Raw genomic sequence first — 72,089 nt, 5'->3', positions numbered from 1 at the left:
TAGGAGAATCCCGCATCATATGGCCAGGCTGTCCGCATGAATAGCATGCATCAGAACCTCGATGACACAGTCCAAAGTGGGCCTTGCCGCACTGATCACAATGTGGTGTTGGGGGTCTCATCTGACTAGTATCCCTATGATGTTGCGAGCCAGATGCCCGCGAACTCTGACCTGGACCAGAATAGGATCGATCATATCGAGGCCTCTGAAACTGTGGAGGAGCACTAGCTACAGGTGGCGCCGAATTCCTCGAAAACTGTGGCCTGATGCTACCTCTGAAGTCATCAGAATACCCTGCAAATCTCGCCCTCTTATGCTGGCCCCTATCCTGCTCCCTAACTGCCCTCTGCTGGCGCTTACGATCCTCTAGGGTCTGGGCATAAGCTTGAATACGGGAAATATCCATGCCCTCCACCAAGAAGGCTGTCATACACTCATTTATCAGATGTGGTCCCAACCCATTCACGAACATATGCACCCTATCACTCATCTCGGCCACCATATGGGGAGCATACCTTGCCAAAGAATCAAACTGCATATTGTACTCTCGCACACTCATATTACCTTGTCTAAGGTTCAAGAACTTATCAGCTCTAGCTCGTCGTATCTCAACTGGCAAGTAGTGACGAAGAAAGGCCTCAGAAAATTCCTTCCACACAGCTGGAGGAGGGTTCGGACCCCTGGATCTCTCCCAACTATCATACCAGAGAACCGCTAAATCCCGTAGCCGATAAGAATCCAACTTTACTGCCTTTGTATCACTAACATGCATAACCCGAAGTGTACGATGAACCTGGTCAATAAAAGTCTGTGGGTCCTCCTTGGTTTGCCGAGGTTTGTATAGGAAAATCCTTCTACAAACCACCTATAATATCCTGCTAGCCCTAGGAAGCTGCGGACTTCTGAAGGTGTTGTAGGTCTCGGCCAATTCTTTACTGCATCGATCTTTTGAGTGTCGACACTAATGCCCTCATCAGATATCACATGGCCAAGGAATGCTACTGAGTTCAGCGAGAATTCATATTTGGAGAGCTTAGCATATAACTTACGATCCTGAAGCGTCTGTAATACTATCCGCAAGTGGCCCGCATGTTCCTCCAGTTTGGGTCGTGACAAACTCTACTAGACATGGCTCATAGACAATCCCTAGGACAGACTTGCTCTGATACCAAGTTTGTCACGACCCAAACTGGAGGGCCATGACTAGTACCCGACCATACTTGCCGAGCACCAACATACATTTCATTTAACCTTCTTTATTATCTTTTAGGGCTGATGAGATCAATATAAATGGTAGACCTGGATCATGGACAACCAGCAATAAGATATGACGGCATGAGCATAAATAGCAGGGGATGACCAGACAATCAGGAAACTACATATAAGGTATGAGCTACCACGCTACCATGAAAGACTATACAACAAAAACTAGCCGACAAGACATACCAAACTATACATGAGTCGACACCTGTCTATGAGCCTCTAAAGGAACATAAGTGTTGCAACATAGTCGGAACAGGGCCCCGACATACCCATAATGTCTATAACAAAAATGCATACCAAGACCAAGGCAAGTCCGGAGAAGGGATCTCGCCAATCACCGCTGAACTGGACAGCCTACTGTGGTGGGGGAGCTACACCTGCCTGTCTATCAGGACCTGCAGCACGACATGCAGCGTCCACAAACAAAAGGACGTCAGTACAAATAAAGTACTGAGTATGTAAGGCAGGGAACTATAAATACGAACAATAATGTAAGCAAGGATACAGAATATACAACCTGTAATATCTTAGTACCTCTGAGGGCTACTGACATGAAATGCATGATACATATGTATAAATACATAAACCTTTAAAACATTCGCCTCTATGGGCATCATCATCATCATATCGTACCCGGCCATAATAGGCTCGGTAAAAAACGTACCCGGCCATCATAAGGCTCGGTAGAATCGTACCCGGACACGTGGAGCTCGGTAAAACCCAACTGATCAGTGGTTGCACAATAGGTGCCGTACCCGGCCAACTATAGCGTGGCTTGGTAGAGTAAAATAGATACATATATATAATGCATGCTCGACTCATGGAATCACATTCTAAACCTTTCGGAGTGACGTAAGGTCGGTATCCTCTGTACACGTTATTAGGACTAACTCTTCACTATGAACCTTATAAGAATCAGAAAGTACCAACAACATTGATAACATAAGAATAAGAGAAGCAACATTAACATCAATCGTTCCATAAGAGGGAAAACAATGTAAGTACTGCTAGCTTCTAAGAGTAGAGTATCTTGGAAGCTCGTTCATTACATTATGTACAATCGGAGTCATGCAAAAGAAGGAAAGGGATAGCCTCACATACCTTGTATATACTGCCCCAATCTCAAGCTATGCAATTGTCAAAACTCCTTAGTCTACAATAAGAGAAACGATACTATCGTTATCATTTAAGCGTCATAACTATTATGTATCGACCACAACCTATTTTACGATGAAACGGACAGCACCTCCCCTATATATATGACTTCACACCATTCAAAACAATCACCAAACATCCCAAACAACATCAATAATAAACATATTGAGCCTCCCAAAATAGTCCACGCACAGCCTAATCACTCCATACATACGACGACCACCATAGTCGTGTCAAATGACCCAGAAATGTTACGAATAACTATCATCCCACAACCCTACATATATATGGTTTTTCTCCACACCCTTCCTCCTCCAAAACTCCACAAAACAATAGTAAAATACGCAGCCCAACAGCAACGCAAAACAGTCCACAAAACAATAACATTACTACCAAGCCTTTCGATATATATTTCACAAGTTCTAGCTTCAATGGCTTAGCCGCAACTTGGATAATCTTAAATACATATAGAGTAAGAGGTTCCTTACCTTTATACATAAATAAAAACTCCAATTTGACCTTAAATGTCCATGAAATATCCCTCCAATGCTGCCACAATAACAAAAAAGTGAAACTAGCGATCAATTAGTGTTTTTCGGCACTAGAATCACTTTAGAAGGCTTGAAATAACCTAGGATTGATATTAAGAACATGAGGGAGTATTTACAGAACATAAACCCTTTAAAACAACCTCCCACACGAGCTGGAACGACACAAAAATGAGCAACAACAAGAAGAACAAGAGACTTACTAGCGCCACGGAATTCTCGACACTTGATTTGTGTTGTTTGCCCTTTTTTTGGGTCTTGAATCTTGAGAGAACCTTGAGAGGATGTTCCTAGGGTTCTAAGGTCTGAAAATAGTGAGAATAAATAACTTAAAATGGGTTGGAGGCATCCTATATAGGTCCAAATATCTTAAACCGCCTTAGTGGGCCCCATAGAGAGGTGCTTGGAGCAGTCTCGCGAAAATATGAATATCTCCCTACTCCGAGATCGTATCGATGAACGGTTTAATGCGTTGGAAACTAGACTCATAGATATTTAATTTTGTTGGTAGATCACCCCGTAATTTCTTGTAAATTAGGATAAAAGATTAGAAATATTTGACCTAATGTTTAAGTAAAATTATGAACCTAAGTTGCGACAACTTTTGTCGACTTTTGTTTCATAACTCGTTTGACTTCAAGACTTATGATACGGATATTATATGATTAAAATACCTTAATACATGACCTCTTGAGTGTATTAAGCACTGCTAGATTTACCTGAAAATACAAGTTACAACATCCTTGATTCATTTAACTTCTAATACTTGTTAATCACCCTTATACACTCTTGTATCACTTAAGACCAATAGGATTGACTTCTTATCATATCAAAGATAATTCCTTCTTGGATTTATGTTAACTAATATATGTCATGAACTAACACATATGGATATGGGTTGTAACACCCTCCCCCCTTAGGAACATTCGTCCTCGAATGTAAGGGTTTATGGGGAGTTTAAATCATCGTGGATTCCAATGGAAATTTCCGATCAATTTTCCCCTATAAAATGTTCACTAGCAAAACTTGCAAGCAATTAAGCCCAGCATATGGCTTCACAAGGCTACACAAAGCATTATGCATATTTACATTATCTACATATCACCATTTTGTATTAAGGAGGAGTATTCTCAAATTATTGCTTACCTCATAGAGTCGTTTCACCTTCCAATGTATCCTGTCTTCCACCAGCATCCTTGTTATCTTCATTCTGGAATAGGTAAGGGTATTTAGACTTCATCTCCTCTTCTGCTTCCCATGTCATTTCTTCCATATTTTTGTTCCTCCACAATACTTTGACGGAAGCTACATCTTTTGTTCTCAGCTTGCGGACTTGTCGATCTAATATCGCCACTGGCACTTCTTCATATGATAGGTCCTCTGTAACTTGTACATCTTTGATAGGGACGACTCGAGAAGGGTCTCCAATACATTTCCTCAACATAGATACATGGAATACCGGGTGGACAAATTCCAATTCGGATGGCAATTCTAACTCATAAGCAACCTGTCCAATTCGTCGAAGAATTTTATACGGCCCGATATACCTTGGACTTAGCTTACCTTTCTTCCGAAAATGCATAATACCCTTCATTGGTGAGATCCTCAGGAAAACCCAATCACTAACCTCAAACTCTAGATCACGACGTCGGACATCAGAATAAGAAATTGTTACAAAGAAAAGGGGGCAAAATCGGTCTCACAGGGCTCCGCCCGGCAAGAGTCGAAGGAAATACCCAGCCTCAGTGGTGCGTCAGTCCAATCCCGACTGACCATGGTGTCTGATTGCCTCCAAAGTAAAGACATTGAAAAAAAGAAAGTCAAAGGCAAAGGTCCTAAAAGCAGAATAACGTGAAAATAATAGAGTCCACACGGGCGAGCCTTCATGAAATCCGAAGTTTGAACTCGGTCAGTGTGAAAAGAGATTCACCCTCAAGACCAACAAAGCAGCAAAGTTCTCAACAGGAAATGGGGCCGGGATCAAGTATTGGAGATGATCAAGGCCACAAAACCAACCACCAGTTCAACTAACAAATTATTCTTTGGTTGAAAACAGGTCTTACCTAAAGTAACCATGCAAGAAGCAGGTGCAACCCAAAAAGAAATGAAATGCGCAAGTGCTGAAACAGCTCTGCAGCAGGAAAGACGACCAAGAAAGAAGTTTCCTCAACATTCTTTCATGCATTCTGATAAATAAAAAGGAAAACATATACAGAGAAAAACCAAAGAAACGAAAGAAGAAAAGAAATAAAATGAAAATCCCGAAAGAAAAACAAATCATGGTGGCATAGGATCCTTATTCTTTAAAATATCCCGGCCAAAAACCCGCAGATCTCCCAGCCAAAAAACCCTAGAGCTTTTTCTTTCCAAATCCTGGCATAACCCATGGATATCCCTGGCATAACCCAGGGAGCTTTTTCTTTCCAAATCCCGGCAAAAACCGTGGATCTCCCTGGCATAACCCAAGGAGCTTTTTTCTTTCCAAATTCCGGCATAACCCGTGGATCTCCCTGGCATAACCCAAGGAGCATTTCTTTCCAAAATCCCGGCGTAACCCGCGGATCTCCCTGGCATAACCCAAGGAGCATTTTCTTTCCAAATCCCGGCATAACCCGTGGTTCTCCCTGGCATAACCCAAGGAGCTTTTTCTTTCCAAATCCCGACATAACCCGTGGATCTTCCCTAGCATAACCCAAGGAGCTATTTCTTTCCAAATCCCGGCATAACCCGTGGATCTCCCTGGCATAACTCAAGGAGTTTTTTCTTTCCAAATCCCGGCATAACCCGTGGATCTCCCTGGCATAACTCAAGGAGCTTTTTCTTTCCAAATCTCGGCATAACCCGCGGATCTCCCTGGCATAACCCAAGGATCTTTTTCTTTTCAAAACCCGGCATAACCCGTGGATCTCCCTGGCATAACCCAAGGAGCCTTTTCTTTCTTTCCGTCCCGACATAACCCGAGGACCCTTTTTCTTTTTTCGGCATAACCCGGTCATTTCCTAGCATAACCTGATTCATTCACAAGGATACACAATCCTGATCTGATCACTTAGATATGTGTCATAACTCACGAAGTTTTCCTAGTAAAACTGGGGCAGAAAATATCGTTCGTTTGTTTGTTTTGGTATCTTAAGCAGGTTTGACGTTGAGGCACAAGGGTTCGAGATGACCTAAGGAATGAGTCTCAATCCAGAATAAAGAAAAGAAGAAAAGAACAAAAAGAAATGAACTCAAATGTTGAAGCAAACAGAGGTGCGGATTGCTCAAAATCTGATTGAAGTCACAAGCTTCGCCAATCCTGTTTTGACTCAATGCTGCAGAAAGAAACAAACACCTACAACTTGCGAGCATCAAGATTCAGATCGGAGTCCACAGCAAAATCAGTTAAGACTCAAGATTATGTTTCAAGAGATTTATAGATAGGAATCTTGTAACTCATAGTTGATAGGCATAGCTAGCTTATCTTTGATTTTTCATTTTGGTGTAATAAGGAGGTCAGCAAGCAGTAGCAGCAGCAAAAGCAGTGAAATCACAAGTTCCTGGTAGTCCCAGCTACCGACACTCCAAAACTACACTGACCTGATTCCTTTATAGCCAAGGATATGTAGACAACCTTTGAAGCAGGGTTCGGTCAGACGGTTTTCAAAATGCTTCACATGGAGTGCCAAGCAGGAAAAAATCTCTCATGTTTGCTCATTTATCTTTGCCCGAAAATCCGTCGTGTCTCCAAGCAAAGAGGGGCAGCTGTGAGCATGTGATATTTGCCTTGTTTATCTAGCCCTATAAATTCATTAAAATAAGGATTTTTCTTTATTGTTTGAATTTTTAGTGATTTAATTGCATGGTTTTGCGTTTGTTTGCATCCTTGTGTGTGCATATTTTTTTTGTAATTGATATGATTCAAAAATACAAAATAGCATCAAAGTTTCGATTTTAGCATTTTCTATTAGTAAAATCAATAATACAAAAATAAATAAAACAACAAAAATGATTCTTTGCATTTCTATTTTTAATTTTTGCCTTAGTTTACTTTTAAATTAGGAATTAGTTTATTTAGGAATTAATTAGTATAATCTTAGAGTAAATTTTGGTCCTTGCTTTAACCTTGCATTTAATAAAATCAGAAAATTTAAATAATAAAAAGAGTAAATAAAAAAAAACAAAAGAAGAGGAGAAAGCATATAAAAAAATTAAATGAAAGTCTAGTCTTAGTAATACCCAATTTTGGGCCATGCCTAGTCCCAATTTCACCCCAGAATCCGGCCAAAATGGCCTAACTGTATCCCTACCCGGTCCAAATGACCATACCCCTAAGACTAATAAAACGATGTAGTATAGGAGGGAGACTACGTCGTTTTGAATTAGTGAGGCCAAATTAAATCTTGACCGTCTATTTCTCATCATCCAGCGGTCCTCATTCGTTCAAGGCTTTTTAATAAAAATATCTGAAAACTCTTCATTAACCCTAGACCAAACTCGTCTTCCTCGCACCACTGTTCCTCCACCGTCCGCCGCCGGCGGGAATTCTCCAATGGGACCCAAAAATACACCCTAGGTTCCTCTCACTCTCCTCTCCCCAAATCCACCCTTAATTTACCTTGAATCGTCACCAATCGGTTCGAATATTGGATCGAAAATCCGGCCAAAACCTCAACTCACACAAATCCAACCAAATTCACACCCTGTACTCTCCTAACCCCCCTCTTCCCGAATCGTTATTTAGAATCTTTCGAATGTTATCAAAAACCCTCGATTTTTAGATCTTAAAACCGGCGGAACCCTAAGAAATTTGGGGTTCCTCAAATTTTCCCCTATTCTTGAGTCCAGAGCTCGAGCCAGGCTTCGAGATAATGTGTTCGTGTGTTGTTTGTTGAAGAACACACGTTCACATCATTCCGGGCTTGACTCGGATTCCAGTCGGATTAATTGCAAAATCAGTAAGTTTCCTATTGCGTTTCTTTTCTTTATTATTTGAATCCTATGATTAGTTTAAACTTTTGTTTAATCAATTCATGCATGTTTCTGTAGGTTTTAGTTAATTTAGACATGATTTAGGTTTGTTCATATTCATATAAGGTTAGTTTAACTCGTAATAGGTCAGTTTTTAATTTATAAATTGGTCATTAATTGATATATGTTCATGGTTGATCCTGCTTTGTTGATTGTTAGTTTAGTTTTCTGATTTTTGATTTAGTTCAGGGTTGACCCTGTTTCATTGGTTTTGATTAGTTAATTCAAGTGTTAGTTCTTGTTTTTTGATGATTCATTTTTTGTTTAATGTAACTAGTCTATTGTTAGTTGATAACCGGATAGTAGTGTGATTTAGGATTAATTTTAAGTCTCAATTAGCATTAGTTGGATTCAATCTTAGAATTTTTGGAATCATTTTGGTTATAGCTGAATAGTTTAGACCATTTTAGTTAACCATGGCCAGTAAAAATGGGTTGGGGTCAACTAGTATAGGATCTGCAATTTCCAAACAAATGCAGGGGTATTTTGGTATTTAGAATTGCACAAGAATGTTGTAGTTAACACTAGAATTCCCTAGAATCTTCTAGAATAGGACTTTAGTTTAGATTTCAGTAAATTTAGTGTAGTAACTTGAGTAACAAGTCAGAAAATGAGGGACAAATAAGTAAAACTGAAAATCTTAAAGAGGGACTAGGGGTGTAAATAAAATTTAGGAAACATCCCTTTAACTTTGCCTATAAAAGACAGTCATTTCTACCTTGTTGAAGGGGGGAGAGCATTACAAATCTGAAAAATTCCTTCTAAAGTATTCTCCAAGTTTCCCAACTGAAATTTGAATTTCAAAACTCCAAATCTTCAAAAACCAAAAAAAATAGTAAAGCATCACAGAAAACTCCAAAAAAAGATTGTTTCTTTGAAAGGTTTTTAAGTTTGGTTGCAAGCTAGTTTAATCCGAGTTCCCTAGTATCTCTAGATTCAATTTCTAGTCATTTGGGTTTTGTTCAAGCTGTTAGGTTTATTTTTGGTTACTGAAATCTCAAAAGCAGTCATGGTTTTAATTGCAAGCTTATTGGGTTCGATTGAATTTGTTTCTAACGTTTCATTGGCGTTACCCCATCTTCCTCCACCTCTGGTTTATTGAGGTTGTTTAAGCTCGAATCTAACCCTGTGCTGGTTGGATTTTAATTGTCGTTGCTTGCTCATTACTGCTGCTGATACTCCATTTTCTGAATTTTCAATACTCTTCCAGGTAAACTTTCTGGTTCCAAGCTGATGTAGATCTCAAAGTTGAAGGAATGAAATAAAGTTGTCACCTAGTTTTATTGCAAATTTTAGTTGTTTCACACTGTATGATGCTTACTTGTAATGGATTTGGACTATAATAGACGGTGGACTTTTTGGCTATGTTTGTCTATTTAGACATTAGTTTAGTCTACCTTAGTTAAATGCTTGTATTAGTTTAGTGTTAAAACAGGAAGTGTGATAAACTTGGATTAACTTCAGTAATCTAGTTCTAAAAACAGAAAATAGGCGTCTGAGTTTGACATTTGGGCTGTTTGTCGTCAGTTTGTGATCGTAGTCGTGTAATGGTTGTGATTTGCGTAATTAATTGATAATGAAATAGCATCAGTTTAGACCTAAAACGTTAAAATGCATAGGAAATGGTAAACTAAGGTCAATAAATGAAATAGCGTTTAATTCGTCAAGGTTGATTGTTTAAATTCAATATTTCAACTCAATTAGTAATTACTTTAGTTCAATCATGGCTTCTGAAGTAATATAGCAATCCATTAATCTGAATATGGGAATTTGAATTTAATACACAGTACTTGTTGATTTGGAATGTGGTTGCATTGTTTTATTGTTATAAAGGATCATGGGGTACAGTACTAATGTGACCTAGTAGCTATGAAATTTGGTTAAGGTGGATTAGTTTGGGCCTGCTCTAACATTTTAAGTGGGCCTCGGCACTTTTTTAAGGCATGGCACAGATCCGGGTGTGATTCATTTCACATTCAGGCATGGGCAAAGGCCTGCGTTTGGCCAACTTAACGCCAAACTGGATACCATCTCTTTTGGATTGGTTTCTGAAGCCCAAGCATTTTCAAATGTTTAACTGATTGGAAACGTTAAGTTAATTAGGGTCATTTCTTCTTTTTAGAGACAATACATAATAGAAAAATGTAGTTGTTTTAGGTTGCCCTTTTAAAATAAAAATGAGGTGCGCCGCGCTAAACAAATCTTACATTGTGTGGCCCTCTTAATCAAGTTAAAAATATTTAAGACCTCGGGACGTGTCGTTTAGCAAATTCCATGGCCTCTCACAAAGATAATAATACGCTAGTCACCTTAGGACCGTCATTTAATAATATTACCTTCTTAAAATTGGGTGCGCATTTATGTGACCCAAATTCGAATCTCAACGGAGTCGAAATGTGTCAACCACCACGAGTGCATTGATGTGACGTGGTTCGAGACGCATTTTCACGACGTTGCAATTCTCATTAAAAATAAATATGAAAGCGGTTTACAATTAAAAAGCACATAACCTAGAACATGTTTTGAAATCAGATAAAATCAAACATGACAGTTAAGCGACCGTGCTAGAACCACGGAACTCGGGAATGCCTAACACCTTCTCCCGGGTTAACAGAATTCCTTACTCGGATTTCTGGTTCGCGGACTGTTAACAGAGTCATATCTTTCCTCGGTTCGGGATTCAACCGGTGACTTGGAACACCATTAATCTCCCAAGTGGTGACTCTGAACAAATAATAATAAATCCCGTTCTGATTGTCCTTTAATTGGAAAAACTCCTTTATGCCCTCGCCGGTGTAGTAAAAAAGGAGGTGTGACAGCTCTGGAGATTATGTTGGGGAACGAACCCAGAATCTCTGGTTCAGGGTTTAAGAATTCGAGCTTAGAATAATTGTTATGTTTGGCTTTATCTGATTTTTCTACATATTTCATGCTAAATGTGCTAAATGCTTTACCGCTTTGATATTATCTGAACTGTATATAAACTGTGCCGAAAACCTTCTCTTCTCACCTCCGGGGATATGCTTACTGGTTGAGACTCCCTATTCTGATAGTGTCATACCCTGAAATAAGAAAGAGGCCGGACAAGTTACAAAGCCGGACGATCTCGCGGGTCCCTGGTACGTTGCCCCCTCCTCGACTCGAGTTGTCCGCTCGGGTACACAGTTTATAACAAATACCTAGACTTTGAACCTAGAATAACGTGACTTCATGTCGGATCCCTAGTAGGAACGCTTAATTGCATCATGTTACATTTGACTTAGGGGACTCAACACAGGGGTTGGGTCCGTCTAGGACTAGCAACCTGAAATGAAAAAGACCATCCTGATGCATCCTATTTGTTTTCCGCGCATTTATTTGTTTCGGGCCTGCATGCTGACCGGATTCTGAATATCAGGAAAATTGAAAAAAAAAAAAAGAAAAAGAGAGAAATAACAGTGTAGAGAGTTGACTGCCTACTTTTAGAAAACCAATGCATGAATGCTGTCGAAACTCTGCCGAAATTTTAAAAAATATATATATATTTTTTTTATAGTTTGTTTTACTCAAAAAAGCAAAAAAAAGGAGAAAAGAAAAAAGGGTCTTGTTTTCAAAAATAGTTTATTTTCCCGAACTACGCCGGTTTGATTCTCACAGGGTGTGGGATACGTAGGCAACCCTCATCGGGTCCAACCTCCCTTTTGCAAAAATAGCCCAAAAAAATGTCAAAATTTTAATTTTTGTCATAAATAAGTCGGGTGATGCCATGCTTGATTAAAATAAGCCGAATGTCCCCAAAAGGACGCCGAAAGGCTGTTTTCGCAAGAACAGCCACCCTGAGTCATTTTTAAATGGTTTGCGGGCGCAACCTTAAAATCTTCCTCCCGGAAGCGCTGAAAGGTCGTGTTTTCAATACCGGGTCTTTTATTTCAATTTGAAAAAACAAGAAAGATTCATAAATAAATCGAGTAATGTCGATTTGTCAAAAATAGCCGAATGTTCCCGAAAAGGACGCCGGAAGACTGATTTTGCATAAACGGCCACTTTTGGTCATTTTTTGGATTTTTGACCAGTTGACTCACACAGCCTTAAAATCTTCGTTCCCGAAGTGCTGAAAGGCCGTGTTCGGAAGACCGGATCTTTCTTTTAATCTGTGAAAAATTAAAAAAATAGTCAATTTGTTGAGTCAAATGATTATTTTTTTTTGCTTAATCACCTTAATAAATGTGCAGGATGAGCATAATGCAAAATGAACCTTTTTCAATAATGACTAAAATCCCTTTCGAGTTGCGGCTATGGTGGGATGATTTTGGTGGTGAAGGAAAAGATAAGGTCAAGAAATATCTGAAAGGTCTTACGGGTTTATTGGAAATCCAGCCTCGGGGGGATATCATAAGAGTTTTGGATACCTGCTAGGACCCGGCACACAATGTCTTCCACTTCTCCGATTTTGAACTCACCCCGACTTTGGAGGAAATAGCCGGGTACATCGGAAATGCTGAAGTTCCGTTAAGGCAAAAATACCTGGTTGCTCCAAGAGCTGTCACTGCACATCGGTTTTTAGATTCATTAAAGATACCCAGAACGGTCCATAATCTAGATTTGGCCGCAGGTTTTTGTAATCTGCGCTTCATATACGACAGATACGGTCATGTCGGAGGATTCAACAATCCGGGTAACAAGTTATGCAGCAAAAGTAACCGTCAGAAATGGGATGAGCATAGACGAGTGGCTTTTATGATAACCTTTTTGGGCCTTTTGGTGTTCCCAAGGAAAGACGGGAACATTGATCTGAAAATAGCTGGGGTCGTCAGTACCTTGCTCACTCAAGATGAAAGCACTCTTGCGCTTATGATAGTATTTGATATCTTCCGAGCTCTCACAGCCTGCAAAGCCAGAGGGAACTTTTTCGAGAGGTGTAACTTGTTGCTACAAATGTGGATGACTGAGCATCTACGCCACCGTTCCCAGCTCTTGAGTTATGGTTCCTCGAAGAAAACTTGCATAGAAGAGTTCTACACAAGAATCAAGGGGGTCAGTCTACCTGAGGGAGTTCCGGCGTGGACATCATTCTTTCGGACCCTCACCGCTAGTCAAATACAGTGGACGCTAGGACGGTTGCCCGTTGATGAGGTCGTATATATGCCGGCAGCTAGGACCCACTTTCTATTAATGGGACTCAAGAGCATTTAGCCCTACGCGCCATATCGGGTTTTGAGACAACTCGGGAGATGCCAAACAGTGCCATAGGAGGAAGATCTTAGTGCTCAAGTAATTGAGATTAGCCCTGACGGACAGTTTCCTGAAGCAAGAGTCCGCCAGATCTGGATTGAATGCCAATATTTAAAAGCAGATACTTGCATGCAGGATCGGGCCAAAGGCGAAGTGGTGCCAAGATACCTTGCTTGGTATAGGAGAGAACTTGAGCACGAAAGGCCGGCTAAAAGACCCCATCTCCAGAATTTTACTGAATCATCACAGGAACAATAGGGTTGGTTGGCAAAAGAAAAGAGCTACACGACAGAAATAGGCCAGTTAAAACACAAGATTAGAGACCTTGAGTTTGAAAACAGCGTGCAGGCCGCAGCTGATGAGGGAGATAAAAAGAAGCTGGACCAGGAAAATGAGATGCTCAGGGCCCAGATCCGACAAATGAGGATAGATGCTGATAAACAACAAAGGAGTCGGTCGGATGAACGGTTGATAAAAGGGTTGAAAACGGAAATCGTTGAGTACCGAGATGAGCTGAAGAAATCCGAGGGTACCATAGCAGAACTCCAGGCACAGTGGGCAAAAAGAACAAAAGAGTGCACACAGTATCTACAGCAGGTGAGGAAGGATTATGAAAATACCATTGCTAATCTGAAAAGAAAAATGATCACTCTTAAGGACAAGGCAACTAAGCAAGCCCAAGCTTTTGAAACCGAAAGTGGACACTGCTATGATTTACTGGCCCGAATGGAAGTAGAAATACAGCAGCTGCAGAGACAGCATCTTCAGGATTCTCAGGTTTTAGAGGCCCGTAATGATCAGATAAGGAGTTTGCTCATAGAAAAAGGTCGAACCAGGGACAAGATTGAGACTATTGCCCATGCCATCATTAAGAGATGTCGACTGTGTGAAGACATGACCCGCACTACCTTCTTTTCAGCCATAATGATTTATGTCAAGCAGACAATGTATGAACTAGAGCAACTTGAAAGGGATCTCGCACCTAAGCCCGCGGCGAGGCCGAACGACGCCCCGCGGGCACCCATTTTTGAAGCTTTAATGTACTCATAGTTCGAGTCTGTATGTTCCGTTTTAGAGTCTATTGTTTGTTTGTCGGCTTCCTTTTCGCATCAGTAGTTTTTGAGTCTGTATTTGGCTTTATTTTGAGTCTGTTAGTTCCCTTTTCAAAAATGTTTAGTTTGTAAAAGAATGTTTTAGTAATGAAAATTGAAAACTCCCAAAAATTGTTTCTTTATCTTTCGCATTTAATTTTCACGACCTACGCTTGGTCTGATTCGTGCGGGGTCACGATACGTAGACAATCCTCATCAGATTCGACCGTAACCGTAAAGAGAAAAGCAAAAAGAGGGAAGAAAATAAAGGAAAAACAAAAGAAACAAAAGAGTGGAAAAAAAATCAAAGGAAAACCATGGCAAAAGGAAAAGGGAAAGCAGAAAATGAGGAAAACAGAGGGAAAACAAAGTGAGAGAAAACAAAAGAAAAACAAAAGAAAAACAAAAGAAAGCCGGGATGACGCATGCAACCGAGCAAAACATGTAGAAGTCCATTTAACTGTTCCAGGTTTATAGAAACAGGTGGTTGGTTTTGTGGTAAACTGGCTTCGCACCACTACTTTACCATATCCAAAGGTAGTACAGAACCAATATAATCCCCGACCACCATAAAATAACTTTCGCCCCTGGGAACCACCCAGGAGGCCCAACGTTACACCAATCGGTGAACCCTACTCCACCTTGTTCCCTAAGCTTGTCCAGATGGATCTGCTGCAGCCTATTCCCCAAAACTGGCAGAATCCGGAATCTCCAGCTTACCAACGAGGTGTCCACTGTGCTTATCATTCAGGAGCTGAGGGCATAGTACTAATAACTGCTGGACCTTGAAGAAAGCTGTGGAAAATTTGATTGAACAAGGAAAAATAGTATTGAGGGATGAAGAATCCCCGAATGTGACCAATAATCCATTGCCCGCACATAACAACGGGCCGGTAATTGGGATGATCTGTGAAGACAAAGAGTTTGATCCCGCCTTGAAAGCTATAATTGCTATTGCTGATGCAAAAAAGAAAGCCTAAAGCAACCCCGAAGCAGGAGAAAGGGGGAAAGAAGACTAAAACTGTCAAGATTGAACTTGAAAAGAAGGTTGAAACAAAGGCAGAGATGGCGCCTACGAAAAATGGGGTTCTCTATATTCCGCGAGGTCGCCAAGAAAAGTCGTTAGTCGTGGGTATTCCAAAGAAATTTGAAGTGAAAAAGGGAACACTAATGTATGTGCCAAAAGGAGCCTATGTGGTCCGGGGGACGATTAAACCGCCTCGGCTGAATGAGCTAGTGGTTATCGGACGTGTGCCACAGAAGCCAATAACGGACCCGTCTGCGGTGCCATGGAATTATCAACAGACGTTGGTTACATACAAAGGTAAAGAAATCACGGGAGAACTTCCAAGAAATACCTTCGTTGGGAAATATTCAGATGTACAAAAAGTGAACAATGCCACACAGAAGCGCTTTCCACCTAAGAAGCCTATAAGTGCTGAGGAGGCAGAGGCTTTCTTCCAGAAAATGAAGATGCCTGATTATGAAGTGGTGGATCAGTTACGCAAGTACCCTAAACAAGTGTCTATGCTATCTTTGTTAATGAGATATGCTGAGCATCAGAAGACCCTAGTGAAAACTCTGAATGAGGCATATGTGCCTGCTGAGACTTCAGTTGAACAGCTCGAAAGAATGGCAGAAAGGTTCTTTGCTGTTAATCAAATTTCCTTTAGTAAGAATGATTTGCCTCCAGAGGGAGCGGCTCGCAACAAAGCTTTACATCTGACTGTCAAGTGTGAAGGTTTTTATGTCAAGCAAGTAATGGTGGATGGGGGTTCGGGTGTTGACATTTGTCCACTCTCTACACTGCAGAGAATGGAAATCGGGACTGGAAAGATTCGTCCCAATAACATCTATGTAAGAGCCTTTGATGGCATTAAAAGGGATACCATCGGAGAGATAGATCTGGTATTAACCATAGGCCTGGTGGATTTCGAGATGACCTTCCAAGTGTTGGACATGGATACATCTTACAACTTTCTTATAGGATGGCCTTGGATCCATGCCGCGGGGGCTGTGCCCTCCACCCTTCACCAAATGGTAAAGTTCGAGTATGAAGATCAGGAAATTGTGGTCCACGGAGAAGACGAGCAGTCTATTTATCGGGACCCATCTATCCTATGTTTGGAGGCTAGGGAGGGAAGTGAACACATTGTTTATCAGGATTTCGAAGTTGTAGTGGCGGATCAGTACGAAGAGGGGAGCCCTTGCCCCCAACCTTTCCTATCTAATTCTTCGATCATGGTAGCAAAAGAGATGATCAAACATGGTTTCAAGCCAGGAAAAGGATTGGGAAAAGCTCTACAAGGAATATCGGAGCCAATAACCCTACCTACAACAGAAAAGTTTTTCGGGATAGGTTTCCACCCTACCCCAGAAGATGAAGATTGGGCAGACAAGAGAAAAAGGGAAGGATGGGCCTTGCCACAGCCATTGCCACATCTATATCAGACCTTTGTCAAGCCAAAATACAGTGAGAATGAAGATGGTGAGGCCTTCACGGCCGAAGAAATCAAAGATATATGTGGAGCTATGAGGCAAATGCTTTATGAAACCAACATAGTTCAGCTAGGGGAAGGTGCTAGCACCGCTGAGGTGATCTATATGGGACCAGATGCTAAACTCCAAAATTGGAAGGCTACGCCATTCCCGATCAGGCGGGAGTCCGGGTAGACTTGTCCTGCCACTTTTTCTGCATCACGAGTTACCCCAGGGTGTGGCTCGGATGTTTGTTCTTTAGGTTTCCTGTCTTTAAATTCCTGAATGTAAACCATGATATCTTCCCAATCCCAAGAAATGAAATCAATATTTCATCGTTTATTCTCTTTATTCTTTCTGATTTTTGCTATTTTTCTCTTTTATTTCTTCTTTTCAGTTATAATAATGCGGCTTTAAATAACATGACATGCTTGCGGACTTCACGCCTAGATCTAAACATGCTATCTAATTATGAAAGCATGAACCAAGAACCGGAATATGATGAAGAAGTGGCTTTTAGGGAAATAAATCGAGAACTGGAACCATTTGAGAATAAACCTAAGCCGAACTTGAATGATACAGAACCGGTTAATTTGGGAACCTTTGAAGAAATTCGGGAAACAAAAATAAGCATTCACGCTGATGAGAAAATGCGGGATGCAATAATTCAACTTCTGTTTGAGTTTAAAGATGTGTTTGCTTGGTCGTACGATGATATGCCAGGATTGAGTGTCGATCTAGTGGTGCATAAATTGCCAATTTACCCTGATTGTCCTCCGGTTCAGCAGAAACAAAGAAAGTTTAAGACTGATATCAGTGATAAGATCAAAGAAGAAGTCACAAAATAGTTGAAAGCAGGGGTAATCTGGGTGGTCCAGTATACTACGTGGCTAGCTAATGTAGTTCTCGTTCCAAAGAAAGATGGGAAAACCCGGGTGTGTGTGGATTATCGAGATTTGAATAGGGCAAATCCTAAAGACAATTTCCCTTTGCCCAATATCCACATCCTTGTTGATAACTGCGCCAAACACGAGATACAGTCCTTTGTGGATTGTTACACAGGATATCACTAGGTGTTGATGAATGAAGAAGATGCCGAGAAAATAGCTTTCACTACACCCTGGGGCACTTATTGTTATCGGGTCATGCCATTTGGGTTGAAGAATATCGGGGCAACTTATATGAGAGCTATGACCGTCATTTTCCATGATATGATGCATCAAGAGATAGAGGTGTATGTGGACGATGTGATTATCAAGTCCAGAACTCAGGACGATCATGTTCGAGACATGAGAAAATTTTTCGAAAGGTTGCGCAAGTATGATTTGAAGCTGAATCCAGCTAAACGTGACTTCAGAGTCCCATCAGGCAAACTTCTGGGCTTCATAGTCAGCAGGAGAGGTATCGAGTTAGATCCAACAAAGATAAAGGCTATCCGAGATCTACCTCCTCCGAGAACTAAGAAAGACGTGATGAGTTTATTGGGCAGGTTAAATTATATCAGTCGGTTCATTGGTCAACTGACTACCACATGTGAGACCATATTCAAGCTATTGAAGAAAGACGCAGCAATCAAATGGACATCTGAATGTCAAGAGGCTTTCGACAAAATCAAGGAATATCTGTCGAACCCTCCAGTTTTGGTCCCACTAGAGTCTGGGCGACCTCTTTTCTTGTATCTGACAGTGTTGGAGAATTCTTTTGGTTGTGTCCTCGGGCAACATATATAACCGGCAAAAAAGAGCAAGCGATTTACTATCTGAGTAAGAAGTTCACTAGCTACGAGGCCAAATATACTTTGTTGGAGAGAACGTGTTGTGCCTTGACGTGGGTTGCTCAAAAGTTGAGACATTATCTTCAAGCTCATACTACTTATCTCATAACCAGGTTGGATCCTTTGAAGTACATATTCCAGAAACCGATGCCCACTGGAAGACTAGCCAAATGGCAAATCTTGCTCACTGAATTTGACATAGTCTACGTTACTCGCACGGCAATGAAAGCCCAGGCGTTGGCAGATCATTTGGCTGAAAACCCGGTTGACGAAGAATACCAACCGTTGAGCACATACTTTCCAGATGAAGGGGTAAACACAATAGAAGTAGTCCCTAAGGACACTCATGCTTGGAAAATGTTCTTCGATGGGGCAGTGAACGCCAAAGGTGTAGGGATTGGGGCAATCTTGATCTCACATACTGGTCAGCATTATCCGGCTACAGCTAGGCTCCGGTTCTTCTGCACGAACAATACTGCTAAATATGAAGCCTGCATCATGGGCATGAATATGGCAATTGACCAAGATGTTGAAGATTAATTGATAATGGGGGATGCAGATTTGATTATCCGGCAAGCCCAAGGAGAGTAGGAAATTAGAGATGTCAAACTTATTCCTTATCGGAAGCATGTGGAAGATCTCAGCAAACGATTCAAATCGATAGAATTCAGGTACATCCCTCGGTTCCACGATGAGCTAGCTGATGAACTTGCTACTTTAGCCTCGATGTTGCCTTATCCAGGAAATGCCCACATCGATCCCTTAGAAATCCAAATCAGGGAAAGGGATGGTTACTGTAATGCAATTGAAGCAAGGCCAAACGTCCAGCCATGGTACCATGATATTAAGAGGTTTTTGAAAACACAAGAGTACCCCGAATATGCTATTGGAGATCAAAAGAGGGCCATTAGGCGGCATGCGAGTGGTTTCTTTTTGAGTGGTGAGGTCTTGTATAAAAGAACCCCGCATCTCAATTTATTGAGATGTGTTGACGCTGAGAAAGCTAGAAGAATCATGCAGGAAGTGCACGCAGGAGTGTGTGGACCTCATATGAACGGGTATGTCCTAGCAAAGAAAATACTTCGAGCCGGGTATTATTGGATAACTATGGAAAAAGATTGCTTCAACTTTGTCCGAAAATGTCATCAGTGTCAGGTGCACGGAGATCTGATTCATGCACCTCCAACAGAATTACATCCCATATCAGCGCCTTGGCCTTTTGTCGCCTGGGGTATGGATGTCATTGGTCCGATCGAGCCGAAAGCTTCAAATGGGCACAGATTCATATTGGTTGCTATTGATTACTTCACAAAGTGGGTCGAAGCCATCACTCTCAAAACAGTCACTAAGAAAGTTGTAGTGGATTTTGTACACTAGAACCTTATTTGTCGTTTCGGCATTCCTGCAACTATTATCACAGACAATGCTGCGAACCTGAAGAGTCGTTTGATGGAGGAAGTATGCGAACAGTTCAAATAACGCATAGAAACTCCACTCCTTATCTGCCCAAGGCCAATGGCGTTGTTGAAGCAGCGAATAAGAACATCAAGAAGATTTTGAGAAAGACAATCCAGAGCTCCAGACAGTGGCATGAACAGTTACCTTTTGCCTTACTGGGATATCGCACTACAGTGCGCACATCGGTAGGAGCAACCCCGTATTTGTTGGTTTATGGAACCGAGGCTGTGATACCGGCAGAGGTGGAAATTCCTTCGCTCCGGACAATTGTTGAAGCAGAGATCAAAGATAGTGAATGGGTTAAAACTCAATTGGAACAGTTGACTTTGATTGATGAGAAACGGATTGGCGCAGTTTGTCACGGGCAGTTGTTCCAACAAAGAATGGCCCGCGCCTATAACAAGAAAGTACGGCCCAGGAAATTTGAAGTAGGGAAGTTGGTATTGAGGCGAATTCTTCCTCATCATCAGGAAGCAAAAGGAAAGTTTGCTCCTAACTGGAAGGGTTCATATATCATTAGAAAAATACTGCCCAGAGGAGCATTATACTTGGGTGACATTGAAGGAAACGATCCCGAAGCAGCTGTGAACGCGGATGCAGTAAAAAGGTACTATGTCTAAGCTTGCTTCAGGTGACGTCTTTGCGCAATTGAGATGACGAAGGCTTTTGTTCCCGCTACCCAAACTAACCATTTGCAAACCCATGTGAGCCGGTTATTTTTCTTTGATTACCCTCTTTGGAACCCGAAAGTACAACAAAAACACAAAGAAAAATAAAATAAAATTATTTACTTGAACTACGTCTGACTTGATTCCGAAAGGATACGTAGGCAGCCTCTCTCTGGGGTTCAGTCACACCAAAACCAAAATTCATATTTCCCCGAAATTGAAACTGGGTCAGATGTTATAATGGTTCGATCATGAACCCATCCAAATGGTTCCAAAGTTGTAATTTTGCCCAAAATTCTCTTTTCCAAAACCTGGTACAAGTCCTTCTGATCAATTGCCAAAGGCGTAGGAACTAAGGAACATCATTGTTGAAAGCCGATGCATTCTAAATTGAGAGAAATAAAATGAGAGAGTCTTATTGATGAGAACCTTTGGGCACCATAAGGCAATGGGAGTAGAGAAATTGAAAATGAGAGAGTCCGCTTAGTGAAAACTCGCAAAGAGCACTATCGGGCGATGGTGAGAAGAGAAATGAGAGAGGTTGATTAGCGAAAACCCGCAAAGGGCGCTGTCGGCCGAAAAGAGGATATTTCATCACTAAAACTCCTGGCAAGTTTTCCTGGTTTGGAAACACGGATCAATGGGTTCATGAGAAACTGGAAGTTGGTGAGGGTCGGGCATCCAGTCCAAGAAGCATGTCATGTCAGTTTGAAGCCAGCCTGCACCCCAGATAAGTCCTTCATTTCCCCAAAAAGGGACGCTTCTATTTAAAATTCATTATTCTGTTCTCTGTTTACCTTTCCTTGAATCCCTTTCGGCTTAACTTTGAATTCCGAAATTGTTACAAAGAAAAGGTGGCAGAATCGGTCTCACAGGGCTCCGCCCGGCAAGAGTGGAAGGAAATACCCAGCCTCAGTGGTGCATCAGTCCAATCTCGACTGACCATGGTGTCTGATTGCCTCCAAAGTAAAGACATTGAAAAAAAGAAAGTCAAAGGCAAAGGTCCTAAAAGCAGAAAAATGTGAAAATAATAGAGTCCACACGGGCGAGCCTTCATGAAATCCGAAGTTTGAACTCGGTCAGTGTGAAAAGAGATTCACCCTCAAGACCAACAAAGCAGCAACGTTCTCAACAGGAAATGGGGTCGGGATCAAGTATTGGAGATGATCAAGGCCACAAAACCAACCACCAGTTCAACTAACAAATTATTCTTTGGTTGAAAACAGGTCTTACCCAAAGTAACCATGCAAGAAGCAGGTGCAACCCAAAAAGAAATGAAATGCGCAAGTGCTGAAACAGCTCTGCAGCAGGAAAGACGACCAAGAAAGAAGTTTCCTCAACATTCTTTCATGCATTCTGATAAATAAAAAGGAAAACATATAAAGAGAAAAACCAAAGAAACGAAAGAAGAAAAGAAATAAAATGAAAATCCCGAAAAAAACAAATCATGGTGGCATAGGATCCTTATTCTTTAAAATATCCCGGCCAAAAACCCGCAGATCTCCCAGCCAAAAAACCCCAGAAACTTTTCTTTCCAAATCCCGGCATAACCCAGGGAGCTTTTTCTTTCCAAATCCCGGCAAAAACCGTGGATCTCCCTGGAATAACCCAAGGAGCTTTTTTCTTTCCAAATTCCGGCATAACCCGTGGATCTCCCTCGCATAACCCAAGGAGCATTTCTTTCCAAAATCCCGGCGTAACCCGCGGATCTCCCTGGCATAACCCAAGGAGCATTTTCTTTCCAAATCCCGGCATAACCTATGGTTCTCCCTGGCATAACCCAAGGAGCTTTTTCTTTCCAAATCCCGACATAACCCGTGGATCTTCCCTGGCATAACCCAAGGAGCTTTTTCTTTCCAAATCCCGGCATAACCCGTGGATCTCCCTGGCATAACTCAAGGAGCTTTTTCTTTCCAAATCCCGGCATAACCCGTGGATCTCCCTGGCATAACTCAAGGAGCTTTTTCTTTCCAAATCCCGGCATAACCCGTGGATCTCCCTGGCATAACCCAAGGAGCTTTTTCTTTTCAAAACCTGGCATAACCCGTGGATCTCTCTGGCATAACCCAAGGAGACTTTTCTTTCTTTCCGTCCCGACATAACCCGAGGACCCTTTTTCTTTTTTCGGCATAACCCAGTCATTTCCTAGCATAACCTGGATTCATTCACAAGGATACACAATCATGATCTGATCACTTAGATATGTGTCATAACTCACGAAATTTTCCTAGTAAAACTGGGGCAGAAAATATTGTTCGTTTGTTTGTTTTGGTATCTTAAGCAGGTTTGACGTTGAGGCATAATGGTTCGAGATGACCTACGGAATGAGTCTCAATCCAGAATAAAGAAAAGAAGAAAAGAACAAAAAGAAATGAACTCAAATGTTGAAGCAAACAGAGGTGCGGATTGCTCAAAATCTGATTGAAGTCACAAGCTTCGCCAATCCTGTTTTGACTCAATGCTGCAGAAAGAAACAAACACCTACAACTTGCGAGCATCAAGATTCAGATCGGAGTCCACAGCAAAATCAGTTAAGACTCAAGATTAAGTTTCAAGAGATTTATAGATAGGAATCTTGTAACTCATAGTTGATAGGCATAGCTAGTTTAGCTTTGATTTTCCATTTTGGTGTAATAAGGAGGTCAGCAAGCAGTAGCAGCAGCAAAAGCAGTGAAATCACAAGTTCCTGGTAGTCCCAGCTACCGACACTCCAGAACTACACTGACCTGATTCCTTTATAGCCAAAGATATGTAGACAACCTTTGAAGCAAGGTTCTGTCAGACGGTTTTCAAAATGCTTCTCATGGAGTGCCAAGCAGGAAAAAATCTCTCATGTTTGCTCATTTATCTTTGCCGAAAACCATTCGTGTCTCCAAGCAAAGAGGGGCAGCTGTGAGCATGTGATTTTTGCCTTGTTTATCTAGTCCTATAAATTCATTAAAATAAGGATTTTTCTTTATTGTTTGAATTTTTAGTGATTTAATTGCATGGTTTTGCGTTTGTTTGCATCCTTGTGTGTGCATATTTTTTTTGTAATTGATATGATTCAAAAATACAAAATAGCATCAAAGTTTCGATTTTAGCATTTTCTATTAGTAAAATCAATAATGCAAAAATAAAGAAAACAACAAAAATGATTCTTTGCATTTCTATTTTTAATTTTTGCCTTAGTTTGCTTTTAAATTAGGAATTAGTTTATTTAGGAATTAATTAGTATAATCTTAGAGTAAATTTTGGTCCTTGCTTTAACCTTGCATTTAATAAAATTAGAAAATTTAAATAATTTAAAGAGTAAATAAAAAAAAACAAAAACAAAACAAAAGAAGAAGAGAAAGCATATAAAAAAAATTAAATGAAAGTCTAGTCTTAGTAATACCCAATTTTGGGCCATGTCTAGTCCCAATTTCACCCCAGAATCCGGCCAAAATGGCCCAAGTGCATCCCTACCCGGTCCAAATGACCATACCCCTAAGACTAATAAAACGACGTAGTATAGGAGGGAGACTACGTCGTTTTGAATTAGTGAGGTCAAATTAAATCTTGACCGTCTATTTCTCATCATCCAGCGGTCCTCATTCATTCAAGGCTTTTTAATAAAAATGTCCGAAAACTCTTCATTAACCCTAGACCAAATCGTCTTCCTCGTACCACTGTTCCTCCACCGTCCGCCGCCGGCCGGAAATCGCCTCCGCCGGCGGGGATTCTCCAATGGGACCCAAAAATACACCCTAGGTTCCTCTCACTCTCCTCCCCCGAATCCACCCTCAATTTACCTTGAATCGTCACCAATCGGTTCGAATATTGGATCGAAAATCCGGCCAAAACCTCAACTCACACAAATCCAACCAAATTCACACCATGTACTCTCCTAAGCCCCCTCTTCCCGAATCCTTATTTAGAATCTTTCGAATGTTATCAAAAACCCTCGATTTTTAGATCTTAAAACCGGCGGAACCCTAAGAAATTTGGGGTTCCTCAAATTTTCCCCAATTCTTGAGTCCAGAGCTCGAGCCAGGCTTCGAGATAATGTGTTCGTGTGTTGTTTGTTGAAGAACACACGTTCACATCATTCCAGGGTTGACTCGGATTCCAGTTGGATTAATTGCAAAATCAGTAAGTTTCCTACTGCGTTTCTTTTCTTTATTATTTGAATCCTATGATTAGTTTAAACTTTTGTTTAATCAATTCATGCATGTTTCTGTAGGTTTTAGTTAATTTAGACATGATTTAGGTTTGTTCATATTCATATTAGGTTAGTTTAACTCGTAATAGGTCAGTTTTTAATTTATAAATTGGTCATTAATTGATATATGTTCATGGTTGATCCTGCTTTGTTGATTGTTAGTTTAGTTTTCTGATTTTTGGTTTAGTTCAGGGTTGACCCTGTTTCATTGGTTTTGATTAGTTAATTCAAGTGTTAGTTCTTGTTTTTTGATGATTCATTTTTTGTTTAATGTAACTAGTCTATTGTTAGTTGATAACCGGATAGTAGTGTGATTTAGGATTAATTTTAAGTCTCAATTAGCATTAGTTGGATTCAATCTTAGAATTTTTGGAATCATTTTGGTTATAGCTGAATAGTTTAGACCATTTTAGTTAACCATGGCCAGTAAAAATGGGTTGGGGTCAACTAGTATAGGATCTGCAATTTCCAAACAAATGCAGGGGTATTTTGGTATTTAGAATTGCACAAGAATGTTGTAGTTAACACTAGAATTCCCTAGAATCTTCTAGAATAGGACTTTAGTTTAGATTTCAGTAAATTTAGTGTAGTAACTTGAGTAACAAGTCAGAAAATGAGGGACAAATAAGTAAAACTGAAAATCTTAAAGAGGGACTAGGGGTGTAAATAAAATTTTAGGAAACATCCCTTTAACTTTGCCTATAAAAGACAGTCATTTCTACCTTGTTGAAGGGGGGAGAGCATTACAGATCTGAAAAATTCCTTCTAAAGTATTCTCCAAGTTTCCCAACTGAAATTTGAATTTCAAAACTCCAAATCTTCAAAAACCAAAAAAAAATAGTAAAGCATCACAGAAAACTCCAAAAAAAGACTGTTTCTTTGAAAGGTTTTTAAGTTTGGTTGCAAGCTAGTTTAATCCGAGTTCCCTAGTATCTCTAGATTCAATTTTCAGTCATTTTGGGTTTTGTTCAAGCTGTTCGGTTTATTTTTGGTTACTGAAATCTCAAAAGCAGTCATGGTTTTAATTGCAAGCTCTCTGGGTTCGATTGAATTTGTTTCTAACGTTTCATTGGCGTTACCCCATCTTCCTCCACCTCTGGTTTATTGAGGCTGTTTAAGCTCGAATCTGACCCTGTGCTGGTTGGATTTTAATTGTTGTTGCTTGCTCATTACTGCTGCTGATACTCCATTTTCTGAATTTTCAACACTCTTCCATGTACACTTTCTGGTTCCAAGCTGATGTAGATCACAAAGTTCAAGGAATGAAATAAAGTTGTCACCTAGTTTTATTGCAAATTTTAGTTGTTTCACACTGTATGATGCTTACTTGTAATGGATTTGGACTATAATAGACTGTGGACTTTTTGGCTATGTTTGTCTATTTAGACATTAGTTTAGTCTACCTTAGTTAAATGATTGTATTAGTTTAGTGTTAAAACAGGAAGTGTGATAAACTTGGATTAACTTCAGTAATCTAGTTCTAAAAACAGAAAATAGGCGTCTAAGTTTGACATTTGGGTTGTTTGTCATCAGTTTGTGATCGTAGTCGTGTAATGGTTGTGATTTGCGTAATTAATTGATAATGAAATAGCATCAGTTTAGACCTAAAACGTTAAAATGCATAGGAAATGGTAAACTTAGGTCAATAAATGAAATAGTGTTTAATTCGTCAAGATTGATTGTTTAAATTAAATATTTCAGCTCAGTTAGTAATTACTTTAGTTCAATTATGACTTCTGAAGTAATATAGCAATCCATTAATCTGAATATAGGAATTTGAATTTAATATACAGTACTTGTTGATTTGGAATGTGGTTGCATTGTTTTATTGTTATAAAGGATCATGGGGTATAGTACTAATGTGACCCAGTAGCTATGAAATTTGGTTAAGGTGAATTAGTTTGGGCCTGCTCTAACATTTTAAGTGGACCTCGGCACTTTTTTAAGGCATGGCACAGATCCGGGTATGATTCATTTCACATTCAGGCCTGGGCAAAGGCCTGCGTTTGGCCAACTTAACGCCAAACTGGATACCATCTCTTTTGGATTGGTTTCTGAAGCCCAAGCGTTTTCAAATGTTTAACTGATTGGAAACGTTAAGTTAATTAGGGTCTTTTCTTCTTTTTAGAGACAATACATAATAGAAAATTGTAGTTGTTTTAGGTTGCCCTTTTAAAATAAAAATGAGGTGCGCCGCACTAAACAAAATCTTACATTGGCCCTCTTAATCAAGTTAAAAATATTTTAGACCTCGGGACGTGTCGTTTAGCAAATTCCATAGCCTCTCACAAAGATAATAGTATGCTAGTCACCTTAGGACTGTCATTTAATAATATTGCCTTCTTAAAATTGGGTGCGCATTTATGTGACCCAAATCCGAATCTCAACGGAGTCGAAATGTGTCAACCACCACGGGTGCATTGATGTGACGTGGTTCGAGATGCATTTTCACGACGTTGCAATTCTCATTTAAAATAAATATGAAAGCGGTTTACAATTAAAAAGCACATAACCTAGAACATGTTTTGAAATCAGATAAAATCAAACATGACAGTTAAGCGACCGTGCTAGAACCACGGAACTCGGGAATGCCTAACACCTTCTCCCGGGTTAACAGAATTCCTTATTTGGATTTTTGGTTCGCGGACTGTTAACAGAGTCATATCTTTCCTCGGTTCGGGATTCAACCGGTGACTTGGGACACCATTAATTTCCCAAGTGGCGACTCTGAACAAATAATAATAAATCCCGTTTTGATTGTCATTTAATTGAAAAAACTCTTTTATGCCCTTGCGGGTGTAGTGAAAAAGGAGGTGTGACACATATATTTATGTGGCTTCGAATCATTTCATTAAGGAAAATATAGGAATTGTAAAGATAGATTGTTTCTTAATAAGAAAAATAATATTTTTTTAAGATTGACTAAAAAGGAAAGAGTGTCATATAAATTATGACAGAGGAAGTAACTTTTAGTATGAATCTTCGTGAGTACAATTTTATGTATTCTCTTGATTTTCCTTTCCAAATTCTAAGTAATTCGAGGATTTAAGCAGTGTCTTTGTTGAATATAGGATGATGCAGAGCTTCTTGAGCTCTTGTGATGTATTTGATCACCAATAGCATCGGGCAACACTTTATAATTTTAGATTGATCTCCAGAAAATACTCCGTTCATGACTAATTTTTTTTTTTTTGGTAAATAAATTTTATTACCAAAGGAATTATGTACAAAACTCAACAGCAAAAAAAACCCTGCAAGTTGGACATGTAGGCTGTAGCCGCCACTCATCTTTCTATTACTACACTCATTTCTATTAGTCTAAGGATATAAGTTTAAGCTCTTAGAGTCTGCTCCCTCGGAGACGGATGTAGAGTATGTCCGACATGTTTATATGAACTTAGTATTTTTGTTGCAGAGCATAAATTTATGTGAAAAAATTAATTAAAATTGCAGAAAATGGCATAACTTTAAAAATACAATGGGTTCAATGCAAAAACCTTAAAAGTTGAACCCACAAAATCTAATTCCTGGATCCGCTGCTACCTTGGTCTTCTTGCTTCCTCTGCAAAAGATATGTTGTATTAATAGTCTGATTATCTCATCTGCAGTCCTCTGTTTGGCCTGAAATTTCTCTCTTGCCAAATATAGTGGACATATCCTGCATATGCCATTCAATATACTTCTTGTTCGACCTTCATTTCTTTGCTTGCCTAGTCAATCTCTTTCTCTCATTCCATCACAGGTCTGACTATCATTTCCCGTTGAAGTAACCTCTGCCAAATTTTATGTGACAGTGTACATTCAAAAAACAGATATGTAAAGGACACAGCTTTGATTAACATCATACCCCGTCCTGCCAATTTATCTTCGGTATTTAGTTTACCCTGCAATACTAAATTCATGATAAAACACCATCTTGGGACTGCATAGTTGTTACATATCAGCTTCCTCCATGGAACTTTTGTGGTCTAGTTTTCTTATCGAAAAAATCATACTATATGAATTCTCTTGTTTGATTTTATTGGCTCATGTGAGTAAGCAAACTTATTACACAAGTTGTGTGATAAAATTACATGTAATTGGTCAAGACATATCACTTTAGACACTTGTAGCCTTTAATTGGTTATTGTTTTGATTGGGATTGCCACATAACCATTTTAACGCATGACATCATCTTGTTAGCCTTTGACTTTGACTGATCATGCCATGTCACTTGACATATAGCATGAGTCTAGGCCTTAAAATGAAACAACCTTAGGCAAAAAAAAAAGGATTTAAATTTAATTTGTAAAGTCCAAGTTACTTATTTAATCCAATTAAATTTAATCTAAATTTTCGAGTCACCCCAAGAGCAAGGTGGGGAGTTCTTGGAGGGAAGGATGTCGAGGGTCTATCGGAACAACCTCTCTACCCCAGAGTAGGGGGTAAGGTCTGCGTACACACTGCCCTCCCCAGACTCCACTAGTGGTATTATACTGGGTTGTTGTTGTTGAATAAATTTTGTATGGAGTAGACACAATAAATTTTATACGATAACACAAATGCACAATAAAAATATTTTAAAGAAATTTAAATTTTATTCTAGTTTCTAGGCAAAAAAGAGGAAAATATATAAATTTTATTTTTTCTTAATTAGATACTGTTCTCTACAAAAAAAATGAATCTGTAGTAAAATGGAGATTTTTACTTATCTATACTACTATTAAAACTTATTTACCATCAATACTAAAACTTTAGCTTAATTACAAATTGATATACGATTTACCATTTACAAAGAAAATAATTCATTAGACTCCAATTTTACTCATTTTCTTTCCCTCTTCTTCCTTTCCCATTCCATTCATCTCTATCAAGAAAGGATCCACTAATTACTAATGGCAATGGCGCGGACAATAGCCTAAAAATTGACTAAAATTCGAGGTGCAAAGAAATATGAAATTCAAGTGACTTTGATCAAAGTGAGTGGAGTGTTAATGTAAGGCGAATGAACTTGATTTTCTAGTTATTAAATTAAAATTAATTTTAATAATACTTAATTACTGAAAAATATCGAACGTGTTGTTCGCCCGCATAAGATTTGAAGTTTCTCATTACCATCTCTTTAATGAATAGTTGTAGATATCCATTAAAAAGTTTTGAAGCTTGGAATTCGAAAATTAATTTTTGAAAAATTATTATGTGCTTGGATTGAGTGTTATTGCAAATGATTGGGAATATCCTCTGGAGTTTATATCTCAATTTTAAAAGAATTTGGTGAAGATTCAAGGTGATTTTGGTTAAAATTTCGTACTGAAAATCGAAGAAGAAGACGAAGAAAACATAAACAAATTATATATATTTTGTATGCCGGATGTAGAAACGACATACAAAATATATATAACTAACATAATTGTATACAAGTTATATACAAATTGTATGTAAAAGTTTTCAATCGGATTTTGTAGAAAAAAATTTGTATTCAAGTTGTAGATAAATTGTAGAGCTTGACCGAATTTGTATATATTTGGTAAAAAAATTAGCAACTTTCTGTAAAAAAAAAAAAAACATAAATAAATCGAGTAAATAAGTTTGAAATTTAGAAGTCCCTAAAATCTGCAGCATAAAGGGCCTACCACGTTGGTAAAATCAAAACCAGACAATTTTGGGAGAAATTTAAAAATAGTCAGATTTACAACTAGTCATTTAAAAATAGCCACAATTTCAAAAGTAATCGAAATTTAGTCACTTCTCCTGTAAAGATAAATTTGAGCGAAAACACTGTTCAAAACCCGAAAAATACGCCCGTATATTATACTGGAGTTCCAGCATAAGTATGCTTGAATTCCAGCATATTATACGGGAGTTCCAGGATAACTATGCTGGAACTCCCGTATAATATGTTGGAGTTCCAGCATAAGTACACTAGAACTCCAGCATAATATACGGGAGTTCCAGCAAGTATAAATGTCCAGTATAATATACTGGAGTTTGGAGCACCGGTGCTCCAGTCTCCCGTATATTATACAGGAGTCAGCAAAGTATACCGGTCCAGCATAATATGCTGGAGTTCATACACAGATGCACCGAACTCTCGTGTATTATACGAGACCGATCTCTGTTGCAGCAAAATAGTGGCTATTTTTCATTGACTTCGTAAACGATGACTATTTTTGATTGACCAGTCCGAAAACTGGTTATACCGTGCTATTTTGACATAATGGGCCATTGGGTGAACCTTATCCCATATTTGGGGGTTAGCTGGCTATTCCACAATACCGGACCATCAACCCAAGAAACAAATATCTGGGGAAAAACTTTTTAAATCACACCACCATTTAAGTTAGGAAGTAGTGCTATTATTTGTCTAAGGGTAATTCATCAGCTTCGAATGTAAATTCTAAAAATTTAAGATTCTGTCAGGAAGTAGTGCTATTATTTGTCTAAGGGTAATTCATCAGCTTCGAATGTAAATTCTAAAAATTTAAGATTCTAGGCCTTTTTTCGTTCGTACATATTTTTCTCATACTTCCGGTAGTAAACGATCAACTAAATTTTCTACACTTCTTTACCACTCGTATAGACTTTACAACAACAACAACAACAACAACGACGACTCAGTATAATTTCACAAGTGGGGTCTGGGGAGGGCAATATGTACGCAGACCTTACCCCTACCCCGAAGGGTAGAGAGGCTATTTCTAGGAGACCCTCAGCTCAAAAAAACAACAGGAGCCGATATATTAGTACCATAAAAATGCATAATAAAATAACAGCAATATAAGAGATATGAAATACATAATACGAAATACGAAATAGATGGCTGGTATAGTAAAACTAGCAGGTAAAGCCCTGCATCAATAGACGACCAATGACATTCTTAGTCTAACTCCTAACTGGCTAGTCTCACTCTATTGTGCTGTAGAAATATTCACAACTTTCCCCTAACCTGCAACCTTAATGCTCGACCTCCATAATTCCCTGTCAAGGGCCATGTCCTCAGTAATCCTAAGTCACGCCATGTCCTGTCTGATCACCTCTCCCCAATACTTCTTAGGTCGTCTATTGCAACCGAATGACTTATATATAATTGAAATTTTTACCTCTTATAGCAAAGGTTAACACCTTATTTATTTTAAATAAATATCATTTAAAAAAATTATATTTTATAAATATCTTTTAATGTTTATAGCAAAATACTTAATTTTGGTTACCTCCTACCCCTAAGCCATACGCTATTCAGTTACACTATTTTTTTTCTCTCTACTTTGATACATGTCATTCTCTTCCCTCATTCCCTAAAAATACGATGCTCAATCTAATTCACCTCTCTCGGCCGCACCACCTCTTCCCGCCTTCCTCCTCCTTCCGCCGCCACTTCTGTCGTTCACCTCGGTCAAGCCTAGGGTTTGCACAAGTTCTAGTAGATCAACAACAGTAGTGTTTACGTTGAAAAGGAAATATACAACAACAGTAGTGTTACACAAGTTCTAATAGATCAATTCAGCCCAACTCGGTCAAACCTAGGGTTTTTCCATTCTTTTCATTTGTTCTAATGAGTTACAGGGATATTCGGTGAAGAGAAAGAGAGAGAGAAAGGCGAAAGAGTTGAGGGTTTTTGGTCGACGGCGGATTCGCCAGAAATTAGGGTTTGTTTTTGAACAAAGACACGGAGTTTGGGGCTGAGCAACTTGATTTTTTGTTAATTTTTTTTTCAATGTATTTTCAACGTATCACGTTATATTTTTCATGTATTTCATTGTATTCATTGTCTTTTTCTTCATTGTAATTCAATGTATCTCGCTTTATTCCATGTATTTCATTGTATTCACTATCTTTTTTTAATTGTATTTCAATATATCCCGTTGTATTTTATGTATTTCATTATATTCACTGTCTCGCTATATGCCATGAATGTAATCATATATTTCTTTTAATTAATATAATTTATGTATTCAAATGTATTATATAATTTTTCTGAAGATTGCTATGTTTTTGGGGTATTTTTCGGTTAAGAATTTTTTTTATAACTGAAAATACAAAATATGTGTGTTATAATTGAGTTTGTTGAATTATATTAGGAGTCTATTATGTTAATTGATTCACTTTCCGTTTAAAAACAGTGTAATCCTCTATTTCATGCCGTAAATACAGTCGAATACAATAATTTGTCCAGCTGTAATCTCATGGTTTACGCCATAAATACAGTCGAATACACTCGAATACAACAACTGATTAGCTGGACTTCCCTAATTCACGCCTATTTTTGTTACTGTATTCATAAATACAGCAAATAATATCTGCAATCCGTAATATAACAAATAATATTTATAAATAGCTAATTATCACAAAAAGATAATGTTTTATGAAAATTTCCCTATATAATTTTGTAAAGTTACAACCAAATACAATAGGCCAAGCTTCGCCAAAAAAAGGCTTATTTCCAATTTTTCTTTTTGATTCTATAGATCTTCGAGCACAAAAATTGTGTAATTTCTGAATCTTAACAGAATCCAGCATAAATCGGTCTTATACCTTCCTATTGCATCTTCTCTACAAAAATACAAGACCAGCCACAATGTAACAAAAACCCTATATATATATTTTTCTTTCCCATGTTCCAAAGAGCATGAACCAAAATACAAAGATTAAAAAACGGAAAAGGATCAAATATGTCCCTGTACTATCGAAAATAATTTAAATATATCCTTCGTTATACTATTTGGTTATATCAGACCCTACCGTGATACTATAAAATAAATATACCCTTATTTTTAAAGGAGTGCCCCGCGGCTGCACCAGATTAAATTGACCCATTCATTTTGTTATTAACCCGGTTTACTTACAAAAAATACTACCCGACCCAAGATTCACTTGTTAGTGACAAAAACAAGAAATAAATGATTGTGAATAAATTATGGGAGGTTCGCGGAAACAGTAAAAAATGGATTGTACAGAAGCTTCAAAATAGAACATATAAAGTAAACCCGATGAAGCAATAACAAACCTGTGATGAGACCATGGCAAATGGCAATAACAAAAAAAATTCAATTTCTCCAGCAATTTAATAAGTTTGGATATCAAGATTCTAGCAGATTTCCAAAAATCTAATCCCAAAACCAATTAGATTAATTTCGAAACCACAACCCAAAATTTTGGTTTTAAAAAATGAAGTAGCCAACAGAGGCTGAGACACTGCTACAAAGGCATTAGACAATGGAGCACGGTCAGAGGGAACATGTGCACAAAGGTCGCCGAAAAATTCTTCGGCAAGATTCCGATCAAACACCAAGGTCGGAGTTTCAGCTATCTATTTCATCTCCCTTCTGGATCCGTAAAATAAAAGGAGAATATGAAAAAGAAGAGCAAATGACTCGCCGAAAAAATGGATTTTCGGTCAGATCCAGTAAAATCTAGACCCAAAACTTTCAGATCTCCGGCCTCTTTATGTATTTCTCCAGATCTGTATATAAATGTGTATATTGGTATAGAGAAAGGCGAAGAAAAGTTGTGAGGTGACAAATCTGAAGGTTTCCATGGTTTACGGCGAACTCGCAGGTGGAGATGCCGGCCATGGTCAAAACAGTAAGGTGAGGAGAAGAGATGAGGAAAAGAGGAGAGAGAGAAGCTATGGGGGTGTACTTTGGGTCGGGTAGTATTTTTTGTAAATGAACCGGGTTAAAAGCAAAACAATGGGTCAATTTAATCTGATGCAATCACGTGGCACTCTGTTAAAAATAAGGGTATATTTGTTTTATAGTATAACGGTAGGGTCTGATATAACCAGATAGTATAACGAAGAATATATTTAAACTATTTTTGATAGTACATGGACATATTTGACCCTTTTTCGTTAAAAAAATTTGCTATAAGTTCGTGATTTGACATAGAAATCAACTAAGAAAATCGACTTTATACATAAATTATTCAAGAAAAGGTAAAAAAACACACAAAAAATTAATTTGTGAAGTTTAACGTATATACTTTTTTCATAGTGGTGAATGAGATAATGACAAAAAAATTATACACGCTTATATATATACAATATATATACACTTGTATACATAATATTTAAATAATATATAAGAGTGTATAATAATAATTATACACGTTAACGGTAAAAAAACATACTCCCTCTGTTTCAATTTATGTGAACTTGTTTGACTGGGCACGAATTTTAAGAAAAAATGAAGAGTTTTAGAATTTGTGGTCGTAAACAAGTTAAAAAGGGGTTCAAAGTATTTGTGTGATTATAAATGCTTCTCATTAAGGAAAGTTGGAAGTTTAAGATAAATTGTTTCCAAATTTATAAATGGGTCATTTTTTTTAACGAACCAAGAGGAAAAAGATTCAGATAAACTGGAACAGGGAGAATATATTTTTTTAGCCACCATCACACCCCCATTTCAAAATATGAGAAATTTGTAAACAATATATCAACCTTGTATAAAACTATATAACACGGTATAAAAGATGTTGTTATACAAATAAATCCTATCAATGGATAGCTCAAATCTAAATCATTTCAATTTTCAGTTTTGAACCCCCCAATTGATTGGAACAACGATCAATGATGTTTCCGAGCGCACTCAACAATACCAATTCAAGATGAACCTCAAATTCGAGTTTGGCTTTCGGCTCTTTCATGGAATTTTTTTAATCAATTAAATTTCAGATCTGAGAAACTTGAGCCCCAACAATGGAAGGTTTTTCTGATTTCTTCAGTTTTCAGCTTATGTTTTCAACCATGAAATGTACCTCAAATCATCATTACCCCAACGGAACTCATAGATCCTTTCAATACTTTAAACAAAAACTTCGACCCACTCTTCCAACCCTACAATAATAACAATATACCTAGTATAATTTCACAAGTGAGGTTTGGGGAGGGCAGTGTGTACGCAGACCTTATCCCTACCTGGAGAGGTAGAGAAGCTATTTCTGAAGAAGAAGAAGAAGAAGAAGAAGAAGAAGAAGGAGGAGGAGGAAGAGGAGGAGGAGAAGGAGGAGGGGGGAGAAAGAAAGATGAGGGAGACAAAAGACGATAAGGAAAAAAGGAGATAAAGTAGCATCAGATAGTAACAATCAGGGAGCAACAATTTCCAGTAAAAGGGAGAAAGAGTAACATCAAATAGTAATAATTAGGGAGCAACAATTTCCAATAGCAATTTTCAAAAACAAAAGACGTGGTTGCTAAGTACCAGATATAATAACAAACTAAAAGGGGGTAACTTTCGACCAACAACAAGAATATTACTAGTATTACTGGTAAACCTAAGATAAACTCAAAACTACCTGTCAACCCACCACCTTAATCCCCGACCTCCACACCTTCCTATTGCTAGTCATGTCCTTGGTTAAGGTGAAGCAATGACATGTCTTGCCTAATCACTTCTCCCCAATACTTCTTTGGCCTACCCCTGCCCTTCCTCAAGTCTGTCATGGTCAACCTCTCACACCTTTTGACCGGGGCATCTATGTCTCCCCTTTTCACCTGCACGAACCATCACAACCTCGATTCCCACAACTTGTCCTCCACAGAGGCTACTCCCACCTTGTCCCTAATAATTTCGTTCCTGATCTTGTCTTTCTTGGTATGTCCACACATCCATCTCAACATCCTCATTTCAGCTACTCTCATTTTATGGACATGTGACTTCTTGACAGGCCAACACTCAACTTCATACAACATAGCCGGTCTAACCACCACCCTGTAGAAAGTCTAGGCGGCACATTCTTATCGCATAAAACCCCCGAAGATAGCCTCCATCTCATCCACCCCGCTCCAATGCGGTGAGTAATATCCTCGTCAATTTTTCCGTTGCCTTGGATTATAGATCCAAGATACTTGAAACTATCTCTTGTGGGAATGACTTGAGTATCCATCTTTACTTCCACTTCTTCTTCTTGCCTCTCATCACTGAACTTGCACTCCAAGTATTCAGTTTTCGACCTACTCAACTTGAAACCTTTGGACTCCAGTGTCTGTCTCCAAACTTCCAACCTAGCATTAATACCACCTCGCGTCTTGTCAATCAGAACTATGTCATCAGCAAATAACATATACCATGGCACCTCCCTTGTATGTGTTGTGTCAGCACATCCAATGATAGGGCAAACAAAAACGTGCTAAGGGTTGATCCCTGATGCAAATCCATCTCCATAGGAAAATGCTCTGAATCTCCTTCCGCAGTCCTCACCTGAGTCTTAGCACCTTCGTACATGTCCTCAATCACTCTAATGTACGCTACCGAGACTCCGCTAACCTCCAAACATCACCATAACAACTCTCTCGGGACTTTGTCATAAGCCTTCTCAAGGTCAATGGACACCATGTGCAAGTCCTTTTTACTCTCCCTATACTGCTCCACCAATCGTCTCACAAAGTGAATGACTTTTGTAGTTGACCGTCCCGGCATAAATCCGAACTGGTTCTTAGAGATAGATACACATGTCCTCACTCTCTGCTCCACCACCCTCTCTCAAACCTTCATAGTGTGACTCAGTAGCTTGATACCTCTATAGTTGTTGCAGTTCTGGATATCACCTTTTTTTTTGTACAATGGAATCATCAAACACCACCTCCAAATTTCGGGCATCTTCTTCGTCTTGAAAATGACGATAAATGGGCTAGTAAGCCACTCCAAGCCAATCCTACCTGCAACTTCCCAAAATTCCACCGGGATCTCGTCAGGCCCAGTCGCCTTACCCCTGCTCATCTTTCGTATTGCCACATCAACCTCCTCACACTTAATACGCCTACAAAACCCAAAATCTCTCTGACTCTCTAAGTTCTCCAACTCACCTAGCACGATGTTCCTATCCCCTTCCTCGTTTAAGAGTCTATGGAAGTACTCCTGCCATCTATGCAAGATACACGTTTCTTCCACCAATACCTTACCATCTCCATCGTTGATGCACCTCACTCGATCCAGGTCCCGAGCCTTCCTCTCCCTAATCTTGGCTAACTTGTACAGCTTCCTATCCCCTCCTTTGCCCCCAAGATCATCATACAATCTTTCAAAAGCTGCAGTCTTAGCCGCCGTGACCCCGAGCTTCGTCTCTCTCCTTACCTTCTTATAACACTCCCTATACGACCTCCGCTCTTTCTCGTTTGTGCTCCTCACTAGCTTCAAATTTGCCGCTTTCTTAGCTTTCACTTTTCCTTGGACCTCCCTATTCCACCACTAGCCCCCTTTGTGTCCACCCGAGTAACCCTTAGAGACTCCTAATACCTCATAGCAGCCTCCCTAATGCAGTTCGCTGTCGTGGTCCACATACTACTCGCGTCCCCACTACTCTTCGTGGCCCTTATAGCCAATAGTTTCTCCCCCAACTTCTGAGCCTTTCCCTTAGTCAAGGCTCCCCACTTGATCTTAGGTTGGTCGTGCACCGCTCTCTTCTTCCTTTCTCATTCATCACAAGAACCTATACTGCATAGATAGACACTCACTCGGGATAACCTTGCAATCCGTACAAAGACCCTTATCACCTCTTCTGATGAGAAGAAAATCAATCTGAGTCTTGGCAACCCTACTCCGAAAAGTGACCAAGTGTTCCTCCCTCTTCTTAAAACCTATGTTAGCTAGCACCAAGTCAAACACTCTTCCAACCCAATAGTAAATATTTTAGCAATGGAGCTTCGACGTTTTTCAAGTTTGAAGACTCAACTCAAATTTTCAATTAAAAGTGGGTCTTTAATATTGGAATAAAGGGATTAAAAAAATCGAGTTATATATAAATTGGGTCAAATCAGGTAAGAATATAAAATAGGGAAACTACCAGTTCTGTCTTATAAGTAGGTTATTACAAAAATTAGCCAATTCAAAAAATATTACCAATATTAGCCAATTAGCTATTTGTAGCCCAAAAAGTCAAAATTTTTCTTTCTTTTGAGTGGATACTATTAGAATAGATTGGGTACATCTTAAGGAGCTTGAATCTCAGTTTTGGGATGATTTGATGAAATTTTGAGGTAGTTTGAATTAAAAATTAGAAGTAGAAGATGAACATAAAATAAAATGAGTAGAAGATGGACACTGAAAAAATGATATGTGTATCACATTATGTATCATTTGTGTATTAAATATGTATCACATTTGTATTAAATATGTATCACATGTATATCCATGTATACATATGTGTGAGATACATGAATTTTTTTAACTCAGAAAAGTTTTTTGAACTCGATTTTAACTACGAATTTTGCTGTCAAATCAGTCCAAATCACCTCCAATCTTTCTCAAAATTTGTATATTGACTCATCTATGTATTTTCAATGAATTTCAACCATACCCATTGAAAAAAGATATTTTTGCTTAGATTTTTGGAATTTTGTATCTATAGTTTTTTTGTATATCATCACCTGATTTGCTACCTCATCCATAAAATTTCATTTCTGTATTGCATCTAATGTTGCTAATCACGCTTAAAATATGGAAGGAGATCTTTGAGTATGATTCTTGGAGACAAAGAACCTCATTTATTTGGATTTTCATTTTTTATATGTGTTTGGCTTGTTTTGGTAAGTCTACGATTAATGGTTAAAGGTTGGTAAGTTGGAACATATGTGAGACATTTATGTAAGATTTTGATAAGAATATTGCCCGAGCTGATAGAAAGAGTAATATTTTTAGATTTGGCTTTTTTCACTTTTAGCCCGCGCAGAAACTATTTGCATTTGGTAACCGAAAAAGTGTATAAAAGTGTGTGTGTGTGTGTATGTATATATATATATATATATATATATATATATATGTCACACCTCCTTTTTACCTGCACCCTTGGAAGGGTATAAGGGAGTTTTTCCAATTAAAGGACAATCGAAACAGAATTATTTCATTTAAAGATTCAGAGTCGCCACTTGGGATAATTTATGGTGTCCCAAGTCACCGGTTCAAATCCCGAATCGAGGAAAGGATTGACTCTGTTTAACGGTCCGCGAACCAGAAATTCGAGTAAGGAATTCTGTTAACCCGGGAAAAGGTGTTAGACATTCCCGAGTTCCGTGGTTCTAGCACGGTCGCTTAACTGTTATATTCGGCTTAATTATCTGATTTTAGAAACACGTTTTAACCTATGATTCCTTTTTAAACTTTTAACCGCTTTTAATCAATTTTAACAGAAGATTGAACGTCGTTTAAAATACGTCTTTGGATCGCGCCACATGAAATGCACCCGCAATCCTAAACATATTTTACTCAACGTTTTAAGATTTGATTTGGGTCACATGAAATGCATACCCGGGTTTAGGAAGGTAATATTATTAAAATACGCGCCTAAAGCAACTAATGCATTTGCAACTTTGCGAGGGCCATGGAAAATTTGCTAAATGGCACGCCTCGAATTCTAAGGACTAAAATATTAACTAAGCGAGGATCATGCATTTAAGATTTTTTTTGGCACGACACCTCAATTCCAATTCTAAAAGGGAATTCAAACAAAGTTTTAGAGAGCCATATATTGCTAGAATTATATACTATGGCGCGCCTCAATTATTAGGGTTTGGCTAGTTGATTAAAGGGCATAAGAAGTTCTTGAATCAAATTCACGAGGCCAAATTTAACCGCATTGCAAGGGTGGAGAATCGGTCGAGTCATTAGAGTGGATATGGGCCAGCGACGGCCATTAACACGGAGGCATCAATTCACTGTAAACAAAAATTGCTTTTATTTCCAAATTGCCTTCAAGGTTCTGGACCCAAATTGATCCCAAACTTAACAAAAGAAAACGACAACAACGTTCAGATCCAATTAACAATATTCATTGACACAAGCAGGAGTAACTTAAACTATTCGAAGTGCAAAAATTCATAAAATTCAGAACATCTCATATTCAAATCCTCATGTCTCATTCAAATTATTATACCAAATCATAACTAAACGTGCTGGACTTTTACCTGGAGAAACACCTTTCAACAGGCTATCAAATCAACTAATACAAGACCAAACTTAATTATATGTCATTCAAACACTAGTCAACTATTCAAACCAATCAAAGTGTTATTACCATTACCAACTAGGACACTTCTTTCACACATAGCTATTTTCAACATGACTGATGCTAAACAAGAAAATCAAATCACTCAACTTCAGTTTTATGCTATGACAATCAGCTCATGCTCTATTTACGAGTCAAAACATTTCTAATGATAAACATTGCAAGCATATATGAAATTGAAGGGAAACAACTAAGACTCATTGTGAACATCTATAGTTCTTGATCAATTTTCAGATTCCAAACTTCAAAATGCACTTAAATGATGTCCATAGTGTTTGAGAATACCTGGAAAAAAAAATGACAGAAAAGGAAGAAGATCAGCAATAGCAGGACAGTGTCAACAGCAGCAATGGAACAGTAGTCTCTCAGTAGTTCAAAATCAGTTTTCAAAACCCAAAATCAGATCATCTTCAACCTAGATAAGTACTTGTGATCTTTCAGGAATTAGAGCTAAACAAGGGAAGCGAAGAAAACTGGAAATCCAGACTCCCAGCACAAATTCATCTCAGAATCAGCTTTCAAAAAACAAATTAAACCAACCTTAACCCCATATGAATCAAAGATTGCTTCAAATATTCAAAACCTCAAGAATTATAGAAAGAAATCCAATGGAACAGTAGTTTTCTATGAAATTCTTAGCCGTTCTTGAGTTTCAGATCTTTTTATCTCCTCTATCTCTTGGTCTATTCCCGTCTTCCTTGAAATGCAAGGAAAAGGAGCCTTTATAGACAAGGAAATAGGGCAGCAATAGGGAATCAGATTTTCATTTTAGTCCTTTTCATGTTTTCATTTTTGCCTAGATATCCCTATTTAGTTTTCAGAGTTTCAAAACAATCCCAAAGTGAGCTTCTAAGAAGTTTCCTAATCAGTTATACAAAGATTCCCCTAAGCAAATACCCAAAACTACCCCCCCCCATACCCCGATTATTTACAAGTAACCCAGATGGGTATGGGTCAAACTGACCCTGGGATGACCCATTAGACTAAAACCCATTCTCTCTGGTCTTTGGTTCAATCAGCAATCAAATCCCTTCCATTGAAGCCCAAACAAAAAAAAAATTCAAACCCAACAAAAGGAACTTCAAGAATGAAAACAGAACAAAGGGAAAGAGATTTAAAACTGAACTTGAAAATTGAAACGACAATCAAAAACTTAACACGTCTTAAATAAAAACAAACATGACAGAATGAGCAAAATACACACAATCAAAGGGAAAAATAGCACGACACAATATGAATATCAAACAACTAATGAAAGAAAAAGAAAGCCTGAATTCAAAGCTTGAACTTCACCTAACTTCATCGGAAGAAAGCTGATTGGAGAAGGGCAAAAGAAAGAGAATAGGACCAGATGGCAAGACAATGTAACCAGAACAAATGAAGGAAACTTATCAACATGAATCGAAAAATCAGTGGAGACCAGGGATATGACCAAACTAATATTGATCCCTCGCTCTTTGTCAAGAACGAAAGAACAATATTTGTTTCACCAAGTCCAGACTTCAAAACTCGCAGAGCAAACAGACCCCAAGGTCATGCATGTGAACGGGCTTAACAAAACGATTTCGAACTTTTAGGAGCCGAACCCGAATTCAACATTCGAAGAGCTTGAAGGTGATTCAAGAGTTTGAGATTGGGAAAGAGAAGACTATGGGGATTCTGGGGTGTTATTTCGGGGTGATTTGGGAAAAGTTAGGTTTTGGTCTGGTTTTCGATTTAAGATTCGAGACGAACCAGTAGGATCGATGGGAGCTATGTCGAAATTTGGAAAGAGGATGGTGAGGGGGTTTTAGGGTGTTAAGATGGGGATGATTGGAGTGGTCACCGCCACCTTGAGGCGGTGGAAATGGAGGCGGCATCGTTAGGGTTTGCAGGTTAGAATCTATGTGAAAGAGACGATGAGGAGGTAGGGGGTGCGTTTGGACACTTTTATACGTGGGCAACCTGGCTTCCCAACCGTTGGATGAGGAAGACCTCGACAGTCCTGATCTCCCTTAAACGAAACGAGGTCGTTTGGATGGTGAGGGGAGGAGGTGGACAGGGTCAGTTTGACTTTGGGCCGGGTATTGGGGCAATTTGGACGGGTTTCAGGGGTGCAGGGGTTTGGGCTTGGAGATAATTCAATTAATTTTGGCCCAAATTCCTTTTCTTCATTTCAATTTTTCAATTTTTCTAATTTCTTCTAAATTAAAATTAAAATAAAACCTAAATTAATTCTTAATCAAATTATCCTATCAAATTAAATTAGCTAACTCTCAATAATAATTACCATAATTAATTAAATACCAATTTAAAGAAAAACTACCAAAATTCGAAACTAAATATTTAGAATGCAAAATAAGTTATTTTTTGTGATTTTTCCATTTTTATAAAACACTAGATTACTAATTAATTCAAGAATGCAAAATTAGATCCTAAATGCAAATGCAGTGTATTTTTTTGTATTTTCATGAATTAAATAAAATAAACATGCACAGATAAATGCAAACAATAACAAAAAATGCTACAAAAATCTACGAAATTGCAAATAATTGAAAATTTTATTTTTCTTGAATCTATGGGAATAATTCATATAGGGCAAAAATCACGTGCTCACAGCTGCCCCTCTTTGTCCGGAAACACGAAGAGTTTTCGTGCAAAGATAAAGTGAGCGAATACGAGTGATTTTTGCCCGTTTGAATACTCCGCGAGAAGCATTTTTGAAAGATTTGACTGCATGCTGCTTCCGAGGTTGCCTACATATCCTTGGCTATAAAGGAATTAGGTCAGTGTAGTTCGGGAAGTTTTGGTAGCTGGGACTACCATGAAGCTGTGATTTCACTGTTGTTGCTGCTGCAGCTACTGCTTACTGAACCCCCTTTTTACACCATGACAAAATAAAAAGAAGCTAGACTAGACTATGATCTATGCATTACAAAATCCTAGATATATCTTCAAACTTGATCTTGTGGTTCTTGTTGCCTTGTTGACTGGTATTCTCCCGGTGGAATCTCCTTGTTGCCGCCTTGAATTGTAATCTGAGATGTTTTCCTTTCTCCAGGTGGACGCCTGATTGCTGAAACTTGAATGTATTCCCTTGTTCTTCAGGTGGACGCCTGATTGCTGAAACTTGAAATGTATTCCCTTGTTCTCTAGGTGGGCGCCTGATTATCGAAACTTGAAATGTATTCCCTTGTTCTCCAGGTGGGCGCCTGATTGCTGAACTTGCAATGTATTCCCTTGTTCTCCAGGTGGGCGCCTGATTGCTGAACTTGAAAATGTACTCCCTTGTTCTCCAGGTGGGCGCCTAATTGCCACAAAATAAACAAAATAAAGAAAACTTCTACCCCAGTTTGGCATGTTACCAAATATCAGTAAGAACTTGAAAACTGAAACTTGAACTATATTCCCTTGTTCTCCAAGTGGGAGCCTGATTGCTGAACTTGCAATGTATTTCCTTGTTTCTCCAGGTGGGCGCCTGATTACCAAAACTTGAAATGTATTCCCTTGTTCTCCAGGTGGGCGCCTGATTACCAAAACTTGAAACGTATTCCCTTGTTCTCCAGGTGGGCGCCTGATTACCAAAACTTGAAATGTATTCCCTTGTTCTCCAGGTGGGCTCCTGATTACCAAAACTTGAAACGTATTCCCTTGTTCTCCAGGTGGGCGCCTGATTTCCACAAAATAGACAAAGACAAACAAAGAAAACTTCTGCCCCAGTTTGGTGATGGGCGCATTTGTGAGTGTTAATTGAATCATGTTACCAAATATCTCTATAAATTTGAAAGCTAAATCCCATTATCCAGGAGGGTCCTGAAAACTCCTAGTTAAATGATGGCTTTAAAAATCTAAATCATATCTTCTAAAGGTGTTACTCCTGCTACATCTTATTATCTAAGAAAGGTTTAAAATACATCCCATTATCTAGGAGGGTCCTGACAACAAAAAATTAAATCTCATTATCCAGGAGGGTCCTGAAAACTTAAAACTAAATCTTATTATCCAGGCGGGTCCTGAACACCTAAAACTAAATCCCATTATCCAGGCGGGTCCTGCAAATCAAAAGTCAAACCTGTCTGGTGCTTTGCTTTCCCCTGCGGAGGATTTCTCCGAAACAACCAAAATTTCCTACTCCTGCTTCAATCAAAGAGAAATCTTGTCAGTTTAAATGTGGTGGTTAGTTGATGACATTCTTTACTGAAGGTCTCTCCGCTGTCGTGCTTTGTTTTGACTGGCTTCCCCGAACTGGCTCTGAACCTCTTGACTTTATGATTATCTTTCAAACCCCATGACCTTGGATGACCCGAGTATTCTATACCCCAAACCATTGTGTTACATCTCTGACCCATCTGTTTGAACCTCTGCATTTCCTACAAAATTACCGAACTGTTTCACCGATGGAACTTCCACCGACCTTTTATACCCTATTTCACATCATACTACATCTAGCAATACCTTGGTTGCCCTGCGCCTTGTGCCACTTTGGAAGTTGATAGTGAGCTTTGAAATTCCTTTTTTTATTTGCTTAAACAAAACTGACATTGGGAACATCTTAGAAAAATAAACCCGAAAGAAATGAAATGCAATGACTTTCAGAGCTAAGGATGAGAAGAATCCAAAACTGGAAGACTATCTGAATGGAAAAAGAAAAAGGGACTTATCTGAGTGGAGCTGCTGGCACCAATGATCATAACATGCATTTTGGATTAATCGGCCCAATCTGTCCAACCGATCAACTTTCAGTTGTCATACTTGTTGCCTCGGAATTTCCATAACCTGATTTCTTTACCAAAACCTTGACCTTGTTCGGCCTGCGGTGCCCTGAAGGGTTTTCACCAACAAGCCTCTCTCATTTGTCCATCCCTCAACTCACTTTCGCCTTACGGTGCCTGTTGGGGTTTTCACCAATAAGACTCTCTCATTTTTTATTTCTCTCAGCTCCCGTTGCCTTACGATGCCTGTGAGGGTTTTCACCAATAAGACTCTCTCATTTTCAATATTTTCTGCTTGGACCAGAGTGTTGCCCTTGATATGAATCACCTCCACTTGCTTGACTTGGCATCTCTCGAAGACTGATCGGAAGGTCTTTCTTTGGACCGTAACGCGGGCTTTTGGATAGGGTTAGAAAGAAAGGATATCAAAGGCTCAAAACAATTCGAATGGGTTCAAAATTACATCTTTCGGAATCAGATTTCTGACACCAACCACAACTTCTGCCCCAGTTTCTTGTTTGGGGACTTTTGGATTTTTATTTTGATGGGACCGAACCGTGAGGCTGCCTATGTATCCTTAAAAGGAATCAGGTCGAATGTAGTTCATATCATAGAAATTACTTTGTTGTTGTGATTTTCTCTTTCTTTTCTTTCTCTTTTTTGCTTTCTTTTCTCTTTTTGTTGTTTTTCTTCTTTTTTTTTCTTTCTCTTTCCATTCTTTTCTTTATTTTTCATTCTTTTCTTTTTCTCTCTCTCTTTTTCTCTTCTTCCTTTTCTTATCTTTCACGCTTGTGTTTTTGATATTTGCTACTGATTCTGAAAGAGGGGTATGAAAGAAAATAAATAAGGCTCAAAGGGGGTAACAAAGGATAAAGTGTTTAGATAGCAGAACAAAATGCCTTCGTCATTCCAAATCTTCAAAAATATGCCAAGTACAAACAAATATAAATTAACCAGAGAAAATCATAAATAGTATCTCTTGGCCGCATCGGAATTGATGGTCATTTCTACACACTTGCCTTCAATATTTGTTAAATACAAAGCGCCATTTGACAACATTCTAGTTACGATGAATGGCCTCTGCCAGTTTGGAGCGAACTTGCCTTTGGCCTCATCCTGATATGGAAGGATACGTCTTAACACTTGCTGACCTACTTCAAACTTCCATGGATGCACCTTCTTATTATATGCTCTTGCCATTCTTTGTTGATACAATTGGCCATGACACACTGCTGCCAATCTTTTCTCGTCGATCAAACTTAATTTTTCCAAGCAGGTTTTGACCCACTCATCATCATCGATCTCAGCCTTCGCGACAATTCGAAGGGATGGAATTTTCACTTCTGCGGGTATCACTGCTTCGGTGCCATACACCAACAAATAAGGAGTCGCCCCTACTGAAGTACGGACAATAGTGCAATAACCCAGCAATGCAAACAACGGTTTTTCATGCCACTGCCTAGAACCCTCCAGCATTTTTCGAAGTATCTTCTTTATATTCTTGTTGGTTGTCTCGACTGCTCCATTCGCCTTGGGGTGATATAGGGTGGAATTGCGATGTGTAATCTTAAACTGTTGACACACCTCTTTCATCAGATGACTATTGAGATTAGCCCCATTGTCTGTAATGATCACCTTTGGTATCCAAAACCGGCAAATGATATTTGAGTGCACAAAATCAACCACCGCCTTCTTGGTTACAGACTTGAATGTTTTAGCCTCTACCCACTTGGTGAAGTAGTCTATGGCCACCAGAATGAACCTGTGCCCATTTGATGCTGATGGCTCAATTGGTCCAATGACATCTATGCCCCATGCGACAAAAGGCCATGGTGCAGACATCGTGTGTAATTCAGATGAGGGAGAATGAATCAGATCTCCATGCACTTGGCACTGATGACATTTACGCACGAAACTGATACAATCTCGCTCCATAGTGAGCCAATAATAACCTGCTCGGATAATCTTCTTTGCCAGAACATACCCACTCATATGCGGTCCACAGACTCCAGAATGTACTTCGGTCATAATAGATGTAGCCTACCTAGCATCTATGCATCTCAGCAGCCCAAGGTCTGGAGTCCTTTTGTACAGAACCCCTCCGCTGAAGAAAAAACTGCTTGCCAACTACCTAATTGTTCTCTTTTGATCACATGTGGCTTGTACTGGATACACCCCCATCCTGATGTATTCCTTGATATCGTGAAACCAAGGCTCCCCATCGAGCTCTTCTTCCACCACATTACAGTAAGCATGCTGATCGTGGATCTGAATCTGCAAAGGATCCATATAAGCCTTATCGGGATGGTGCAACATTGACGCCAGAGTAGCCAAAGCATCGGCGACCTCATTGTGAATCCTTGGAATATGTCTGAACTCTATTGATTGGAACCATTGGCAAAGATCCTGCAAGCACTGTCGGTACGTTATGAGTTTTAAATCTCATGTTTCCCATTCTCCCTGAATCTGGTGCACCAGAAGGTCCGAGTCACCAAAGACCAAGACTTCCTGGACACCCATATCCACAGCCATCCTCAAACCTAAAATGCATGCCTCGTACTCAGACATGTTGTTAGTATAGTAGAACCGAAGTTGAGCCGTAACAGGGTAGTGATGCCCTGTTTTAGAAACAAGTACCGCTCCTATCCCAACGCCTTTCATGTTAGCAGCCCCATCAAAGAAAAGTTTCCATCCTGGCTTTGTAATCTGTTCCAATTCATCAATGTGCATTACCTCTTCATCAGGGAAATAGGTCTTCAAAGGTTCGTATTCTTCATCCACAGGATTCTCAGCCAAATGGTCGGCCAATGCTTGTGCTTTCATCGTAGTCCGAGTCACGTAGACAATGTCAATTTTGTGAGCAAAATCTGCCACTTTGTGAGCCTCCCTGTAGGCATAGGCTTCTGAAAGATATACTTTAACGGATCCAAATGAGAGATGAGGTAAGTAGTGTAAGATGACAAATAGTGCTTCAACTTCTGTGCCACCCAAGTGAGGGCGCAACACGTCCTCTCAAGATGAGTGTACTTAACCTCTTAAGATGTGAACTTCTTGTTGAGATAATAGATGGCCTGCTCCTTCCTGCCGGTAATGTCATGCTGACCCAACACACAACCAAATGAATTGTCCAAGACCGTCAAATACAGAATCAAAGGTCTCCCTGGTTCTGGCGGGACCAACACAGGTGGGTTTGACAAGCACCCCTTTATCTTATCAAATGCTTCCTGACATTCATCTGTCCACTTGACCACAACATCTTTCTTTAACAATTTGAAGATAGGCTCACAAGTTGTCGTGAGCTGAGCAATAAACCTGCTGATGTAATTCAATCTCCCCAACAGACTCATCTCCTCAGTCTTGTTCTTTGGGGGTGGCAATTCCTAGATAGCTTTGATCTTTGAAGGGTCTAATTCAATACATCGGCGGCTGACTATGATCCCAACAACTTTCCAGACGGAACACCGAACGCGCATTTTGCAGGATTGAGCTTGAGATTGTACCTGCGAAGCCTTTGGAAGAACTTTCTCAGATCTCTGACATGGTCAGACTGCTTTCTAGACTTTACAATCACATCATCCACATAAACCTCGTTCTCCCTGTGTATCATGTCATGGAATATGGTCGTCATTGCCCTCATGTAGGTTGCCCCAGCATTTTTCAAACCAAATGGCATGACCCGATAGCAGTACGTTCCCCATGGCATGATGAATACCGTCTTTTCTACGTCCTCCTCATCCATTAAGATTTGGTGGTAGCCCGCATAACATTCCACGAAAGAACCAATCTCATGTTTGGCACAATTATTGATCAATATATGGATGTTCGGAAATGGGAAGTTATCCTTGGGACTTGCCTTGTTGAGATCTCAATAATCAACACACACCCTGGTCTTGCCATCCTTCTTCAGCACAGGCACAACATTGGCTAACCAGGTGGGATACCGGATGACCCGAATGACCTTGGCCTCAAACTGTTTGGTGACCTCTTCCTTAATCTTCACACTCATATCAGTTTTAAATTTCCTCAGCTTTTGCTTGACCGAGGGGAATGTCGGGTAAGTGGGCAATTTGTGAACCACCAAGTCAGTGCTTAGACCCGGCATGTCGTCATAGGACCATGCAAAAACATCTTTATACTCGAACAGTGCTTTAATTATCTCCTCTCTAAGTTGTGGTTCAAGATGGACACTTATTTTAGTTTCCCGGACATTATCTTGGTCCCCTAAATTGATTGCTTCTGTATCACTCAGGTTAGGCTTGGGTTTTTCTTCAAAATGGCTTAGTTCCTTACTAATATCTTCAAAGGCCTCATCCTCATCATATTCCGATTCATCATCACACTCTATTTCTTGAATTAATATTTCAGAATTAAATTGGCTTTTAAGACTGGACCGGATATTCCTCATGCTGTCATATCATTGAAGCCAGCATAAAAAGAACTGTACAAGGAAGAAAAGAAAAACAAAAATAAAACTATTAGGAAGGGAAAAAAAAGGAAATTGCATTTCATTAAAATTAAAGATAACAAGGTTTATACATCCAAACGGACGGAACATAGAATCTGAATTACAACCCTGGAATAATCCAGATAAACTGAAAGAAAATCAAAGCAAACTACCACAACTCCTTCCTAGTAGGGAGAGGAGTAGCTTCCCAATTGTTAATCTTTTCACTGGGCCCAACAAACTGCACATCCACTTTACTCGAGCCCTCTCCAGCTTCCAACATGTTCACATCGGCGAATAACCTCTCAAACTTTTCAACCAAATCTCTATCTACATCAATCACTGAACTAGGAACTATTTCCACTGGGCGTTTCTTGGTGCCAGGCCTAACAAATGATCTGAAGAGACGTGGATGGGCTTTGGGAGGACCCAGATCCTCTGTTTCAACTTTCTATCTCTTTTCACGTCCGCAACTGTGGGCTTGAATCCCAAACCAAACGTATCCAAGTTTTTGGGGAGAGACACCAGTTGTACGATACCTTGAAGAGATGCACCCAAACCCTTGCCTGGTACAAAACTATTTTTCAACATTTCGGTAGCTACCATGACTGATGCGGCAGCTACCCTCGGGGTTGGAATGCACTTCCCTTCTGGAATTTTCTCTAACGATACCGTGTCAAAAACCTGATAAACCCATGGCCCCTTATCGTCCTCGAACTCTATGAACGGAACAATGGCATCGTTGGGAACACACCAATTATCTTCGTCGTGCACAACGATTTCCTGTCTATCCCATTCAAACTTGACCATTTGATGCAGAGTAGACGGGACCGCTTTGGCAGAATTAATCAAGGGTCGACCTAACAGCAGATTGTAAGAAACAGCCACATCGAGCACTTGGAACTCCATGGTAAATTCAACTGGCACTATGTCCCCGACTGAATCTTTCCCTCCACCGTCAAATCCCCGAACGCATATACTGTTCTTGTGAATTCTTTCATCATCTACCTTCAACTTGTTCAGAGTGGAGAGAGGGCAAATGTTTGCGCTGGAACCATTATCAACCAGCACCCGAGTAACCACGGAGTCTTCGCATTTAACTATCAGATAGAGGGCTCTATTGTGCTCGGTACCCTCCATGGGCAACTCATCATCAGAAAAAGTGACTCTGCTCACCTCAAATATCTTGTTAGCTATCTTTTCCAAGTGGATTACTGAGATTTTGTCAGGAACGTGGGCCTCATTCAGGATCTTCATCAAATCCCGATAGTGCTCATCTGAATGGATCAATAATGACAATAATAAAATCTGAGCTGGTGTCTTCCTCAACTGCTCCACAATGGAATAATCCTGCACTTTCATCTTTCTCAAGAACTCCTCTGCTTCTTCCTCAGTCACAGCTTTCTTCACCAATACCAGGTTGTTTTTGGAACTTTTAGCTTTTCTCAATTCTTTGGGGGCAAAGCATCTTCCTGATCGAGTCAAACCATGAGTCTCACATACTTTTTCTTTAACTTCTTTCCCCTTGTAAGTCACTGTCACTCGTTCATAATTCCACGGGACCACCTTGCTATTAACTATTGGTAATTGAGTTACCGGCTTGATGATGACAGGGTCTATGCGGGCACCTTCCACAATTACAACAGGCTTGTTCGCCACTCCCGGCACAAACACTTTTGCTCTTTCATGTTTCCCTGTGACGTCACTTGAGGACCCCTTCTTGACCACCACAGATGGTTCACTATTTGCCCCATTCAACTTGATCACAGACTTCTCACTTGTTGACTTTTTGAATGGCCTGGCATCACTGGACCGAATCATCATGACAGTTTGTGAAAGTTTCTTAGGCTCCCCTTACTTATGCACTATCTCAATCATATTTGTCTCTTGATGAGCTGGCAATGGGTTCTGGTTGATATTAGGTGTCTCCAGAGCTTGGATTTGGCAATTTTGGTTCAATCGGACTCAGCATACCCAATTGTCTCAACCTGCGGAACAAACTGGTATAGGATTCTCCCAATGGAGTAAAAGTCCTCTTCTTCTGCAACCTCTCATTCTTGGTGGCCTGATTGGGTTGGAAACCTATTCCAGGGGGATTTTGGTAGGCTCTTGGGGCTGGATAGGCATTTTGTGGAGCTGGGTATGTATTATGTGGGACTGGCGAACGCCATTGTGCGTGGGCCGGAGGTTGGCTATATGTTTGGGAATGGTGGACAGAAAAATGAGGGACTAGTGGTGGGTAGTAGTGTTGTGGTGGGCTATATGAGGTATGAGGATAGGTTTGGTGGTGGGGTTGAGGTTGGCTATAGTAATGTGATGGACCCCTAGGTCCGAACCAAGCTCCTGAATCAATCGTTGCTACATCCTCTTTCTTCTTCTTTCCAATTACTCCCCTAGTTCTGTTTTGAATGGCCTGAGTGGTTGCCTTGATAGCCGAATAACTCATGATTTTGTTTGTCTTGAGCCCTTCTTCTACCATACTGCCCATCTTTACCACTTTATTGAAAGACTTGCCTACCGCTGATACCAGATGACCGTAATAAGTAGGTTCTAAGGCCTGCAGAAATCAATCCACCATTTCACTTTCTTTCATTGGAGGGTCAACCCTTGCTGCCTGCTCTCTCCACCTAAAACCATATTCCCTGAAACTTTCATTGTGCTTTTTCTCAAGTTTTGTCAAAGACAGGCGGTCCGAAATAATTTCAAGATTGTACTTAAAATGGCAGGTGAAGGCTTGGGCCAAGTCGTCCCATGTATACCACCTGCTGTGATCTTGTCTGGTATACCATTCCAATGTCGATCCACTCAGACTTTGGCTGAAATAGGCTATTAGTAATTCATCTCTTCCGTCTGCCCCTCTCATCTTGCCACAAAATCCTCTTAAGTGTGCTACTAGGTTACCATGTCCGTCGTACAGATCAAACTTAGGCATCTTGAACCTTGCTGGTAATTGAACATCTGGGAACAGACATAAATCCTTATAGGCCACACTTACTTGACCTCCCAACCCCCTCATATCTCTAAATGATTGTTCCAAGTTTTTGACCTTTCTGATTATCTCCTCATGTTCGGTATTTTTGGGTGGCTTCTCGGTCTCTGCCGGGAGATCAATATGAGGGGTGTAAGAATATGGTTCGAAACTTTGAAGGTGGGTTTAGGGGGATAATACTGGTTGTCGTGAGTCTGGAACAGAGGTTCACTGGAAGATAGGTGTAATGCAGCAGGTGGAGGTGCCACAAAAACGGGAGTGACTGGTGGAGGAGGGTATGGGACTTGTTTGGGTAGTGGAGCTTGAGAAGTATGGGAAGTGGTGCCATACAATTGTTGGTAGAGGGGAAAGGCTGGAGATGAGTTCACAGTGGGAGACTCCTGAGGTTGGGCCGATGGTGGGATATAAGCAGGGTTGGCAGGATAAACCGGTGGTGGATGACCCTTTGCCCAGGCCTGGTACATTTCAGCCATTTGCTGCTTTAGCTTATACATCTCTTCCTTCATCGTATTAACATCCAATTCTTCCACCTCTTTTGACGGATCAACAATACTTGTCTCCGATTCTTGGTTGGCCATGTTCAGCTTGTCTTTTGATCGGGTGTTGTAGGAGTGAGTTGCCAGAATGCCAATCAACTAACCACCTGCCTGAACTCAGTATATCAACAACAACCTTGTTAGTGATTAGGGCTTTAACAAATTGGTAACCACACATTTTGGGGAATGAATGCACCTAAGCAGTTAACCATTTCTATTATGCATTTGATCGGCTGCTTGCGTCATCCCGGCTTTTCCTTATTTCCATTTGCAATTTCTCTTTTCCCCTTTTTTCTCTCTTTTCATTCTGGCCTTTGCTTTTTCTTTGTTTTTTTATCTTCTCATTTCCCTCTTGTTTTGCCATTGTTTCTTTCTCTTGGTTTTCTTATTTTTCTCTCTTTTCTTTTCTTTTTCTCTCTTGTTTTTCCTCTTTCTTTTTTCTTTTTCTTCTCTCTTTTTTTCTTTTGGTTATGGTCGAATCCTATGGAGATTGCCTACGTATCATGACCCCGCATGAATCAGACCGAGCTTAGTTCTGGGAGATAAGTGTGAAAGTAAATAATAAAATATTTTGGGATTTTCAATTTTCATAAAAAGCAAATGCTTTGATTACAAAGACTCAAAACCAACAGAATCCAAAAGAAACTAACAGACTCTGATGCAAAGATGAAATACAGACTCCGAATATAAACTATCATACTCCAACAAAAGAAAATACAGACTCGAAAACAACTGACAGACTCCAGCAGAAAGAAAATACAGACTCAAAACAACTGACAGACTCTAACGGAAAAGGAAATACAGACTCAAATGAAAAATCATGAATACATTAATGCTCCTGGTGCCCGCGGGACATCATTCGGTCTCGCCGCGGGCCTATATGCAAGATCTCTTTGAAGTCGATCCAAGTCACTCATTATCTGTTTAACAAATGTCATCACTTCCGCGAAGAAGGTGGTGCGAGTCATATCCTCACAGGCTTGGCACTTCACAACAATGTAATCGGCGATGCTTCTAATTCTCTCTCTTATGACACCTTTTTCTAGTAACAAACGCCCGATCTGCTGGGCCCTGGCTTCCAAAGTTTGCTCGGCCACATGATTCTGCTCCTGAAGTTGTTGCAAATCTATTTCTAATTGTGCCAATGCTGTATAACAATGTTCCCTTTCAACCTTGAAGTCTTTCGCCTATTTGATCATTTTTTTTTTCCGTGGCGATGACCCTTTTCTTTAATCCCGCAACCTCATTGTCGTATTTTTCTTTCAACTGCTTAACCAGGCGTGCTCATTCATCTGCGTTTTTAGCCAATTGCTTTCGAGCCCTGGCTAGTTCACTTTCTGCTTTGTTCAAATCAAAACTATAGTCACTCACTTTCTGCCTCAGGTTATCTATGAGTTTTTCATCTTTGGCACTTCGAGCGGGGTTTTCTGCCGCTATTTTCATTTTCTAAATTTGGGCTCGAATGCCCTCATTTTCTTTGGCTAGCCTTTTCTTTTCTCCTTCGTCCGTCGCGGCTTGCAAACTATTCTCGAATTGAAGTTCTCTGACTTATTTTTCCAATTTGCTTAGGGTAACCCTATACTCGTTTTCGTTGGTCAACCAGTCCCATTACACTTGTGCTCCGTCGGTGAACTGTTGGACATGGGGTCTCTTTGCGGGCCTTTCAGGCTCATGATGAACTCGGGATTTTTTACCATACCAAGCCGTGTAACTAGGCTCCACCTCGCCTCTGGATAGATCTCGTACCTGAGTATTAGGCCCTAAGAATCTGCATTGATGCCAAATCCGACGCACGTTTTCTTCTGGGAAGGCAGCTTTTGGTTCTAACTCAATGACCTGCCGACTCAAATCTTCATCGTATGGGATGGTCTGGTATCGGCCTAACTGACGTAGGACTCTGTGCGGAGCATAAGGCTGGATACTCCGAAGACCCATCAACAGCAAAAAACACACCTCAGCCGACATATAGATTACTTCACTAACCGAGAGCCACCCGATCATCCATTCGATCTTGTTTGCAGTCAAAGATCTCAAATGAGCATGCCATGCTTCCGTACCATCCGGGAACTCATAACCCTCTACCCGCTTTTCATGTTTTTCGATGCATTCAAGGCCAGTCATACCACAATTCAAGTATCCGAGACGGTGGCAAAGGTGTTCCTCCATCCATAGTTGTAACAGCATATTGCACCCTTCAAAAAACCTCCCTCCTTCTCGACAAAGGGTCAGAGCTCGGTAAATTTCCGCCAAGATCAGCGGCACTATTGTCCCATTCGCCTTTTTCATCAAGAAGTCAACTATCCCTACAATCCCCACCTCTATGTTTCCGTCTTTTCTGGGGCAAACCAAAATACCCAGGAACGCCATTATAAAAGCTAATCCTCTCCGAGCTTCCCACTTGTTTTGGTTTCCCGCGTGAGTAAGACCGGTATCTGGCATTTTGAAGCCACGGGGATTCCCGTAACGTCGATATAAAAAGTAGAAGGTACAGAATCCTTTGGCCAAATTTTCGTCTCAGATGTCCCAACTGATGCTTAACAAGTCCAAACATTTGTGAGGGGTTACTATTCTCGGTGCTACCGGGTATTGATTTCTAAGATTTCCCTCAAAGCCGGCATAGCTTGCTATCTCTTCCAGTGTAGGAGTTAACTCGAAATCAGCAAAGTGGAATACATTATGTGCTGGGTCCCAAAATGGTATCAAGGCCTCAATCACGTCTTTTCTTGGCCTAACCTTCAAGAGCCCGATAAGACCGCCCAACGCTTTTGTCACAACTTTTCTGCTGTCGTCCCCCAAATCATGCCACCACATATGTAAATCCAAAGGGATCTCTTCACGGACTGAGAAAGGTTCATTTTGAATTGTGCTCATCCTGCATATTTATTAAGGTGATTTTAATTAAAAGAAAACTATGACTCATTTTGACTCAAGAAAAATGACCATTTTTCCAAAATTTTCACAAAAATATCGGCCTTGCCAATCCGGCCTTTCAGCATTTCGAAAACAAAGATTTTAAGGCTATGTCAGCTAACCAGCCAAAACCTTTAAAGTGACTAAAAGTGGTTGTTCTTGCAAAAACAGCCTTCCGGCGCCCTTTTGAGGGATATTCGGCTATTCTGAGAAGAATGGCATCATCTTACTTTATTTGCAATGAAAATAAAATTTTTATTCTTTTTGGGCTGCTTTTACAAAAGAGAAGTTGAACCCGATAGGGGTTGCCTACGTATCTCACATCCTGTGAGAATCAAATTGGCGTAGTTCGGGCAAATAAAATAAAACCAACTATTTTTCAAAACGAAACCTTTTCCTTTTTTTTCATTTTTCTCAAAATATTCGGTAGAGTGTCAGTACCATTTAGACATTGGTTTTTCCAAAACAGGTGATTTAACTCACTTAACCCTCACATTGCTATTCTCTTTTTCCAACTTTCTCCTATTATTCAAAAGTCAGTCAGCATGCAAATCCAAATCAAATAAATGCACAGGTAGCAAGTAAGATGCATCAGGATGGTCTTTTCATTTTTGGTGCACCTGTCCTAGACAGACCCAACCCCTGTGTTGAGTCTCTAAAGTTAAATGCACATGATACAAGCAAACGTTCCTACTAAGGATCCGGCATGAGGTCTTGTTGTACTAGGTTCAAAACCTGGGTTTATTGTTCTAGACTTGGCTTACCCAAGCAGACAGCTCGAGCCGAGGGGGGGGGCAGCGTACCGGAAATACAGAAGTTTCACCGGCTTTGCAACTTGTCTGAACCTCGTTCTAAATTTGGGATATGACTCTAACAGAAAAGAAGTCACACGAAGTGCACACTTCTTCATGAATTAGAAGACTCAGAGAGAAGAGGGATTTCGCAACAGTTTATATACAGTTCACGAAATATCAAAGCGGTAAAAGCAATCAATTAGCACATTAGGCCCAAATCATGTAACAAATTCAGATAATGGATAAAGCCAACTATAACAATTATTCTAAGCTCGAATTCTTGAACCCTGAACCAGAGATTCTGGGTTATCGGTCCCCAGCAGAGTCGCCAGAGCTATCACACCTCCTTTTTACCTACACCCTTGGAAGGGTATAAGGGAGTTTTTCCAATTAAAGGACAATCAAAACGGAATTATTTCATTTAAAGATTCAGAGTCGCCACTTGGGATAATTTATGGTGTCCCAAGTCACCAGTTCAAATCCCGAATCGAGGAAAGGATTGACTCTGTTTAACAGTTCGCGAACCAGAAATCCGAGTAAGGAATTATGTTAACCTGAGAGAAGGTGTTAGGCATTCCCGAGTTCCGTAGTTCTAGCACGGTCGCTTAACTGTTATATTCGGCTTAATTATCTGATTTTAGAAACATGCTTTAACCTATGATGCCTTTTTAAATTTTTAACCGCTTTTAATCAATTTTAACAAAAGATTGAACGTCGTTTAAAACACGTCTTTGGATCGTGCCACATGAAATGCATCCGCAATCCTAAACATATTTTATTCAACATTTTAAGATTTGATTTGGGTCACATGAAATGCACACCCGGGTTTAGGAAGGTAATATTATTAAAATACGCACCTAAAGCAACTAACGCATTTGCAACTTTGCGAGGGCCATGGAAAATTCGCTAAATGGCACGCCTCGAATTCTAAGGACTAAAATATTAACTAAGCGAGGATCATGCATTTAAGATTTTATTTGGCACGACACCTCCATTCCAATTCTAAAAGGGAATTCAAACAAAGTTTTAGAGAGCCATATATTGCTAGAATTATATACTATGGCGCGCCTCAATTATTAGGGTTTGGCTAGTTGATTAAAGGGCATAAGAAGTTCTTGAATCAAATTCACGAGGCCAAATTTTACCGCATTGCAAGGGTGGAGAATCGGGCCAGTCATTAGAGTAGATATGGGCCAGCGACGGCCATTAACATGGAGGCATCAATTCACTGTAAACAAAAATTGCTTTTATTTCCAAATTGCCTTCAAGGTTTTGGACCCAAATTGAGCCCAAACTTAACAAAAGAAAACGACAACAATGTTCAGATCCAATTAACAATAATCATTGACACAAGCAGGAGTAACTTAAACTATTCGAAGTGCAAAAATTCATAAAATTCAGAATATCTCATATTCAAATCCTCATGTCTCATTCAAATTATTATACCAAATCATAACTAAACATGTTGGACTTTTACCTTGAGCAACACCTTTCAACAGGCTATCAAATCAACTAATACAAGACCAAACTTAATTATATGTCATTCAAACACTAGTCAACTATTCAAACCAATCAAAGTGTTATTACCATTACCAACTAGGACACTTCTTTCACCCATAGCTATTTTCAACACGACTGATGCTAAATAAGAAAATCAAATCACTCAAAAACTTCAGTTTTATGCTGTGACAATCAGCTCATGCTCTATTTATGAGTCAAAACATTTCTAATGATAAACATTGCAAGCATAAATGAAATTGAAGGGAAACGACTGTCACACCTCCTTTTTCCGGCACCGCGAAGTGCGTAGGGAATTTTTTCCAATTAAAGGACAGTCGAAACGGGATTGGTTTAATTATTTCAGAGTCGCCACTTGGGAGATTTAGGGTGTCCCAAGACACCAATTTTAATCCTGAATCGAGGAAAAGAATGACTCTATATTACAGTCTGCGTACCAGAAATCCGGATAAGGAATTCTGTTAACCCGGGAGAAGGTGTTAGGCATTCCCGAGTTCCGTGGTTCTAGCACGGTCGCTCAACTGTTATATTCGGCTTATTTATCTGATTTTTAATACAATTATGAACCATGTGCAAATTTTATCTTTTACCGCTTTATTATTATAATTATTATTTTTTAGGAATGTGAACATCGCTTAAAACATATCTTTGGATTGTGTCACATGAAATGCACCCACAATACGAAACATATTTTATTTGGTGTTTTAGGATTTAGATTTGGGTCGCATGAAATGCGCATCCGAGTTTAAGAAGGTAAAATTAATTAAATCGCGCCTAAAGAGTCTAACGCGTCATTATCTTTGGGGAAGGAAGTGAAATTCACTAAACAATCCATCCCAAATTCTAAGTAATTTTTTTTAAATAATTAAATAAATAAATGAGATTGGAGAATCCTATACATTTGTATTATTTACATCTATTTATTTTTAGCGAAATCCTTTAATAATATCCTTTAATGACTACCTTTTTATTATTACTAAGTTTTTTATAAATATAAAATCAATATCTACATTCTTGAAAATGACATATTAAATAGAAGAGAAAAACAAATATTAGCAGAAAGTAATAAAATTATAATCATAGATACAACATGGAATTATCGAAAAGTAAAAAATAAAAATAAAAAAAAACTAATTATCCCATAGTTGGATTAAAATTCAAATTGTTAGTAAGACTATCTATTTATTGAAACTAATTATTTACAAATACTGAAAATTGAAAGAAATAAAAATAAAAACTTGAGTACTAAATCATATTTCTAAAAATTTAAACAATTTAACATTAACTAACTTTGTTTTAATTCATCATGTCCTAATACTTGTTTGCAAACTAATTCATGTTATAACTGAAATTGACTACATGATTCGGATTAACTTATCGTTGACGAAAAACCTTATGAATAAGGAACTTAGTTAATTTTTGCCAAACTGATTCAATAACGCCATTTTTACGTTATTTCTTCTATTTTTTTATTTAAACAATTTTAATTAATAATCAGGTTTAAATATATTTCCTAATAATCTGGTAAAGACGTTATTTAATATGTCGCTATAATATGCCTAGTTATGTCGATGACAGTGATTTACGGAATAATAATACATGAATAACCTAAATACAATACAAAAAATTAAATTAAACTAAATTAAAAATTTAACACTCCATTCTTCATTTCAGCTTACAAAATGCCAAAATTACAGTTGTGTACCTGATATTGTCAATATAAGAAGAAGAAAGTCAGCAACGTAATACGTAACACAGCAACAGCAACAATAACCAGCAATAACCAGTCAACGAAAATCCCAGTGACAGCTTTGAAAAATTCAAAATAAAATCCAGGAATGCCGAAAATAACGGACAGAAACCAAGGGAAATTTTCAGATTTTTGACAGGCTAGTTAATCTTCAACCCTTAATTTCTACACCTGTATACCAGAATATTTATCAGGTGTGTACTACTTTCTCTTCTAATTTTCAATTTTTTTTTCTTTGTATGTTTTTCTTTTCTTGAGAGTTTCAATTTTTTTTTTTTTCGGAATAAATGTTCAGCTTTTTTTTCAATCTCTCTTTTTTTTCTGTCTGTCTTTTTTTTTCCTTTCTTGTGTCCAGACTTCACATATATATATATCCCATCCCTTTAATCAATTAAAATCAATCCCTTTCTCTACCAAACCCATTATCTTCCCACTCATCCCCATTACATTAAATAAATATATCACACCACCCCATTATATTTTGTCCCCCATGCTTTATTTAGAATAATGCAAGATTCCCCTTTAATTTAAATCTTGTCCCCCCTTTATATTAAATAATCATATCACAACCCACCCCATTTCATTTTGTCCCCCATGCTTCAAATAAACAATTACAAAATGTACAATTCCTAAACTACCCCTTCCGACCTTACTGAAATTACCAAACTACCCCTGGACGTATTACAAATTTACCAAACTACCCATCAGCTATAACACATCAATTAATCAAACTTAACCAAAATATAGACAATATGATCAATTTCTAACAATGTTCAAACAACAATATGAACACGGATGAACATCATAACAACAATATCATATGAACATGATTTTAACAACATTTCAACAACAAATCACATGAACACAAATTGAACAACCAAGAACAACTAAAATTTGATTGAACAATATTTTAGCAACAAACAATCCTATTTTCGGATTCAAACCAACAACAAACAAAGTATGAAGATTTCTAAATTCAATCATATTGAACTTAAAATCAACTCTAACAACATTACAACAAACAATTCTTATATTAAACTTTAAACAAGATTATAAGAACAATTCAAACAATAATCATAAATGGTAAACAAGAAATCAAACTATACAAAATTCGGATTCAAAAACAATCAAACAAAGTATGAACATGGATGAACTATTTTAAACAACAAACATGACGGATTAAACGATTAAAACAATATATTCCTTTAATACAACTAAATTCTTTAAACAAATAACAAGATTGACGAAGAAACAATTATGAACTTAAACTTGAACTTAACAATATTAACAATTTCTAACAATACATAAACGCATGAAACAAATTGAAGAAATAGTTGATTAAATTTTAATTTGAATCTAACAAACATCAAACTAACAAATATTTACTTAAACAATAATACAAACATGAAATAAACATGAAAGCAACTAATTAAACTTCTATTTTTAAATCTGAAAATTAATTTAACGAAACATATGAATAAACTAAAATTATTTCAACTACGGACAAACAAAACAAACATTGAATCATTTATCGATTTTGAATCCGAAAAACAACGAACAACAAAAAATATGGGCGAATTTTGAAAACATAAACCAACTAACCGATTCGTAACAACGACGAATAAACGAAGAAGATGGAGAGGAAGGAACAGCAGTCCGCAGATGGCCATGGCAGCATCAAAGCTTGCTCGTCCATGGCGGAAACGTGAGCAGCAGCAGTTGCTGCGTGATCTTGGCCGCGACGGAGACGAAGAAGAACAACGCAGCAACAACAAATGGAGCAGCAGCTACAGCAACCATTGATTCAATGTTTGTTCCTGAAGAAACTGGACGCGGAGCTGCTCACGTTGATTCAAATGGAGAAAGCTGCCGTGAAACAACAACGTTGGGGAACTGGACGCGGCGAGAAACAATAACAAACCGGAACGCAGCAGCAGTGGTGGAAATGGGCAGCAGTGGCGCGATGAGGAAGCAGCTGCGGCGAGCAAAAGTAGTTGAAGAAGAAACCGTGATAGTAGCAGCGTGGCGCAAGCAGGTTGTTTGTTCGCCGTTGGTGCTCGCGACTGTGGTCGGAGCTCGTGACTATGGTCGCGATGGCTGGGGTTCGATGACGAGGAACGCAGCCATGGCTGCTAGAGAAACAGTGGTCGTCCATGGATGTCGAGCTTAAGCTTGAGCTCGACGAAGAAGATGAAAGCAAACGCGGGCAGCCATGGCGCAAAAACAAAAACGACAATGGTGAAGCTTGAGGGCAGCCATGGTTATGTGGTGAAGGGGTGGTTGTAGTGGAGATGGTGAAGTAGACATTGACGGAGCTTTGCTTAAGGAAGAAGAAGAAGAAGAAAGATAGAAAAGGAGGGGGGGGCGAGTGAGTTAAGCATTTTAGGGTTTTCCCTTCTTTTTTTTTTTGTTTTGTTTTTTTGTTTTGTAAAATGTAAGACAAAAAGGGTTTGGGTCTTTTGGGTTATGGACTGGGTCGACCCAGTTCGAAATGGACTGGGTCGTAGGGAAGATTGGGCCATTTTTTGGGCCTATGGCTTGAAGTTGAAGAAGAGGCCTAATTCCGACTTTCTTTATATTTTCGCTCTCTTTTCTTCTTTTATTTTTCTAAAACTAAATTATAAAAATACTTAAACTATTATTAAGAACTAAATTAAGTTATAAAAGCGCAAATTAACTCCCAATAACAATTAACGCATAATTAAGTAATAATTAAGCATAAAATTGTATATTTGGACATTAAATGCTAAAAATGCAAACGATGCCTATTTTTGTAATTTTTATTTTTTTGTAAAACAAATTTAATTACTAACAATTGTAGAATTAAATCCTACATGTGAAAGGCGACATATTTTTTGTATTTTTTATTAATTTAGCAAATAAACATGCACAAACAAATACAAATAATTATTCAAAATGTCACAAAATATCACAAAAATGGCACACCAAGAAAAATTATTTTATTTTTGAATTTTTTGGGAGTAATTCTCATATAGAGCAAAAATCACGTGCTTACAGCTGCCCCTCTTTGCCCGAAGACACGAAGGGTTTTCGTGCAAAGATAAAGCGAGCGATTTTTTGCCCATCCAAGTACTCCGTTGAAGCATATTTTGAAAAAGATTTGACCGAACCTTTGCTTCAAAGGTTTCCTACATATCCTGGGCTAAACAGGAATCAGGTCAATGTAGTTCGAGAAATTTTGGTAGCTGGGACTACCGTTGGACTGCAATGTTACTGTTGTTGCATGCTATTATTATTGCTTACCGATCTCCTTGTTACACCGTGCTTAAAAAACAAGAAGCTAGGCTAGAGTACAATTTGTTTTTGTTGCCTTGCTTCCTTGTCTGCTTGCATTTCTTTCGGTGCTTTTCTTCCGATGCTTTTCTTCCTTTTGACACATGGACTTGAGTTTATGCTGGGACCTCTTGTTGCAACCTTCTGCTTCCCGGTGCTGGGGATTTTATTGTTTACTGCTGGGGATTCCTGTTGTAACCTTCCGCCTTCTGGTGGGGTTACTGATTCCAAACTCTGTAATACAAGACTAAAAAGTTGCTTCAATGCAAAATTATGAAATGTATGCCCGCATTTTACTGGTGGGCGACCTAGAACTGAAATGTATTCCCGCATTTTACTGGTGGGCGACCTAGAACAGAAAGTATTCCCGCATTTTACTGGTGGGCGACCTAGAACATAAAGTATTCCCGCATTTTACTGGTGGGCGACCTAGAACTGAAATGTATTCCCGCATTTTACTGGTGGGCGACCTAGAACATGAAATGTATTCCCGCATTATACTGGTGGGCGACCTAGAACTTAAAAGTATTCCCGCATTTTACTGGTGGGCGACCTAGAACATAAAGTGTATTCCCGCATTTTACTGGTGGGCGACCTAGAGCATGAAATGAAAACATAAATGCATACCCGCATTATACTGGTGGGCGACCTAGAACATGAAATGAAAAGACAGAAATGTATTCCCGCATTATACTGGTGGGCGCCTAATTGGTAAAGAATAATTTGAATTTGTTTCCTCGATTCTCCGAGAAAATTTCCACTTGTGGCAGAAAATTTTATGCCCCAATTCTGGCGATCTTTCTTATGGCGTATCTTTAGGCCATCATCAACACTTTATTTTCCTGTTCAAATCAAAGAAAATTTAGTTAGTTTTTTTTTTTTTTTGAAATATGGCGAGTGGTCATGTCACTCCTGATGGGGATGATTGTTCCCTTTCCCTTATTCTTGTTCGGCGTTCTCAAAACTTGTTGGGGATGATGTTATTTCCTGGGGATAACATTCTGCTGGGGATGATTTTTCCATTTATCCCTTCACCATTTTGTATCCCAAAAATTTCTGGAGGTTATTTTGCCGAAGATGAATTTTCCTTTCTTCCCTTCCCCTTCTGTGTTATCCGACCACCTCGTAGCTTGGTCGATATTCGGTCGGAGTACTCTGGGGATCGTCTTGGAACTTTGGCTTACAATTTCCTCAACATGTTTTTTTTTTTCGGCTCTTCCCCGTACTTTCCTTGCCATTTTAGGACAATATTATTCGGCCTAGCAACCAACGTCTTTTGCCTTATTGCCTTGTCTCTTGCCTGCCCTTTTCACTTTTTATGTTGTACCATTTTGGCAACTGGTAGTAAGCTCTGAAAGACCTTCCTTAAAACATAAATTTCTAGAAAAATTCTTTTAAACAAAGAAATGAAAAGATAGAAAAATGAGAAAATCTTTCTGAACAAAAAAAATGAACTTATCTGGGTGATACAACCGATTCCAATGATCATGTTGTGCATTCCGGATTAATCAACTCAGTCTATTTGTGTCAATCAAACTTTCTGATGTCTTCACTTGCTGGGGATAAATAGGTGCCCAATTCTTCGCAAAATACGGATCTTTTCCGTCAATCTATCTTGTCGCCTTATAGTGCCCTTCACGGGGTTTTCACTAATAAGGCTCTCTCATTTCTCACAACTCCCGTCGCCTTATGGTGCCTGTGAAGGTTTTCACCGATAAGACTCTCTCATTTTGTATTTCTCAGCTTACGTCGCCTTATGGCGCCTGTGAAGGTTTTCGCCGATAAGACTCTCTCATCTTATTTTCTCAGCTTGGGATTGGAGTGTTGCCGATAAGATTTATCTCTGCCGGGAATTCTTTTGGCTAAAAATTCTTTCAATCATGATCCTCATTCAGTCAGGGACCGATGTTTTATTCTTGGTTTTCATTTGCCTATCTTAACACCTCTCGGATACTGATCGGGAGGTCTTTTTTGGATATCAATATAGGTTTTAGAAGAAAAGGATATAAAATTCAAAATAACTTTGATGGGTAAAGTATTACAACTCTTGGAATCAAACTCTTTTTTTTCTTTTTTTTTTCAAAATTTAGAAACATAATTTCTGCCCCAGTTTTCTTACTTGGGGATTTTTCTTTTGATTTTTTTTTATTACTTTATGACCGAGCCGTGAGGCGCCTACGTATCCTCTTTGAGGAATCAGGTCGAACGTAGTTCACTTCTCCTTTGTTTTCTTGCGACCTTCAAAAAGTTTTTTTTTTCATACATTTTTCATTAATGATTCCAAGAGAGGGGTATAAAAAGATAAGTATGGCTCAAAGGGGTAAAGCAAAGGTTAAAAGTGTTTGGATAGAAGAAAGAATTGCCTCTGTCATTTCATTATCCGATAAGCACTAAGTACAAACAAACAAATAAACAACAAAAGAAATTACACATAATATCTTTTGACTGCATCAGAATTGATAGCCATGTCGACGCATCTTCCTTCAACATCCGTCAGACGTAAAGCGCCATTGGATAATACTCTGGTCACAATATACGGCCCTTGCCAATTCGGGGCGAACTTGCCTTTTGCCTCAATCTGATGTGGGAGGATCCGTTTCAATACTTGTTGCCCTACTTCAAATTTTCTGGGGCGCACCTTCTTATTGTATGCTCTTGCCATTCTCTTTTGATACAACTGGCCATGACATACTGCTGCCAATCTTTTTTCATCCATTAAACTCAGCTGCTCTAGTCGGGTTTTGACCCATTCATCATCGTCAATCCCGGCCTCAGCGATAATTCGAAGGGAAGGAATTTCAACTTCCGCTGGTATTACTGCTTCGTTTCCGTATACCAACAAATAAGGAGTCGCACCTATTGAAGTACGAACAGTAGTGCGGTATCCTAACAACGCAAATGGTAGCTTTTCATGCCATTGTCTGGATCCTTCAATCATTTTCCTCAATATCTTCTTTATATTTTTGTTGGCTGCCTCAACTGCTCCATTCGCCTTGGGCCGATACGGGGTGGAATTACGGTGTGTAATCTTAAACTGTTCACATACTTCTCTCATCAAGTTGCTGTTAAGATTAGCACCATTGTCCGTGATTATTATTTTTGGGATCCCAAATCTACAAATGATATGGGAATGGACGAAATCCACCACTGCCTTCTTGGTTACAGACTTGAAAGTTTTGGCTTCAACCCACTTAGTGAAATAATCGATGGCTACCAGAATGAACCTGTGACCGTTCGAAGTTGCCGGCTCGATAGGCCCAATGACATCCATGCCCCATGCTACAAATGGCCATGGTGCAGACATTATGTGCAATTCCGTTGGTGGAGAATGAATCAGATCTCCGTGTATCTGACACTGATGGCATTTTCGTACGAAACTGATACAATCATGATCCATAGTGAGCCAATAATATCCCGCTCGCAGAATCTTCTTTGCCAACACATATCCGCTCATATGGGGCCCACAGACTCCAGCATGTACCTCTGTCATCACTATCGTGGCTTGACCTGCATCAATACATCTCAGCAATCCCAGATCTGGGGTTCTTTTGTACAACATTCCTCCACTGAGGAAAAATCCATTTGCCAGTCGTCGAATGGCTCTCTTTTGATCTCCGGTTGCCTGCTCCGGGTATATTCCCATCCTGAGGTATTCCTTGATATCATAAAACCATGGCTCGCCATCCATTTCTTCTTCTATTATGTTGCAGTAGGCATGCTGATCACGAACCTGAATATACAATGGGTCAACATGGATTTTGTCTGGATGGTGCAACATCGATGCTAAAGTGGCCAAAGCATCGGCAACCTCATTGTGAACTCTCGGGATGTGTCTGAACTCCACTGATCGAAATCGCTTGCTCAAATCGTGCAAACATTGTCGATATGGTATAAGCTTCAAATCCCGTGTTTCCCATTCACCCTGGATCTGATGTACTAGGAGGTCCGAGTCTCCCAAGACCAAGACGTCCTGAACATCCATGTCTGCAGCCAATCGTAGGCCCAAAATACATGCCTCATATTCAGCCATGTTGTTGGTACAATAGAAACGTAGCTGAGCTGTAACAGGATAGTGATGTCCTGTTTCTGAAATAAGTACTGCTCCTACTCCAACTCCTTTTGCATTAGCAGCCCCGTCAAAGAAAAGCTTCCACCCTGGTTCCTCATTCAGTTCTAACTCCTCTATATGTATCACTTCTTCATCAGGAAAATACGTCCTCAAAGGCTCGTATTCTTCATCAATAGGATTCTCAGCCAAGTGATCGGCCAATGCTTGAGCTTTCATGGCCGTCCTCGTCACATAGACAATGTCGAACTCTGTGAGTAATATCTGCCATTTTGCCAATCTTCCTGTGGGCATAGGCTTCTGGAAAATATACTTTAATGGATCCAGACGTGAAATAAGGTAAGTAGTATGTGACGACAGATAATGCTTAAACTTCTGTGCTACCCAAGTTAGAGCACAACATGTCTTCTCAAGTTGAGTGTACTTATTCTCATAGACTGTAAACTTCTTGCTGAGATAATAGATGGCTTGCTCTTTTCTTCCTGTGATGTCGTGTTGACCCAACACGCAACCAAACGAATGATCCAGGACCGTTAGATAAAGGATTAATGGCCTCCCCGACTCAGGTGGAACCAATACATGTGGATTGGATAAATAACCTTTGATCTGGTCAAATGCCTCCTGACATTCTGCCGTCCATTCTATCGCGGCATCTTTCCTCAGCAATCGAAAGATGGGTTCACAAGTTGTTGTGAGCTGAGCGATGAATCTGCTGATATAGTTCAATCTTCCCAACAGACTCATTACTTCTGTTTTGTTCCTTGGTGGCGGCAATTCCTGGATGGATTTGATCTTTGACGGATCCAACTCAATGCCTCGCCGACTGACGATAAATCCTAACAGCTTTCCAGATGGAACACCAAATGCACATTTGGCTGGGTTGAGCTTAATGTCGTACCTTCGAAGTCTTTGGAAAAACTTCCTAAGGTCTGCTACATGGTCTTCCTGACGCTTGGATTTGATGATCACATCATCTACGTACACTTCGATCTCTTTGTGTATCATATCATGGAACACAGTAGTCATTGCTCTCATGTATGTTGCCCCAGCGTTCTTCAAACCGAATGGCATTACCCGATAACAATAAGTCCCCCATGGCGTAATGAAAGCTGTTTTCTCTGCATCTTCTTCATCCATCAAAATCTGATGATACCCAGCGTAGCAATCCACAAAGGAGCCGATTTCTCGCCCGGCGCAATTGTCGATCAAGATATGGATATTGGGCAATGGAAAGTTATCCTTTGGGCTTGCCCTGTTCAGATTACGGTAGTCGACGCATACCCTGATCTTCCCATCTTTCTTTGGTACTGGCACTACATTAGCCAACCAATCAGGATATCGAGAGACCCGAATAACCTTTGCTTGCAGTTGCTTGGTTACTTCTTCTTTAATCTTCACACTCATATCTGTCTTGAACTTCCTCAGTTTCTGCTTGACGGGGAGGCATGTCGGGTCAATGGGTAATTTGTGAACCACTAGCTTGGTGCTTAAACCCGGCATGTCGTCATACGACCATGCAAAAACATCTTTAAACTCAATGAGTGCTTTGATTAATTCTTCCCTGATGCTAGGCTCAATGTGGATGCTGATTTTGGTTTCTCGGACATTATCCGCATCCCCTAGATTTACAGCCTTGATGTCATTCATATTAGGCTTGGGTTTCTCTTCAAATTGGCATAGTTCTCGGTTTATTTCTTCGAAGGCTTTATCCTCATCATATTCAGACTCATCGTCATAATCGATCTCTTGTATCATTAAATCAGAGTCAGATTGATTTATTAGACTAGGTCGAAGATCCGTCGTGCATGCCATGTCATTAGAACCAGTAAAAAGAGAACTGTTCAGAAAGAGAAAAGAATAAAACAAAATTAAAATGAGACAAGAAAAGAATTTTATTAAAATGCGGGATAACAGGGTTCACACTTTTACAAGATAAAATAAGATTTGGATTACACCCTGAATAATCCGAAAAATAAGAAAGCAAAAATCAAAGCCTACTACCAGGACTCTCCCCGAGTAGGAAGAGGAGTAACCGTCCAATTGTTGGTTTTGGCCTCAGGCCCCATAAACTGTATGTCTGTTCCGCTGGAACCCTCTCCGACTTCTACCATATTGACATTAGTGAACAATCTTTCGAAGCTCTGATTCAGATCCCCGTCAATCCCAATCAATGGCCCGAGAACTTTCGGGACTGGTGACCCCTTGGCGCTTGCTCTAACAAAAGATCTTGAGAGACGTGGCACAGGTTTGGGAAGAAACCAAACTTTCTTCTTCATTTTCCGAGCTCGTTTTACATCTGCCGCAGTCGGTTTGAACCCCAACCCAAAGGTCTCCAAATTCTTGGGCAAGGAAACAGGTTGAACAATTCCCTGAAGTTCAGCTCCCAAGCCTTTTCCTGGCATAAACCCATTACCCAGCATTTCTGAAACCATCATAACCATTGCGGAAGCTATCCTAGGATGCTGAATGATTTCACCCTCGGGGATCTTGTTTGCCGACACTGCATCAAAAATCTGGTAGACCCAGGGACCTTTGTCATCATTGGTCTCTATGAAGGGTACAATGGCGCCTCCTACGGTGCACGCAGTGTCCTCGCCGTGCAACACGACCTCTTGTCTATCCCACTCGAACTTGACCATCTGATGCAAGGTGGATGGCACTGCTTTGGCTGCATGGATCCACGGTCGTCCCAACAGAAAGTTATAAGATACCGTAGCATCTAATACCTGGAATTCCATGGTAAACTGGACTGGACCGATGGTCAACTCAAGTATAATATCCCCCACGGTGGCTGTTCCATTTCCGTCAAATCCTCGGACGCAAATGCTATTCTTTTGGATTCTTCCGTGGTCGATCTTCAATTGGTTCAGGGTGGATAATGGACAAATATTGGCACTTGAGCCGTTATCCACTAATGCCCGAGTAACTGCCGAATCTTCACATTTGACAGTTAGGTAGAGAGCTTTATTATGCTCCGTGCCCTCCACTGGCAGATCATCATCTGAAAATGTTACCCTGTTCACCTCGAAAATTTTGTTGGCAATCGTTTCCAGGTGATTTACAGAAATCTCATTGGGCACATGAGCTTCATTCAGTATCTTCATCAGGGCCCGACGATGTTCATCCGAATGGATTAATAATGATAGCAGTGAGATCTGGGCCGGTGTTTTCTTCAACTGTTCGACCACGGAGTAATCCTGCACTTTCATCTTCTTTAAGAAATCCTCAGCTTCTTCTTCTGACACAGGTTTCTTTATTGCAGCGGGATTGGGTCTTCTCAACTCCGCCGGAGCAAAACACCGTCCTGATCGAGTCAGTCCCTGCGCCTCACAACTATTCTCCTCCACTTGTTGTCCCTTGTACATCACCACTGCCTTCTCATACTTCCAAGGCACAGCCTTGCTATCAATCATTGGTGTTTGGACTACTGGTTTTATGATGACCGGTTCCCTGCAGACCCCTTTCACAACAACCACGGGTGCAGATGATGCTCCCGTTATTACCAACTTGGCTGGTTCTGGTTTCCTTGTAGCGGCAGATGGATTCTTCCCCAATATCACCACTGGCTTGACATCTTCCCCCTTCAACTGTACCCCTGCTTCCTCATTGATCGATTTTTCTTTTGGAGTGGCACGGATCATCATCACTGTCTGTGGGGGTTTCTTCGTCTCCCCTCCTTCGTGCACAAGCTCGATCATGTGGGCTTCAGGGTGCTTTGGCAATGGGTTCTGGTTAATGTTGGGTGCCTCCGGTGCCTGTACCTCGATCTTGTTGGTATCAATAAGATCTTGTATTGCATGTTTCAACCTCCAACATTTCTCGGTATCATGTCCGGGAGCTCCCGAACAATATTCACATCTTACCGAGTGATCCATATTTTGGGGTAAGGGATTTGGTAATCTAGGCTCAACAGGATTTAATAAACCCAACTGCCTCAATTTGTGGAACAAGGCAATATAAGTTTCCCCCAACTCAGTAAAAGTTCTTTGCCTCTGCAATCTTTCATTTCTCGCGGCCGGATTTCCCCTGAAACCCATCCCTGGAGGGTTCCTGTAGGCTCTTGGTGGTGGATAGGTGTTTTGTGGTGGTGGGTATGTGTTATGTGGAGGTGGGTATGTACTGTGGGGAACCGGCGCGCGCCATTGTGGGCGAACCGGAGGTTGGGTGTATGTCTGGGCTTGATGGACGGTGAAATGTTGTTCTTGTGGTTGGTAGTAGGGTTGTGGAGGGTAATTTGGAATGTGTGGGTAGTTTAGACGATGGGGTATGGGTTGGTAATGAGG

The 72,089-nt window shown here is 39.6% G+C and overlaps 1 protein-coding gene across 1 annotated transcript; it reads left to right on the top strand.

Annotated features, from left to right (window-relative positions):
• The first annotated feature begins 18,045 nt into the window (after window positions 1-18,045).
• On the top strand, window positions 18,046-62,616 carry LOC142176029 (uncharacterized). Its single transcript, XM_075243067.1, has 5 exons — window positions 18,046-18,431; window positions 19,202-19,588; window positions 19,951-20,341; window positions 20,459-20,595; window positions 62,160-62,616. The coding sequence occupies exons 1-5, from the start codon at window positions 18,046-18,048 to the stop codon at window positions 62,614-62,616; spliced, it is 1,758 nt and encodes a 585-aa protein (XP_075099168.1).
• The last annotated feature ends 9,473 nt before the right edge of the window (window positions 62,617-72,089 follow it).

This window comes from Nicotiana tabacum, chromosome 22 (genome assembly GCF_000715075.1).
Source record: "Nicotiana tabacum cultivar K326 chromosome 22, ASM71507v2, whole genome shotgun sequence".
NCBI classification, from domain to species: Eukaryota; Viridiplantae; Streptophyta; class Magnoliopsida; order Solanales; family Solanaceae; genus Nicotiana; species Nicotiana tabacum.
This window is presented reverse-complemented; position numbering and strand designations above follow the sequence as displayed.

What these genes read in the sequence shown, in the direction of transcription:
- LOC142176029 (XM_075243067.1), top strand. Translation starts at nt 18,046, where the DNA reads ATGAGAAAATTTTTCGAAAGGTTGCGCAAGTATGATTTGAAGCTGAAT. An exon ending in TCTGGGCGACCTCTTTTCTT is followed by an intron (nt 18,432 to 19,201) that starts GTATCTGACAGT and finishes GATAGAATTCAG; the next exon opens with GTACATCCCTCGGTTCCACG. An exon ending in ATGAGAAACGGATTGGCGCA is followed by an intron (nt 20,342 to 20,458) that starts GTTTGTCACGGG and finishes CCTCATCATCAG; the next exon opens with GAAGCAAAAGGAAAGTTTGC.